Source organism: Nelumbo lutea, chromosome 5 (assembly GCF_056320005.1).
Source record: "Nelumbo lutea isolate HS-2025 chromosome 5, American lotus-T2T, whole genome shotgun sequence".
Lineage (NCBI taxonomy): Eukaryota > Viridiplantae > Streptophyta > Magnoliopsida > Proteales > Nelumbonaceae > Nelumbo > Nelumbo lutea.
The window spans coordinates 1,244,779-1,306,090 of record NC_142688.1 but is presented as its reverse complement, the minus strand read 5'-3'; the positions used below and the strand labels follow the sequence as shown (position 1 = coordinate 1,306,090).

The 61,312-nt window shown below is 36.8% G+C and overlaps 2 protein-coding genes, 1 long non-coding RNA gene and 1 pseudogene across 10 annotated transcripts; all 4 read left to right on the top strand.

Moving 5' to 3' along the window:
* Positions 1-6,788: 6,788 nt before the first annotated feature.
* LOC148849736 (glutamate receptor 3.3-like) lies at positions 6,789-12,639 on the top strand. Of its 5 annotated transcripts, none has more exons than XM_088942879.1 (8): positions 6,789-6,973; positions 7,056-7,224; positions 7,580-7,789; positions 7,937-9,279; positions 9,367-9,644; positions 10,501-10,532; positions 10,658-11,067; positions 11,930-12,639. In XM_088942879.1, exons 2-8 carry the CDS (start codon positions 7,110-7,112, stop codon positions 12,374-12,376), a joined length of 2,835 nt encoding a protein of 944 aa, XP_088799005.1. In that variant the 5' UTR covers positions 6,789-6,973; positions 7,056-7,109; the 3' UTR covers positions 12,377-12,639. The 5 variants fall into 5 exon arrangements, with proteins under 5 accessions (XP_088799005.1, XP_088799003.1, XP_088799006.1 ...); XM_088942877.1 differs by having other exon boundaries at positions 6,795-6,973; positions 7,571-7,789; XM_088942880.1 differs by having other exon boundaries at positions 6,829-6,969.
* Positions 12,640-14,832: 2,193 nt separating this feature from the next.
* LOC148849735 (uncharacterized) lies at positions 14,833-16,371 on the top strand. The gene is made up of 2 exons (XR_016099725.1): positions 14,833-14,956; positions 15,061-16,371. It is a non-coding gene; the product is annotated as an uncharacterized LOC148849735 (long non-coding RNA).
* Positions 16,372-27,510: 11,139 nt separating this feature from the next.
* LOC148849734 (glutamate receptor 3.6-like) lies at positions 27,511-43,128 on the top strand. Of its 3 annotated transcripts, XM_088946422.1 has the most exons (7): positions 27,612-27,751; positions 28,028-28,328; positions 28,476-29,827; positions 29,913-30,190; positions 39,982-40,013; positions 40,096-40,502; positions 41,108-41,804. In XM_088946422.1, exons 2-7 carry the CDS (start codon positions 28,064-28,066, stop codon positions 41,576-41,578), a joined length of 2,805 nt encoding a protein of 934 aa, XP_088802548.1. In that variant the 5' UTR covers positions 27,612-27,751; positions 28,028-28,063; the 3' UTR covers positions 41,579-41,804. The 3 variants fall into 3 exon arrangements, with proteins under 3 accessions (XP_088802549.1, XP_088802550.1, XP_088802548.1); XM_088946423.1 differs by having other exon boundaries at positions 27,511-28,328; XM_088946424.1 differs by lacking the exon at positions 41,108-41,804 and adding an exon at positions 42,611-43,128 and having other exon boundaries at positions 27,551-28,328; positions 40,096-40,503.
* A 4,055-nt stretch (positions 43,129-47,183) lies between these two features.
* On the top strand, positions 47,184-51,815 carry LOC148849733 (glutamate receptor 3.6-like; annotated as a pseudogene). The gene is made up of 6 exons (XR_016099971.1): positions 47,184-47,809; positions 47,964-49,316; positions 49,402-49,679; positions 50,296-50,327; positions 50,410-50,816; positions 51,211-51,815. The product of XR_016099971.1 is annotated as a glutamate receptor 3.6-like (transcript).
* Positions 51,816-61,312: the final 9,497 nt, after the last annotated feature.

Here is a 61,312-nt window from a genome sequence, read left to right as displayed (position 1 = left end):
TAATGTATAAATATATTTATAATGTTATCATATACAGGCAAAAGTGAATCAAAGTACAAATTTACCTTGAACTAGGATTTGCATTCTATTTGCATCATTTCCAAACGCAGCCTCAAGAACAAAAACTGTAAAATTGACTTTTCAATAAAGCTATATCAGATAGTTTCTCAAAATGGGTTTAATCAATGCAAAAGCCCTCTCAAACGAATTCTACGCTTAAACAAGGCTGGACCACACTTTGCGTCATTCCGATTAAGCAAACTTGTTTTTAATCACTGTTCTTAGATAGAAAAGTCTGGGGTCGGTACTAGCAGAAACCAATCATGAATTAGGTATTTAGTGTCTATTTGGGAGAGCTTTTACACAAGGCTTCCAGTTTTGCAAGGTGAGCTTTACACAGAAATCCTAAAAGCTATATTTGGTGAACAATCCGGAAAGCCCAAATACACTCTCATTCTATCAAGAAATTGGCTTTGCAATGGAGTTGATTTCATTAATTTCTTTAAAAGGGTTCAGTGAATGCAGCTCAACAAAAAAGTGTAAAATCTTGTATTTTGTATTTTTTTGTATGCATTTGTACTGGATATATTTCTATTTGTACTTTTTCCAAAATAAGCCTTAGGCTTAATAAGTAGTGTAAGAGTATGTATCATACATGATATGTTGTATTTGGATTTAACGTTTATGACCTGCATGGAACCCAAAGCAAATTTCGGTTTTATATAATACTTTTACCCCAAATTTGGTGGTAGCACCACCGTCTCTATCGGAACAAATCATCTAATATACCAACTAAGCCACCTATCAATTGATCTCTTTATGTAGTATAGATCGATGTAGTGGTTGTGTGCATCACCATACACAAAAACTATAATTAGAAAAGTGTATATTTGGTTGGTGATGATAGATGTCTTAAAAAAGAAAAAAAAAACATATATATGCTTCCCACTCTTCAACAAAAACTGTAATTAGAAAAGTATATATTTGTTTAGTGATGATAGATGTCTTAAAAAAAAATGTTTCCCACTCTTCAACAAAAACTATAATTAGAAAATTATATACTTGGTTGGTGATGATAAATATGTCATAAAAAGGGGAAAAAACTATGTTTCCCACTCTTCAACTCTGCAAGTGTGAACTTGTCTTACAGTACTATTGGTCCTAAGCATAGACAAAGGAGGGTTGTGAGTGAGCTTGTGTTATGCTATTGGTCCCAAGCCTAGATAAAGGAAGAGGGTTGTGTCAATTGATAGCCAGCATTTAAAATTTGATCATTCTTAAGCTTTTATATTACTAATTATTAACTATAACCCTTTTCATTTTTTCATCCCTAAAATCCATTCATCTTCTTTCTTCTTTAAGGCACAGTTTGGAAAGAGTACAAATGCAAATATGTACAGCATAAATACATACAAAATATAAGGTTTTACGCGCTATATATTTGCATTTTTACTCCTTCCAAACTCAGCCTAAGGTGTTTTGTTGTAAAAGTCCAAATGATCTGTTGCTAGCAGTCCATTCACTCTCACCATCTCTACTCTCTCTTTGTTTCACTTTTTGTCTCTTGCATCCTATTCTTTCACTATATTAGGTTTTCTTAAAATTGTTCTTTACTTAACTCATGTCTTATATTTTAGACTATTTGTCTCCACCCCCCAAGTTCGCTAGTTTAGCACATAAATATTGCATTCAACCAATTTAATGAATTGAGCCAAGACAGCCTTAGCACTTTGGCCTAAGTAACACTTACCCAAGTAAGTGCATTTATTTGTATTCTTTTGTGTAAGTTTTGCTTTGTTTTTTTTTTTTTTTGGGTGGGTGGGTGGGTGGGGTGGGGGGTGGGGTTAAATTGCAGGTACCCCCTATACTATGGGAAGTGGCAATTACCCCCTTGAACTTTCACTTTGTGACAAAATACCTCCTCCGTTAGAATTCCATTAGTTAATATCCCAAACTACCCTTGCAGATTTCTGGTTGGATTCAATATTCAAATGAATTGGTATAGATTTCTTTTTGATAGATATAAATTTAAGGTTTGGTTTGGGTTTTCTTGGTTTATTGGAGGAATGAGTGGATATATATTTTTTTTTATGATGAAGAAAGACATTCATGCAAGTGAAATGAAACAATAATTTAAAGAAACTTGTTTTTTTATGTCAGTAAAATGATTCTTGTTATTTTATCTAGTTTTGTTTGGAGAAAATGGAGGTATTTTATTTGGGTTAATTAGGGATTAAGAGAAAAGGGGTGGAAAAATGAAATAAGGAAAGTTCAAGTAGGTATTTTTTGGGTATTTTAATGGATTCCCTCATCTAACTTAATGACCAGGAGGTCTTTATCACAAAGTGAAAGTTTAGGGGGTCTCAATTGCAAATGAAAGTTTAGGGGGGTAATTATTACTTACACCATGGTAGGGGGGTCTTTGTAATTTGCCCTTTTTGTTTTCATTTTATCCTTATACCATTTTTTGTTTTATGGGTATCTTTAATGAGCATTTTTGTCTCATTGAATTTTAGCAACTTTTTTCGTTAGGTGGGAAAGTAACTTGTCAAAAACCTGGGAGAAGTATAAGACTTTACCAAGTAAATTGTCAAAAAACTTACACAAGAGAAATTTGTTTTATTTTACTCGAGTATAATTTGGTGAACTTTTCTATTGGACCTGGAGACTAGATCCAGTAGGCACAGATTTGTGAGTACACTCAATAAGAATTCAATAAATATTCAGACAACTGTCCTAAAAAATTGTTAGAATAATTTCAAAAGTTGGAGTATTTATGGGGCAGGTTTAAAAAAAAATTCAATGTGTGCTTAGTTGCTTATTGAGTGTGCTCACTAAAGGGGTGTTCTTTAGTGTGGTCAAGAAATTAGGCAGTGTGTTCTCATCCATACCACACCACACTATAGCAGAATATGCATTCTGTATTGTGGTCAAAATTTGGTGGCATGAATCATACCACACCTATATAGGCACTTTACAAGGTGTTGTGTGGTTCAGACCACACATTGTATTTTGATTCAATGTATCTCATATACACAATATGAGGTGATTTACGCCGTTGATAAAGAATAATATTTTTTGGTGTTTTTAAGGAAAATGCATCAATAAAATGAATTAATTTATATGCTATAAAAGAACAATAGTAATATAATTAAAAATATTAATAATAAAAATAAAAAATAAAAAAATAATAATACTAATAATAAATTTAAAAACACTAATATTTAATAAAAAAATTAAAAGTAATATAAAAATATAAAACACATACATAAGAGAACTAATAAAATAAAATTGATTAACTATGATTTAAAATATTAAAAATGAACCTACAAATTAAAGCACTATAACCAATGTTGGGGCTATAGTACCCCGTGGCATGGTTGAGACCACAAGAAAAACTTGTGGCTGATATTTTGGGTGTGGCAAAGAACACACCATGATATGGTGGGGTTCAAACCATGTCAAACCACAACCGAACTAGTGAATGAGGGTGGTGTGGTTTGAAACCCAATATATCGTGATTTCACCATGCTCCAAACATCACCTAAGTGTGCCTATCTGATCCCAACTTCCTATACAAAGCTCAAATGGGGTAGTACAATATTTTGGGCCTAATGTTGAGTGAGGCTTGGAAGTCCAAACCCAAAAGTTTGTGGGCTAGGCTAAGAATGATCACCCCTAGTGGCAAACACTTTTGTTTTCAACCTCCAGTCGAGTATATAAGAAGAAAAATAATGTAGTTCTTTGGAAACTTTACACTGATAAAAGTTTCTTTTGGCATATTAGAAATTGATTAAAAAACACCTACCAATCATTGATAGTAGGGGTGTCAATCGACCGGTATTGGATTGGATCCAAACCTTATCAAACTGGATTTGGACGGTCCATTATAATTATTGGATTGAGCCAATCTAAAATAATCCAACCATGAAGCCAAACCCTTATCCAATTTCAAACGGATCAAAACTGAATCCGACGTAAAATTATTTTTACGAAAGCACTTTTATAAAAGTAATTTTATGAAAAGCACTTTTGTGAAAACACTTTTACAAAATCATTTTTATAAAAGTAATTTTATGAAAAATACTTTTACAAAAGCATTTCAATAAAAACACTTTTACACAAAAGCAATTTTATGAAATCACTTTTACAAAAAAAACTTTTATGAAAGTACTATTATAAAAGCACTTTTACGGAAGTACTTTTATAAAAGCACTTTTACAAAAGCACTTTTTGGAAGTACTTTTATAAAAGCACTTTTATTAAGGAACTTTTACGAAGGCACTTCTACGGAATTACTTTACGAAAGCACTTTTATGAAGTGCTTTTTCAATGCCAAAAGGTTTTTTTTTTGTAATTTTCAGATTTTCTTCATTTAATATATTTTTGTAATTTTCATATGTTCTGTTTTTTATATAATTTTTGATATTTCATCCAATTTGGATTGGAACCAATCCAGACCATTTACATTTTAATGGATTGGGTTGGATTTGGACTGGATTGGATCCAATCCAGTTGTAAATAGACTCACATTGGACTGAATCGGATTGAACTAAATCCACTCCAATTGACACCTCTAATTGATAGTTGTAGAAATTCTTAAATATATATTCTTGAATCAAAATAAAAGAGTTGATGAAATAAAAACCCCCTCCACATGCCGCAGCTTTTTTACCATAATACACGCTTCATACCTCTTTGAATATCGAAACTTGTAAGAATAAAGAAATACAACAAAAGATGACTTCAAAAACAACCACAACCCAAACCCATGAACCAAGCAACTCCATTGCAACTTGCGATCTCCTAATGTTCTGCATTTTGGTAATGTGGAATTGTAGATGTAGCTCACCCTATTACAATATTCATTTTGGTAATGTAGATCGATGTAACTCACCCTATTACTATATTCTATATGTGTTTTGATGTATTCCTTGCTGTGGCTGTGATCTTATTTTGATAAATATTTTTCAGATATCATGATATGGTTTTCAATGTAGGGTTATATCATTAAGAAATATGTCTGAAAAATGAGTGTACGTGGTAAAAATACGAATGCCAAGATAGATGGATGAATATATAAGAAAGCTATAAGATGAATATGACAATCATTCATTACTCACTTTTTAAAATTTTTTATCTTTACCATAAGCAGCATGCCAATAGGTATTTCCTGTGGCTGAACCTGCAACTCCAAATTACCATTCAAAAGATTTTAATTTGTACTCTTATTTTCCTATCCCTCACAGTTTATTTCTTTCCATTTATCCCCGTTCCAATATTATAGACATGATTTGATTTCTGCAACCACTCCAGTTAATTTGGAGAGAAGTTTATTAGTGTGGTGGATATCATCAAATATATATAAAAAAAAAAAAACAAACCAACATTAATTGGTGCATTTCCTTGTGATTGGTTGCATAATAGATGATAATACACAGTGGTGTGTGCAGAAAATATCAAAGGGCGTTTTTTTTTTTTTTTTTGGATTCTGAGATGGGGGAAATTGGTTAATGGGATTTGGGTTTTTATTGACCAAGAATCACATGTTTTTTTTTTCAGATTAATGTTGGGATCAGGGAAAGTTTATTTTCCAGGTAAGCGATGATACCCATTTCCTAGGTGGGTAAATAACTTTCCCACCTTGGAGGGAAAGTTTTTAACACTTAAAAGAGACAAAAATCCTACTTTTAATAATAGATTTTTATAGTTGAAATGGCCATTTCCTTTTTTTTTTTACTTGTAAAATAAAAGAACATGAATAAATACACTTACCTCGATAAATATTTTCTAAAAAAAACTTATCCAAATAATTGTATTTATCCAAATAAATAACTTACCGAAAAATAAAGAGACCCAAATGACTTTATTCATCTCCTCCAATCTTAATATCCCAATTTCAGATCTTGTTTCTCTTTCTCTCGGGTACTCTATCATCTTTCTTTCTTTTCTCTATGCTAAGTAATAGTATCAAGAAAGCCAACACTTATCACGTTCGACCCCACGTTACCTTTTATCATGTCTCCAATCACCAACACCAGGCACCAAGCATCCAATTCCTTCCGGCTTCCTAGAGTATTCTGCATTTATCCCCCAATGAAACATCTCTTTAATATTCCAGTAGGCAGTAGTGAGCAGTCCCACTCCCACCGCCTCTATCCATCGGCCTATCCGAATCCTTCCCCTTCCCGCCGGTGCATTATATTCCATCAACGTCTTCCAAGTACAATTCACGTAGAAGAAATCTGTAGAGGTGTAAAACGAATTGTATTGGACCGAGACAGCATGGCCTGCATGCGATTTGTAAAAAGTGTGGGCCGAGCCGTGCTAATTCATAAGCCGTTCTAGGTCGGGCCTCCTCCCCTGAGATATTTTGGGGGTTGGCCCAGCTTGGCCCACGGTCTAAGCTCACACGGGCATATGCTGTGTCATGCTATGCCACGTGCTGAAATGGCCCGTGGATCGGGTCAAAACTATTTATTTAAAAATATTGAAAAAAATCTTAAATTTTTTATTTTATATAAATTTTGATGTATACAATTATTTATATATATAATAATTAAATAAAATAATATGATAAAATTGAAAATAATTATTTATTTTATTAATATATTATATATTACTATATCATTATAATTTATATAATATATTATATATAATATATATAACCGTACCAGTCCAACCCACGAACCTAATACTCCAAGCCCGACACGGCCCGTGGCCATTGGGCCCGACCTGTCACGGCCTGATGATATCTGATGAAAAATGGAAAGGGGCTTCCCAAACCCGCTTCCCATTTTCTTCCCAACTCAGCGACCCATCCATCCTTTTCTCCTATGGGAGGTGTTGAAGCCAAGTTTTTGTTGACTTATGGGGTGGGAACTGTTGCGGTGTTGCCAAATGAGAACAGAAAGCAGCTGTTTGCTCCTAAATTTTAATGAAGTGTTTATACTCTTTCCAAATGGACGGGTCGGTGAGTGTTCTTTTAATCGATTCCCTTTTGATTTTCAATTTCGTTCTTTTGGCGCTGGTTGTAATCTAAGCAGCTTTTGCAGCCGAAAAGAGGATGTTTCGGCTCAAAATACATTGTACAGGAAGAATAAGAATCGATGAAGCAAATAGCTGTCGTACTAAGACAAACCCCACACGAAGGCAAAGAATACTCATCCGATAGCAACAATACAAGTGAAATGCCATTTCTTTTCGGGCGCAAAACGCATTGCTGTAGGCTCTAAATTTTGAGATTTTGGTTCTGCTGCTTATTAGGATTTTGATGGGTTTCTTTCCTAGGATTTGGCTTCCTACTAGATTAGTTAATAGCGGGATTCTCGCTGAAAATCTGCTTTTTTTTTTTTTTTTGTTTCATGTTATTTAAAATTTGATTGCTTGGAGCTCTGATGCCTGCTTCTTGATCACCATTGGTAGTTCTTCATAGGTGTTCTTGTGGGAATGCCCTATCTGCTTCATTTTGGGTGCAGAGGAAGATAATTGGTTTTTTTTTTTTTATTTACCATGGGGCTCGCCATTAAAGCCTTCTTGCTTCTTCTGTTTATGGTTTTCTGTTCTGGAGTTTTCTCAGACGGAGATAAAGGGCAAGCTTCTTCAAGACCTTCTGCTGTAAATATTGGAGCTATATTCACTTTTGACTCTACCATTGGGAGAGTCGCAAAGATTGCCATGGAGTTAGCAGTAGAGGATGTGAACTCCAAATCCAGCATTCTTGGTGGAACAAAACTGGCTATCAAAATGCAGAACTCCAATTGCAGTGGGTTTGTTGGCATTGTTGAAGGTACTTCATTTTTAACACGCTTTCTGCATTTTTCTATTGCTTGTACATTTTCCTTCATTATACCTGGTTGCTGATTCTGATACCTGTCCCAGGTATATATACATGCATCTGACGGTTTTTTAATATATTCGTTTGTATGAATTGCAGCTTTGCAATTCATGGAGACTGATACTGTTGCCATTATCGGCCCACAATCTTCTGTACTTGCTCATGTAATTTCACATGTTTCAAATGAACTCCGAGTTCCTCTGGTGTCATTCGCAGTCACGGACCCCACTCTCTCTTCGCTTCAGTTCCCCTTCTTTGTTAGGATGACACAGAGTGATCTGTACCAGATGACGGCAGTTGCTGAGATTGTTGACTACTATGGTTGGAAGGAGGTTGTTGCAATTTTCATTGATGATGATTATGGGCGGAATGGGGTGGCGGCATTGGATGATAAACTTGCAGAGAGACGTTGTAGAATTTCTTATAAAGCCGGACTTCCCCTTGAGCTTGGAGTTAATCGTGATGCCGTCGTAGATATTCTTGTTAAGGTAGCCCTACTGGAGTCTCGAGTTATTATTCTGCATGCTAATCCTGACTCAGGCCTCTTGGTTTTTTCTGTGGCACACTATCTTGGAATGATGGGTAATGGTTATGTGTGGATAGCTACTGACTGGCTTTCTTCTCTTTTAGATTCTTCTTCTCCTCTCCCTCAAGAGACCATGGATTCAATGCAGGGAGTTCTTGCTTTCCGTCAGCACACAGTGGATTCAATAAGAAAGAGAACTTTCTTTTCTAGGTGGAAGAAGTTGATCGGTGGTTCTCTCGGCCTAAATTCTTATGGCCTGTATGCTTATGATAGTGTGTGGTTGGTTGCTCATGCGATTAATGCGTTTTTGGATCAGGGTGGAACCATTTCATTTTCTAATGATTCAAGGATACATGACGCAGAGGGTGGTCGGCTGCACCTTGAAGCAATGAGCATCTTTGACGGAGGGAGGCTTCTGCTGAACAACATATTACAGACCAATATGATTGGTTTAACTGGTCCTATCCAGTTTAATCCAGACAGATCTCTTGTTCGTCCCGCATATGATGTCATTAACATCATTGGAACTGGATTTCGGCGGATTGGTTATTGGTCTAACTATTCTGGGTTATCAGTTGTACCGCCTGAGACACTCTATGAAAAACCGCCTAATCGTTCTAGTGCAAACCAGAAACTTTACACTACCATTTGGCCTGGGGAAACATTAATAAAGCCACGTGGTTGGGTTTTCCCTAATAACGGAAAGGAGTTGAGAATAGGAGTTCCCAAACGAGTTAGTTTCCGGGATTTTGTCTCACAAGTGAGAGGTACCAATCTGGTTAAGGGTTTCTGCATAGATGTGTTTACTGCTGCTGTTAACTTGTTACCTTATCCTGTTCCTTATAAATTTATCCTCTATGGTGACGGTCATCAAAACCCGAGCTACACTGATCTTGTGAATAAGATCACAGAAGATGTGAGTATGAAATTAGCATGCCGCTGTGTATAAATTTATAAAATTTTGGCTTCTGAAAATTCTGATTCTTTGGTTTTCCTTGTGTAGGTCTTTGATGCTGTGGTGGGTGATATTGCAATTGTTGCAGATCGGATAAAGATTCTGGACTTTACACAGCCATTTGTTGAGTCTGGGCTTGTTGTAGTGGCCCCATTTAGGAAGTTGAACTCAGGTGCTTGGTCTTTCCTGCGACCATTTACAGCACAGATGTGGTGTGTCATTTGTGCTTTCTTCCTTTTCATTGGAGCAGTTATCTGGATTCTGGAGCATAGGTTGAATGATGAATTTAGAGGCCCACCCAGAAATCAAATTATTACCACCCTGTGGTGAGTTTTGATTGTGCTTATAGCTATCAGGAAATTCATTTTGGGATAATTCCCAATTAAATAGGCTTTACCATACAATTTAAGGGCCATCTCCCTTTTATGTTCATTGCATATTTTCCTCCATTTTTTTATCTTGATACATTCATGGAATCATGTGTTGATAAAGTGATAATAGATATAGCCATGTACCCAGATAAGTTCTCTCTCTCTCTCTCTCTCTCTCTCTCTCTCTCTCTCTTTCTCTCTCTCATTCCAGTGCATGAGGCTCCCACCAAGGTGGGGTCTTGGGAGGGATAGATGTACACTGCCATACCCCTGTACATACAGAGAGTCTGTTTCCAGGATTTGAACCCTGGTCACCCAGGTTGCAATGGAGCAACCAAGCAATGAGGTCCATGTGTGTGTGTGTGTGGATATATGTGTGCTAGTCTAAAGTATGGGTATTTGAAAGAAAGAGAGCTTGGGAACTAATAGTAGCCTATTGTGATAATCCACTTGGAGTATGGAATGATTGAATACCGCTTCCATTTGAAAATCAAGCACATTAGGAAGTGAAGTTAGAGGATAGCCATGCCTAGAAAGATAAGACAACAATACATTCAAAGTAGATATATAATGAGATAAAAAAGAAACTATATACTTGTCATTTTGTTTATTTAAAACAGAATAACCTGCTTCCTCATATTTCATGATTTTTTTAACGAGGATAGTATCACTCAAACCCAGCAATGAAGTCCATATGTGGAGGGATTCATTGTTTCATTTCATTAATAATATCACTCAAACTTCTTGTGGTGGTTTATTTCTTGGCATCAATCCTAGTCTCTGATACATCTCCTATTTTCTTACCTTGCAGGTTTAGCTTCTCAACTTTATTTTTTGCCCATAGTAAGTGAAAATGAATTTCTGATTAGTTTTCCCTAATTTTTGGTGGTACCAGGCACCATTTTCAATTATCCATAAAAGCCACTATTTGCAGTTCCATTGAGTATGCTTTTCTCTTCATTTTGCAGGAGAGAACACAATGAGCACCCTTGGCAGATTTGTGCTCATCATATGGCTTTTTGTGGTTCTGACCATCAACTCAAGCTATACTGCAAGTCTGACCTCAATACTCACAGTACAGCAACTATCTTCACCCATAAAAGGAATTGAGAGCTTGAGAAAAACTGATGACCCTATTGGATTTCAAGTTGGATCCTTTGCTGAACATTATCTTACAGAGGAACTTGGCATATCCAAGTCTAGGCTTATTGCTCTTGGTTCACCAGAAGAATATGCTAAAGCACTCCAACGTGGTCCTGGAAAAGAAGGCGGTGTGGCTGCTGTTGTTGATGAACGCCCTTATGTGGACCTATTCCTTTCAACCCAGTGCAATTTCAGAGTTGTAGGCCAAGAGTTTACCAAAAGTGGTTGGGGATTTGTAAGTAACTATTTAATAAGTGCAAGCATTTTCTAAAATGCATGCTGATGGGCTTATTTGAGAAAGCGTGGAGGCTTTCCTTTTCTCACTCTTTAGTATAAATTGGAATCTTATTGACAAAACATTAAAAAAATAAAGAAGTTTGAAATAATTAACCACCATTCCAGTTTTAGTGAGAAACTTAGAGAAAATAAAAGAAGAAATGCTTGTAGAGTAGAAAGAGTTCAATTCAACCCACCAAAAAATGAAAACAAACGTTTGACCACCTATTTTTGGTATATGGGCCTCTTTATTGCAGAAAATAAAAATTTTCTTTGATGGGGGCAACATGTTCTTTCTGCTCTGAGGAGTTCTTTTTTTTGGTAGAGACAAGGGCCATTGGAATCGCTTACCTTTACTTATTTGTTTATATTTTATTGCCTTACTGATTATTTATAGAAGCCATCTTCCTATACAGCTTATCATTATGTTGTGAATGCATGGCAGGTGCACAAGTTGATAAGTGTTCCATTTTTATGAATAGGGCAATTTACCAATGAGAAGACAAAAAGATGCCCCTGTTTATAACAATTTAAGTTAGTTCTGATATTTTTGACTGATGAAGAAAGTACCTTTTGGGTATAAATTAGGTCTGAATCCCATTTATGAAAGTAAATTATGCCCAAATCAATGGCAAAAAACAGAAAAAAAAGAGAAATTATGCCTAGATAAAGAGCAATTATGTTTATATGCCATCTTTCCATGTAAAATCATAGTAATGATTATTCGATCTTGTGGGTTGTTGAAGATGAGGGACATGTTAGTTTTTTCTACTTTGGTATCTTTTTATTTATATTTTAATTTTAAATCTATTTCTCACCAGGCATTCCCACGGGACTCTCCTATAGCAGTTGATATGTCAACTGCAATTCTGGCACTATCAGAAAACGGAGATCTTCAAAGGATCTATGACAAGTGGCTGAAGAGAACTGCTTGCAGTTTGGATGATAACGAGCTTGAATCCAACCAACTTCACCTCAAGAGCTTCTGGGGACTTTTCCTGATATGTGGCCTAGCATGTTTTGTTGCTCTCTTTATATACTTCTTCTTGATGATAAGGAAGTTCACTCGTTACTTTCCCGGAGCTAGGCACATCAAGACATTCTTATCCTTTGTTGATGAGAAGGAAGAACATTCAAAGACCAGGTCTGAGAGAAGACAATCAGATACGACTTCAAATGGCAGTGACAAGGAAGATGCACTGGAGAGAGAGCCCAAGAGAAGAGAAAGAGAAATTTTGCAGAATGACAATGCCAACCTTGGCAGTTAATTTGATTGTCTATACGGTTGTATTTTCACCTGTGAGTTGGTCAGTCCCTACTCTGAGTATAGTTGGAAGTCTTATCAATGTATTTCTCAAGCAGGACATTCCTTCTCACACAAAAATGTTTCTATATATCCGTTGTCTATCTTCTGATTCTGAGTCACCCACCAAAATTCCTGGGTAAGCAATGTTCTGCTCAGCTCAGAAACAGTAAAGTAATCTGATGGCTTGTTAGTTGTTATAATTCAAGATAAGATCCATTAAAGAAAGAAGTTCTGGTACAAATGAGTTGGGGAAATTGACTAGTTGACAAACGAGTGGTTCACCCTGTCAAGAGTCGAACTTGGTATGCAATTAAAAGGACGCCTTTCTTTTGTATCTGTTCTCTTCTTAACTGCTTTTGAGGAGATTCTCAATTAATATGAGATTCTCAGAAAAATGTATCAATTTTTGAAAAGTGGCAATACATGTTTTAATCATGTATTGGTCGATATGTATCGTGCCAATGACTTTTCGATACGCCTCTCCAGGGGTTGTATTGGGTCAAACACTGGTTCAGAAGGTGGTTGGGCCTTAAACCAATTCCTTTAAGCGGTTTTGAAAAATAAATAAAATCTAAAAAAAATACCAATATAGATGTTTTGAACTTTGGATGGGACCTTGATCATGTATGGAATAAAACAATAAAATATAGAGGTTTTTTTTTTTTTTAATTGGACTTTCATGCACATTAAGTTTCAATCCCTACAATTGACCTGATGATAATTTAGTTATTCTTGTCAAAACATCTATCATCTATGGGCTTTCAGGATGCATGCAAAGTTTTGTGGAGAGGGAATCCATGCCCCTTAAAAGAACTTGGGAAATAGATGAGGGTGTCCTTCATGTGTCATTCCTGCTGTGTTAATGTATTTATCATTAGAAATCAGGTTTACTCGTAAGGCTATGTTTGGTTTTGCAACGCACTAATGCAAAATCATGGTAGTGCAAATGATGTTTTGTTTGATTGTAGAACAAATGAAGTAAAATAAGATCTAATGCAGAATTAAGACTCAATTTGGAAAGAGTATAATTATAAATATGTAGAGTATAAAATCTTGTAATTTATATTATCTTTTATGTATTTATACTGTATATATTTATATTTGTACTTTTTTCAAACTGAGCTTGAGAGTTCACATCTCCACCCCACACTGCCCCACTGCACATCTCCCGATGTCATCATCGGAAGATGTTCCCATTACACGGTGGGGATGTGCTGTGGAGCGGAGATATGATCTCACTTGAGAGAGAACAACTTGTACCAACATCACAACACATTGCAGCCCTGCATCAGGAGCATCTTCTCATGAATGACAAAATCAAGTATGAGGGATGTTCTCAATACATGGGTGAAAGTGCTGTGAGGTTAGTGTGAGGGAGAAAATCTAAATTCTTTTTATTCACTATCTAAAACTCACCATGAATTTTTTGCATTTTTCTTAAACTTGCCATTACTTTTTAAAACCTCTAGAGAGCCCTATCATTGAGTTTTATTGTTCAATACTCACCTTCCGTTAAGATTTTCTTTAGATTATCATTAATAGAAGTTGTTGATGCAGACATTTAAGTATTTTATATGACCAAACTACCCTAAAATAGTTCATCGACCTTACTTACCCCTAAAATGACAATCAACTTTATTAAATACATCAAGAAGCCGATTGTGGGCTGGGGCCCAAGTCAAAGTAATTTTGTCATAAAAATATTTAATAATTTTGACCTTTTAAAGGTAGTTTGGTCATGTAAAATACTTAAATGCTTACATTGACAACTTTTATTAATGGTCACCGATAATGATCTAATGAAAATCTTAAGGAAATGTGAGTTTTGGACAATAAAATGTAGTCAATGGGGGTTCTTATGTTTTGAAAAGTTATATTGAGTTTAAAGAAATATAAAAAGTCATGATAAATTTTATGGAAGAGTAGGGACAAACCAATATAGATTTTGATTTCCACACAAACTATAAACATTCAAAATATCAACAACCCACACGCTATACACCAACACCCCACGCGTGAATTGGCATTAATTCCTCTAATAGCAATTTGGGCCTACAAATTCTGACCTGAACAAGTCATTCTCCCTTATTCAAAGGACAAATTTCTTAAACTACCTACTAACTAACTGTTTTGGACATTAACTATTTACACCCTGTTGTTAGAGTTCTGTCACAATCCAATCATATGCCATATCAAGTGGATGCTATATTTTGAAAAGATGGCAATAATACCCATTCTCCAAAATTAGAGAAAACTGGTACCGTCGTTAAACCGGTGGTCCGGTCAAAGCCACCAAGGAACGTCGATTGTTGTGGATCCGCTAATGTTACAACTCATGTCTCTGTTCCGCTGCTTGAGGTCATCCAAATCAATATCCGGCGGCTATATCATTTCGGTGCCTTAGTTGCCAACTCCTCGGGAGTTGCCCAGAGGTCGCCGACTACCGTCTTCATTTCCGGCAGCTTCCGTCTCCAATGCTCGGAGACTTCTCGATCGACAGAGTAGTGTAACAGGAGGCGAACGAGGCAAATTTTAAACAATGGTAAGTGTTAACCCGGTTTACGGCAGCAGTGGTCTCCGCTGTTTTGGCACTTGGTTTTCCCCTGTTTTCATCCTTTGTCTTCCCCTATTTCACGCTAAATGTAGGGAGCCGGTGTAAGTGGCGATGATTTCTGGCATGACTGCTGCAAAACAGATCCCCTACCTATTGCTTGCTCGCCAGGAAGAGGGTCTGCGTTCTTCTTCTAAAGAATGGAAGAAAGGTTGTGGATGGAAGATCTAATGGTCGACCATGACCGGAGCAACTATTGGGTTTTGAACTGTTTCTTCAACTGTGTTTTGCACCTCCGTTGAAGCAATATCTGATGAACAGAAATCTCTTCAACTGTATTACAAGCATCTAGTTGAGCAATTTGTGTTGAGCAGTTTTTGTTTAAGTTTCTTCATATTTCAATCGTGTTCCAAGCCTCTATTTGAAACGAGGAAAGCAAACGCCGGTACGGTTTCAATCGTGTTCCAAGCCTCTGTCCCTCAGCAGTACCAGTACTTGTTCAAGTTTCTTCAGATTTCAATCATGTTCCAATTTCCAAGCCTCTGTTTGAAATGAGGAAAGCAAACGGTGGTACGGTTTCAATCGTGTTCCAAGCCTCTGTTTCTCAGCGGTACCAGTAAGTAGCATTCGTCCTCCTTTAGATTTTCTTTGTGATTTCAAGCAAGAGAACACAATATTCTAGCGCAATCGCCGGTACGGTTTCTGGCGAGGTTGCTGTCGGTGCATAGGTGGTAAAGGATTGAAGAGTTCATTTCGAATGGAAAGCTTTGCAAGCTGAAACTTCCAAAAGAGCAGGGGTTTGGACGGGTTTGGCTATAAACTTTAGGAATTTTGGGATGCAACACCAATGACTGTGTTTAACTGAAACGGTATTGAAGAGCTCGAAAATTGCAGGCGCTTGGGCAGGTTTGTCTCTGAGGAATACCTTTGGCAAGCATCGTTCAGGTTCGCTAGTTCAAGGCCATGCCGTGTGGTTTAAGGCCATCGTTCAGGTTCGGTCGTTCTATACATCTGATGAACATGGTGGGTTGCTGGTTCAAGGATATGCCGTGCTGCCATGGCATCGGAGGACTCGCAGGTACGACGATGTGAGGTATCTTCGCAAACTGTTCCTTCGTACAGGGAGATGGCACCAAATGACTTATAGGCAATCTAGTACAATGGACAAGCTCGGAAAGGAAGATGAAAGGGAAGGAGCCCAGATTTGCTACTCACTTTTGCTGCCCACTACCTACCCGCCCTTAATTGCAGCCACATCTCTTAATTCATAATAGAGATGTGTGAGATGATTGAGTAGGAAATTCTGAGTGAAAGGGAGGGACAACAAATTTTTATCGGTTTAGTTTTATTTTGAAATTTTGAGAAATAGAAGAAGATAAATTCGATATTTTATTTCTTTTCATTAATGCTTGGTGATAATGTTAATTGTCGGAAAACAGATACTTTAAAGGGTACCCTACTTAGCTAAAACCATAAACATAATTTAAGAAATTTAACTATTAGTTAAACAACAAAGATAATTTAAGAAATTTGTCCAATTTTAAATAATATCCCAAACATAAAGGTCTACATTATCTGGTTCTTTGAATTTTAGAATGAATGAATGATTCATGCACACCTTACCTTAAATTTGTTCTACAAATAGTATTTGGGTAGGTGGAACGTGACATGCATGTGTTGGCCTGCTAATTATGGTGCCACATTATCCTAAATGTTCTTTTTTTTATTCTGGAATTTGTATTAGATATTTTCTATCCCTAATCTAAATCGTATGGGCATAAAGAGGGTATATATGTCTTTTATTCTTATTCCAAAAGCTGTCAACTTATAACAGTTAAGAAACTGTCCACTGTTTAAAAATTGTCCATGAATTATAAATAGTTTTGTCTTGGAGATACTATCACGTGCAAATGCACGTACATGTTTATTACATCTTATCATTGAAGGCAATGGGGTAGACCACAAAACATGGTTTTCAAAATTGGATTAGATTGGACGGTCAGACCGGAAAAAATCAAGGTGATCAGTTCTATTTTACCTCAGAATCGTTATTTTCCCAAAAACTATTGATTTGATCAACAAACCGCTAACTTGGGTGGTCAAATCTTTCAAACCGTTAAACAATTTAACCAGTTTTTATTTTTTATCAAAATGAATTTGTCCGTTTTATTCAAATAATCAGACCGTTCAACCCAAGAACCAGACTTTTGACCTGATTCATTGTCCGATTCGATTTTAAAAAACCTTGTAACAAACTACGCAGAATCCCTCTAATCAACAAATACTATGTTTTTGTAAACTATTAATTAGAGAACAAACTAATCGTACTCTTGTGGATAAAAGAAGTATGGTGCCATGTTTGATTTGACGTGTCTTATGATTAATGACAAAAAGGTGCTACGTATATAGCTTAAACCAGTTCATTTGTATTTAACCTAATTAAGATGTTCTATTATCCCTTTTGTTATAGAAAAGAAAAAGGAGCTAATTTGGTTAGTTACGTTTCTTTTAGAATGTGACCTCATCTATTTTGTCACTAACAAGCTAATATGATATTTGCAATATTGGTGTCCATCATATAAAGGAGCTCTAAAATTAGCCGAATGTCCATTCATCTCTATACAACACCTTGAGTCCTTGTATTGAAGGAAGCTTAAACCTTGCAAAGTTTCAATGAAGGTGGTTTTAATTTTATACAGCAAGTCTTTGGCCTTTTGGGATGAAATTTTTCATATGGGACCCTTCTTGGCCCGTCCCTCCAATCATGCATGTTGCCATGTGGAAGAAACATCTTTCTGTTGAACTTGTGTTTGTCTGCAAAGAAAATAATAAAAAAATGGAAAAAAAGAGAAAAAAAGAAATATTGTTTTTGGGATTGATTAGGGCTGGGGCCAATTTTACTTTGTAAAGTCTTTTCATCTGTTTCCACTAATTTTTTAGACTTCATTTGGAAATGATGTAAATGGAGTGTAAATCCCGATTCAAAGTAAATTTGCACTTTGATTCAGTTTTGATTGTTTTTGGAAACAATGCATTTATACATTGACAAATGACAGAAAACATGTTTTCCAGTGCATATTTACATTGATATTGAGATGTAAAAATATATCAATAAAAAAGAAGTAAATTTGCATTCAAGTGGATTTTGGATAAAATAAAAAAGAAGGCATATGTATTTGCATCCATTACAACTTAAAGTATGTTTGGTAAAAAGGTAAATTTGTCAATACAAAATTAACCCAACTTTACAATTTATATAAACTGTTTTATGCTCTACATATTTACATCCACACTTATTCTCATCGTTTCCAAACACAGCCTTAGAAAATATAAATGAAAGAAGTTCAAAAGTGAAAAGACCTTCTTAGTTTGTTATAACTCTAAGTATCTTATTTTTCTCTTTTAATTTCTCTTGTTAATTAATCAAACGAAGAAAAAAGTTGTGAATGTGAAACATCAAAATTCAAACATGAGTTAGACCTTAGAAAAATGATAATATATAAGATTTGTATTTCTAACCCATGTTTTTGCAGTAATATCAGTACCCCGGCCCTTCCCCCTTTTTGGTAAGGCTTCCCCCTTCTGAGCATTAGATGGGTAAACTCTACGAGCATATCGAGAGACTCAGACATTTTTCTTTGAAATGTTACCCACTAAAGGAGTGCTATCCAATGTGAATGTGTTTTTTTTTTTCTTTGATTTTTAAAAATAAATCAAAATCATTTGGTTTGAAAGCAAAGTCTTTCTTAAGACAAAAACACAAAATTTAGTTCTTGGTCATATATGTGCTTTTTTGTTTCTAAAACTGAAACAAATTCTAGTTTAAATTAAGAACATGTTTTCATCTAGTGATTTGATGAAAACATACACTACTGGTTGTACGTTTCCCTTTCTTTCTTCTTTTTTCTGTCCATTTTATATTGAAACAAAAACCGCTGCCACCAGGGGTTGGGGGCTTAAGGCAAAGGGGATGGGCTACCCCTGTTGTATAGTCCCATGAAGCGAAAAAAAAAAAAAAAAAAAAAAAGGACATAGTGCCAATATTTTCGCAAAATCTATAAAAAGGGCAAAGGCAGAAAAGAAACAAAAATATAGACAGAAAGAAATGCATATTCTGGAAGGATATTCTTTATTTATTTTCATTGTCATCCTTTGCAAAATATTGTGTATATAAAAGTTAAGAATTATAAAAATTATTTATCATCATGCATATAAAAAATAAAAATATTGTGTATATAAAATATTATTATATTATATATATGTATGTATGTATGTATTAGGCTTGATAAGGCTCGTGAGCTTCACGAGCCGAGTTTTATTAGGCTTCAGCTTAACTCGATTAGCAAATGAACCTTTATAATAGGCTTGAACTTGGCTCGAAGCTTGATTTAAATTGAGCCAAACCAAGCTTTTTAAGAACCAAACTCAAATAACTCCTAAAAAATTGTTTCATTTCCACTCCTATCAGGAATAAATGTAATATTGGATGACATCTTCCATTGTCATTTTACACTTAATGCTTAGTTTAAAATGAATACAAATACAAATATGTAGAGCACAAATACATACAAAATAATACAGAATACATGGTTTTATACTGTACAAATACATGCAAAATAATACAAAGTACTCCTTCCAAACTGAGCCTAAACGAGAGGCAATGACATTTCAAATGCCAAAACGCCATGAAGTCATTTTGGCATGAAATTTGTTTGGTTGGTACTTAAGCTAACTAGCCATTGAGTAAAGTGTTTTGAGTAGTATTGTATTTGGTATTGACATTACTATCTGAAACGTATAAGTGAAATATTTATATTCAAGCATTACCAAAAAAAATATTTATATTCAATGTGACACTAGCCATCCATGCCGATCAATTTCTTATGCAGTTGTCAAATTTAAAAATAAATGTTTTTTAATGGCCGATGACTCATTATTACACAAATTAACATTTAGATGCATGGTTTTTAAAAACAAACCGGTGACTGAACCAGTAAGGGGTTTGGTTACCGGTTTGAACGGTCTGATCGTTCGACCTAAATGACCGGCCCATTCTAACAAAAAAAAATTAAAAAATTAAATTGGAAAATGATCAAAACCATTCAAACGGTTAATCAGCCAGTTCAACGGTTTGCTAACCAAAATCAACGGTTTTAGGGGAAAAAGCGGTTTTGGAGGAAAACAAAACTGGTCAGGTCCCTGTTTTTCCGGTCCGATCGTCCAGTCCGGTTTTGAAAATAGTGTTTAGATGTATATCCATGTTTGATGGTATGTGACACTGCCATATATAGGTTGCCAACTAAGAGTTAGGTCATTAATGCTTCAAATGGTCAGCCAATGGAGGAATCAATTTGACATTCCCCCCAAGTAGACCTGTTCATAGGCCAGGTTAGGCTTTCATCGTTAACAAATATTTTTAAGGCCAAGCCCGAGCCTGGCCCGACCATCAGGCTTATAACTTGGGCCCAAGCCCAACCCTCATAAAAAGCCTGAAGCTTGGGCCTGGGCCTGAGCCCGACTCTCATAAAAAGCCTGAAGCTCGGGCCTGGGCCCGAGCCCAAAGTCTAAAGCTTATGCCATTGTTATCACTGAAACAGCTGAACAGAGAAAGAGAGAGAGAGTCAGAGAGAGAAATTATAAAGAAAAAAATAAAAAATGTATATATTAAATTATTAATATATATATATATATATATATATTACAATAAATATTATATATTTTATATTATATAAATTAGTTAGGTTGGGATTTTTTGTCAAATCCCAAAAACCGGCCCAAAACACAATCGGGCTTAGTGTTTTGGGCCCGAGGTCAGGCCCATGGGCCTAACTACATGTCCAAGCCCAACCGAGGTGCAGGCTGGCCGTCGGGCTACCTGGCCTATGAATAGGTCTACCCCCGAGGCCCCAACACCCCCTCTTGTATGCTTTTGGTAAAAACATTTTGACTATTTTAACTCACAACAGTCTCAACTATAAAGAGAACTAACATTCAAACTCCAAATGCCTAGATAGTGTAAAGGAGACCAGATTTATTAAAAGCAAAAGCCATGCAAACACCTCCTTATATGAGCACAAGCATCCAGTCTCCCCTTAAGAATATCTCGCATTCTTATAATGACCTCATGGTGATCGTGTGATTTTGTGCTTTTAGAATATCATTTTCAAGCTGATGTGACAGCTAGACCTGTTCATGGGCTGGACCGGGTTGGGATTTGCCCTCTTTATCAATAGAAAATGTGTAAGCCTAAACCGGAACTTGAGCCTGAGCCTGACCTAACCATTGGGCCTAGATTTTGAGCTTGAACCAGGCCCTTATATAAAGTCCGAAATCCAATCTATACACAAAATGTCTTATTTTCGGTGTACTTTTATAAATTAATATTTGTTAATAATTTAAAAAATAAATATATATATTATATAATATAAATACTTTTTTATTATATATAATAGTATCGGGCTGGACTTATATTTAAAACCCAAGCCTGAGCCCACAGGCTTGAAGTTTTGTTCAAGCCCGAAAAATAACAGACCAGGCCTTCGGGCTGGCCCATGAACAGGTCTAGTGATAGCATTTCAAGTAGACTACAGGGTCATGGGAAGTAGACTATACAATTCATGTGCTTTTGATCATTATATATTGAAGTGGCAGAATTATGGGCCAGGAATAGGGACACAAGTCCGATTGCACTATTTGAAGAGTTTCAACTGGGCTTAAGTTAGGATTAGAGCCCATTAAAAATGTAACAAATTCTCAACCCAATCATACCCTAGTTGCACCCCTAAGAAGGACTTATGCTGGCATGGGATGAAGGATACGATCTAATTCTCCAACTAAGAGGTGGCTCATTTGGTATGTTATCTGGTTACTTCCGGTAGAGATGAAGACTCAAATCTCGCTGCCACCAACTTTGGGGAGAGGGTTATTAGCATGGTTTTTAAAACCAAACTGGTGATCGAACCGGTCAGGGGTCCAGTTATCAGTTCGAACGGTCCGATCGTTCGACTTGTATGATCGGCCCGTTCTAATAAAAAAATTAAAAAATTTGAAAAATGGTCAAAAGCGTTCGAACGGTTAACCGGATGGTTCAGCGGTTTGCTGACCAAAATCAACGGTCTTGGGGAAAAAAACGGATTTGGGGAAAAAGGTGACCGGTTCCTGGTTTTTTTGATCCGACTGTCTGGTCCGGTTCTGGTTTCGAAAACCATAGTTATTAGTGTGGTGTTGTGCTATTTAGCGGCTCTAGGGGATTTGGGTTAGGATTTTTATTTGATTTAAGAGGCTTACCATGTTTTATCTAAAGAATGACCTCATACTAAGGTGGTGTTTGATAAATCTAAAGTTTGGAGTCTAAAAAAGCAAAAAAAAAAAAAATCTGAAAAAGCTCTAAAAGCAATCTAAAGAAAATTTGCTTTTCTACTTTTGCATATATCTGAATGTAAAGTTCTCCATCAATCATTTTTTCAATCAACAAACTTGTATATGAGCCTCACAACTCTTATGTCTTCCTCTCTAATATCATGTAACATCCACCAATCTGAGTAAATGGGCTATAAACATGTCTTCCTCACAGCGTTGGTTTCTGGCAACGCTGCAGAAGTAAATGGGCTATAAACAGACCTGTTATGGAGCAAACTAAACTGTGTATCTTGAGTTTGAACGCCCTATACACTAGACCCTTTTTGGCTTTGTCGGGGTGAAGGAGATAAATATGGTCAGGATTTCATTTACATATTTAGTTTTCTTTGTAGGTTAAGTTTCTATTATTTCAATAAAGATTTATAAAGTTTTCTTCTTCTAGATGTAGAACAAAATTCCCCATTTATGTCAGTTTCTATATATATCGAAGGAACTGTTACGAAATGGCTTCCATCTCATTCTCCTCTATTCATGAAGAGAGAAAGCAAGCGACCTGCCGATCTCCACCTCTACTTCTTTTTTTTTTTTTTTTTTGACTCAGCAACCTAAGAAATAATGGTTGATTTGGTACTCTGTTCGACCTCTCCTATACATTTGCTTTTTTTTCTCTTTTTTGGTAAATAATTTCTTTGAATTTCATTTTTATTTTTTTTTGATTTTTTGTTCTATATCTGTACTAGGAAAGATAATTATTAGATTGTTAATTAATAAATCTAATAATTGTTATTTCATTAAATAATAGAGAATTATTAAAAAACGATAGAATGATAAAAAATTAGTTAAATGAATGGGTTTACAAATTTCAAAATTATTAATTAAATACTTAGATGATTAATTAAATAGTAAAATGTTTAAATTATAAAAAACATAGAATATTTAAAAGTAAAAGTTAATGAATAAAAATGGTTAAAATGATAAATGCTAAAATACGATTAAATAGTTAATTCAATAATATAAATATTGATTAAGTAGTTACTGAAATACTATTAAATAATAGTAAATAATTTAGATCAATAAGATAACTTAGCTTATAATTAGTTAGATTCCACACTTGATTGAACTTAGCTAATTAAGTTTACTTGATGAACATTAATTAAATCCAATTAACTTTGTAACGTTTTCAATTTAATTAACATAGCTCTGTTTTTTTGGTAGAAAAGCTTAATTCACTAGCAAATTTAATGTAGTATGTTATAAGTCAATTACAAAACAAACGCGATTTAATTTCTTTAAAATTAACTAAGGAACTCAAATAAGATATACTAGATAAACAGCCGGTCTCAAACAAAATGATGTGGATCCATTTCTTAATTCAAATACAAAATTATTAATTATAAGTACTTCTAATGGTGTGAGACTATGGGTTTCATTCTTTTAGATGAAATATTTTATTAATTGTAAACTTGATTTAACTTTTTTGGGAAACATAATCTAATTTAATTTTTAAAAATAAATTTATCAAATAAATAGTAAATACCAATTAAAGTGGGTTACCATTTACAAATAAGACCTCATTTAATCTCTTATATCATATTAAAAACAATATAATTAAATCAATAGTGCTTTTCAAACAAAGCAAGTCAGAATAGGTTGTCAATTACAAAATGGACGACCCATATTAATTTTTCTAATTTAATTTTTTTATAGATAAATAATAAATTTCAAATTAAATAATACTATACTTTTCCTTTACTTAGTATGTGGTCATTCTCTAGATAAAACATGATAAGTCTTTTAAATCAAATAAAAAACCTAACCTAAATGTCTAATATAAATAATTTAAAAAATTGAAATAGTTCAAATTAATGATCCTATGCTTAGTACCGGGGTTGTTAATAATAGAGGAGGAAAAGAAAAGAAAAGAGATATTGGTGGACAAAGTTGGATGCTATATACAACATCCAACTTTTTTTTTTTTTCAAGTTGGGTTGGTCTCCCTAACCCGTTTTGCTTTTGCATATATCTCGATGTCAGTCATTATGAGGATCCAAATCCAATGGCTGAGTCCTTTGGAAATGGATTTTTCGTTAACTCATTATTACATCTCCCTCCACGCTATGCAATTTTAAACTTACCGCTAAACCATTAGTCTAACTTGATTATTGTGTTCATTATTGAAATAAAATTAATTTTATTAAATATTATATGTATATACTACATGTAATCCAATTAAATAATATATATTTATGTTTAACAATTCATACTAAAAATTAAAAGAATAATATTCAAATTTTTTATCTATTAAGCTAATGCAATAACTAAATAAATAACCTATTAAATTCACATTAAAATAAAAAAATGATAAAATTTATGCAAATAAAAATATTGATAATAGAATAACTATTTTAATACTTAAAATTAATATATAATATTATTAATATTTAAATTTATCTCATGTTAAATAACAACATATTAAATATTTACAAAAAAATCTCTACAAAATATTTGGGAATATAATATTAAATATAATTTATCAATTCTACCAATTAAAATTTATACCAAAAATAGTTTTTAATTTTAGAAAGACTATAGAAACAAAAATACTAATAATGTAATAATTATATTAGCGATTAAGAATTTGCAAGTTATACATAATATAATTTCTAATAAATATTAACAAATTTGATATATTTTAAATTGAAATTATATATTTTTATAAATTATTAATTGATATTTTAATTTAAATTTGAGAATTTAATATTTGGTTGACTTAGTAAAATATTTTAATTACATTTCCTAGGTATTTATACATCATTTGTGGTTATTTGGTTTTAAATTTGGTGTTATTAATATATTTTATAGAAATTGTATATATTTCCCTAGCGTATCAAAATCTTTCGTCCGTATCCATGCATTTCCAAAGTGTATCCATATTCAAGTTGTCCAATATGATACTCAATACCGATACTTATAAAGCATATATAAACATATACATTTTGATATATAGTATGTATTTGATTATGTGGGCATATTTATAGATAAGTCGTTGGTTAAACAAAAAGATAACCAATCAAGGGGTATTTATCAAATTCATAGGATGGTCAAAACTCTTCCTGTATCATATCTTTACAATATGATAGATTTTCCTTTTTATTTAATTTTTGATAAGTAAATAAATTATTTCATTACAAAAAACAAAATTTGTTTAATTTTAGTGAAAGTAACCCATATTTAATTTTACTGAGACATGGATCACAGTCCACCATGAGGAGAATGAATTGAGATTTGCTCCTCACAGAGTCTCTCAAGCGGACCTTATAACCACATCTCACCATGTATCAGGAACATCTCTCCATCAATAATATATACAAGTATGGGAGATATTCCCAATGTGCCGCCAGGAAACGCCCTGAGGTTGTTGTGAGGCGCGCTGAGTGAAGAGCAGATCCAGACTCGAGGAGAAGACACGATGATGCAACAAAAGGAAAAAGGACCTCTATTTTACTAATTGTTTCATTGATTTGTTCCTGTTTAATCGTTAATCATTTTCCAGGGAAAAGAACAAGGAAGAATCCAAAATTACCGAGTTCACATCGTCTGCATTCAGGTTACAGATGAATAAGAAAAGGCCACGTCACTCCATCTTATTAATCATAACTTAACGGAGTCCAAACGGTTAACGGGAGCCTGGATTCAAAAAAAAGTTGAAGTCTATTAAATCCCGCCTTCATTCTCCCCTCAATCGTTTTCTCTTCCCAGTTCCCACCTCTCTCTCTCTCTCTCCATTCTCCTTTAACCCAACACTGTTGTCCGATCCATCGCAACTGTTGGAAAATGGGGTCACTGTAACTTTGGAGGAGAAGCTCTAAGGCGTGTCTGAAGACACTGCCTTTAGAACGTTATTTGCCCCCACTTAGTTTCATTGAGTTTGTTGTTGTGTTATAGGCAAATCCGTTCCCATGGGCGAGAATCTACAACCAACAAAGTTGAAGAATCTCCGGAGAAACCTTCTGTGAGACTGTAGCAGACCGAACAGAGAGAGAGAAGTGGATTTCAAAAATGTGTGTTTTTGGAGTCTGATTCATGCTCCTTAAATAGTTTATGAAGATGTATGAAGAAAAGGTAGGTGCTGGTTCAGACAATGCACCTTGAATAGTCACAGTTTAAAAAGTAATTAACAGTTAATGACTACACCTGATCGAATCGTGACCGTTGATCTCATCAACAATGATCAACGGTCAGCATCGCACCAAAACCAAAGCCGTCCTTTGTGAGCCATGCGGGCACGCGCAAAGTGCGCCTCTAAAGTACCTCATTGCACCGCACAAAAATCGCTTTAGATAACGCTTTTGTTTCACAAAATTGCTAGAAAGTTGATCTTGTTTTGAATTCAGATATGAGAGAAATTTCTTAGTGGCACAATCCTTTTGGCCCCCATGCTTGCCTAGGTAGAAATTCAAGTTGAAAACCTCGAGAAGAGCAATCTATATAACAAACAGTTGATGAGATCTCTTCCACGATCCATCAAAAGCTTATTTGGCAAGCAAAAACTCCTCAGGATTTTTTTTTCAGGTAGCAATACAACTGAGATAGTAAGATTGCAACAAGATGGATTTTAGCAAAAACAAGCTCTCAACCCCAATCACCTTAGAGATCAACCAATGCAAGCTGCTAACATTCATTGATCAGAATAGGAGTAAGTTAGCTTGTCGGATTCCACCTAAGATTAGAGGTATACGAATCTTCGATCAACTGAATCTAGTGAGGAATATGAAAAATCATTTTGTAGGGAGCATTCCTATGTTTATTTTTGCAGTGGCGACACTAGATGGAGGGTTGGGTTGCCGATTGCAAGGAAGAGAGAGAGTTCCGACGGCGCACCAGTAACGGTGGACGCTGGACGGTGATAAGTTGTGAGAGCCTGAGAGGAGAGAGAAGGTAGGGAGAGAGCGAAGGAAAGTGAGGGGAAAAGGACTTTCGAGTCCAGACAAGAAAAGGGATTGGGATTTGGGCGGATTTTACCAACGTCCGTTAAACCTGGACTCCGTTACTCTTGAAACTTATAAGTGACGTGGTGCTTTCTCATTCGTGGATGTAGAAAATTTCCGAATCTCGGATGCAGACGATGTGAACTCAAAATTACCCTACTCATTTTCATAATCTTATGGTTTGTGGAGAGTGGATACGTCATATAAACCACCAGTTCTCTCCATTTCAATCACCATCTATTTTCAACACGATGGCACCATCACCACCACTCAAACCCATGTCATCGTTGTATCATGATCATCAATTGCACCATAAATTAGAATTGGTGCTTGGCACAGTTTTCAGATTTTCTCTTCTTCACTCCTCTTATCGTTGCCTTCTTCAATCACATAAACGCGTGATTGAGAGCGGGAATGCGACCACTGCTGCAACTCTTGGGTGAGTGACTCTGTGGGCTCCAGCTCCTTCTGTTACGCTTTGTTTATTGCTTTATCTTCTTCTTCTTCTTCTTCTTCTTCTTCATATACCCTTTTGCTTATTCCCCTTCTTGTTGGGATTTTGGGTGGTCATCCATTGCCCTTTTTCCTTCATATGCTCTTGAAAGACTTTCTTGTTTTACTTTAGTTAGAGATTTTACGCTAATGGGCGCTTGATTGGTTATCACTTAAGTCTCATACTGGAGAGTTGTGCTTCGTTTCATGCATTTGGAGCCAGGGTGAGATTGCTTGGGGTTTATTGTTGGACTTCACCATGAATATGGTGTGGTTTCTACTCCATCTAGTCTGTTATTTCGTGGCACTCTCCTATGGGGTCTATACGAATGCTTCTTCAAGACCAGCCTATGTGAACATTGGAGCTATTTTGAGTTTCAACTCTACCATCGGTAAGGTAGCGAAAATTGCAATAGAGGCCGCAGTCGAAGATGTCAATTCCAATTCCGCTGTTCTTGGCGGAACCAAACTGGTCCTTACCATGCAGGATACCCGCTATAGTGGATTTCTTGGTATTCTTGAGGGTAATGATTTCTTCTTTTCCTATTCATGTCTTGTTGGTTCTTATGCTAGTTGCCCCTTTCTATATCTCATTTCTGATACTCAACTGAATTAATCTATTAATCTCACTTGGATAATGATCCGTGTATTTCAAACTTGTCTGGTTACAGCTCTAAAATTCATGGAGACTGATACTGTGGCCATAGTTGGTCCCCAATCTTCTGTTATAACTCATATGATCTCACATGTTGCAAATGAACTCCAAGTCCCCCTTGTATCATTTGCAGCAACAGACCCCACCCTGTCTTCACTTCAATACCCCTTCTTTGTCAGGGCTGTACCGAATGATCTGTTCCAGATGGTTGCAGTCGCAGAGGTAGTTGACTATTACGGTTGGAAAGAGGTAACTGCAGTCTTCGTTGATGACGACCATGGGAGAAATGGGGTAGCTGCATTAGGGGATAAACTTGCTGAGAGGCGTTGTAAGATATCGTATAAAGCTGCTTTGAACCCGCAAGTGAGCTGGAATGATATAACAGATGTACTGCTTAAGGTGACATTAATGGAACCGCGCGTCATTATTCTGCATGCTTATGCTGATTGGGGTCTTCAGGTATTCGACGTGGCCCACCAGCTTGGAATGATGGGCTCAGGATATGTTTGGATAGCTACAAACTGGTTATCTACTGTCTTAGATACGTACTTACCCCTGCCTTCCGTCTCCTTGAACTTGGTCCAAGGAGTTCTTGCACTGCGTATGCATATACCAGATTCTGGACCAAAAAGAAACTTTGTCTCTAGGTGGAACAACCTTTCTAGCGAAAAGAGGCTAGGTGGGCATCTTGGATTGAATACTTGTGGCCTCTATGCTTATGATACTGTATGGCTACTTGCTCATGCAATTAATGCATTGTTAGATCAGGGGGGAAGTATTTCATTTTCTAAGGATTCAAGGTTAAATGATACCAAAGGAGGGAGAATGCATCTTAACGCAATGAGGATCTTTAATGAAGGGAATTTGTTGCTGAAAAAAATCTTGCAGAGCAACCTAACAGGTCTAACTGGTCCAATCCAGTTTGATTCAGATAGATCGCTTATTCATCCTGCATTTGATGTCATTAACGTTATAGGCACAGGGGTCCAGAGGATTGGTTACTGGTCTAACTATTCTGGCTTATCAGTTGTGCCTCCGGAAATTCTTTACACAAAGCCAGCTAATCGATTGACTTCAAATCAGCATCTTTATGATGTCACCTGGCCTGGAGGAACAAAGACAAAACCTCGTGGATGGGTTTTCCCAAACAATGGAAGGCAATTAAGAATTGGAGTTCCTAACCGAGCCAGCTACCCTGAATTTGTGTCACAAGTAAGAGGCTCGGATAAGATGATTGGGTATTGCATCGATGTCTTTAATGCTGCTCTAAACTTGTTACCGTATGCCGTTCCATATAAATTAATCCCTTATGGAGATGGTCAGAAGAACCCCAACTACAATGAGCTTGTGAATTTGATCACAACTGGTGTGAGTATGCAATGCATTATATTTTATGTAGACTAGTGTTTTTAATGCTATTATTTTTGCTGGTTTTCTGACTTGCTCTTTATAGTTTTTTGATGCTGCCATAGGTGACATTGCAATCGTCACAAACCGGACAAGGGTTGTAGATTTCACACAGCCGTATATTGAGTCTGGGCTAGTGGTTGTGGTCCCTGCCAAGAAACTAAGCTCAAGTGTTTGGGCATTTCTGCGGCCATTTACTCCAATGATGTGGTGCATCATAGGTATTCTTTTCCTTCTTGTGGGAGTAGTTGTGTGGATTTTGGAGCATAGGATCAATGATGACTTCAGGGGCCCTCCTAAGAAACAAGTTGCCACCATTTTATGGTAAGCACCCAAGAATCTTTACAAACTTCATTTTCAAGCGTGGAAACTTAAAAATAAGCTATAACGATCATGCAATTTTCTCTCTTTTTTCTCCCATATCAAATTACATTCATGCATTTTTTCTTCCTCATTCACAACATTTCTTATGTAAGTAAACATCTAAAGGTTAATCATTAAAAATGGGTTTTGTTCAACATTTTGTACTTTGAAGGAACTTGTCAGTTTATTTGAATTTGCAAGGGTACATGATTCTGGAGATGAGAAACTGAGTAGCTTGCATTGGGATATGATATCTAATTATATGATAACATCAACTTATGTTGGACCAGTTGGTAATTTCTCTCGTAGGTTGTAGTAGAGACTTGGGATCAAATCCCGTTGTCACCAGGTTTGGGGTTATTGGTATGGCAGATGGGCTACTCTTGTTGTATGGCCCCATGAAGGGAAGAAAACCTTATATGACAACAAGTTAAGACTCCTTTTAGTAGAGAAGTTTCTTCAAGAAAAATAAAAGAAATGTTGGATACTAGTCCAATTGCCAATGCCTGATGTAGGAATTTCATCTTTGAAGGATCCCTGTTGGGGAGATCAAGAGGTGGATGATTCAGATATTGCTTGGTGTTGATTCCTGTCACAAGAATTTGATCATTCATCGAGATCTCAAGCCCGCAAATTTGTTGATTTCTATTGATGGCGTTTTCAAATTGGCAGACTTTGGACAAAATATATCAAGGTGGAGTCAAAGGAACTATTGATGGAAGAGGTTTTCCATAAAAAAATAGATCAAAGTGAAGATCAAGGAAGGTGGAAAAGGAAGAATTTACCTTGTAGGGTCAGCGATTTCCTAGCTTCAATGCTTTCTCGATGAAGCAACGAATGTAAGTTGGTTAGTAGAGTGGAGAGACACCTTGAGACTATCAAGTAAAACCTACATAGCCAATAGGAAAAGAAACTCAAAAGGATGGTTCGTAACATTGGAAGAAAGATTTGAAAAGGAAAGAGAGCAAATGGTCATCATACTGGAAGGTAAAAACCTAGCATGGTGGACTGGGATACCTAATGAAATGTATCAAATGGTAACCAAGATATGGATGATAAAGAAGTAGAAAGCAGGAGAAACAGAAACACTCGGAGGAAAGGAAGAAGGAAGATAGGGTGGTTTCGAATGAGGAAATGAAGGAGAGAAGGAAGAGACTAGAAAAGTTGGGATTAGATGAAGGGCTAGATGAAGCTGAGATTGTTTTGGTTGCTATCTCAACTACGGTACCCAAGATACTGTTAGAAGGGGGAAGCGAAGATTGGGGGAAAAAGTAGTGCTCAATGCGAAGTGCAGGGTAAAGGATTGGAAATTAGTACTGGAAGAAGTCTCAAACAAACTGGGGCTGAAGTAGAAGACTATTCTCATGCCGTTTGAGGAGAACAAGGCCGTCTTGGATGTGGGCTTTGAGGAGGTAGGTTTCACCACCATCGAAACTCAAAAAGGGCACCATATTGGTTGAAAATTCATGTTGTTTCTGTAACTCGAAGAGCTTTAATGATGGAAGTTTCTGTCTCAAACTGATAGGGTTACCTTTTATCTTATGGCGCAAACCTCTGTTGGAGAAGATCGTAGTAGCCTTTGGTGGTGCTCTCATCTCTTACAAAAAGATGAATCTGAAGGCGGTTGAATTGAGAATCGTAGGGACCAAGCTTGAAGCCATCTCTCGATCCTTTGACTTGCTGGTTGAAGGTACGTGGAGAAGGATTTGGGTTGCATTGGAACTGGAAGCAACATTGTGGAGGGGAAGCTCAAAGGTTGAAGACGAAGATGATGTGGCTAGATGGGTGACATGTGGAGGAGAAAGAAAGGAGGTAGATGTCCATGCAAGCAGACAACTTGAGAGGAGTGTTGTGGTGGAAGACAATGTGTTAGGCTCCTGGGTGGATCGGTGTCTAGAAAAAGAAATTCACTCAAATTGTGGGGCAAATGAAGTGGGGTTTGACTATATTAAGGGAAGACAAGCCTTTTTGAAATTACTTGACCCATTGGAGCGAACCGAAAGAAGAACTGACCAGGTGGCTAGTTGGGAGGAGGGTGGACCAACACATGCTAACTTTAGTAAGCATGTGAGCCTGTCAACTGAAGAGACAATAGACAAAAGAATTGGTCTATAATCGTCTCCAGTCCGTTCAAGCACTTCCATAGAGCAGATCAACCTGATTTGGAGGGTGCAACAGAGGCGAGAGGATGAACGTCCAAATTCGAGATTCTCCAGAAATCGCTAGGAGCATCTCGACGAAAGTGATTATGATGAAAGTAATTCAGATTTCAGAAGAGGAGTTTAAGTCTACTAGCTCGTAAGGAAACTTCTATGGTGAAAGTGAACAAGAACAAGGGGGAACCATCGAATAGATTTTTGAGGATCTTAATCTAGAAGCCTTCTTCAACCTCTGACTAGACCTTACTCCTTAGGCCCAGTCGAACTCCAAACCTTCTTTGTTTCAAGTTCACTTAGATAAAGTTGATGATCCGCATCCAAGGGAGAGGAACTTAGACTAGACTTAGTTACAAGCATAGAGGAATATTGAAATAGTGAAAGGTTTGAACCAGGAGACAAATACAAAAACACCAAGCAAGAGTAAAGATCCCACACTAGGTCAATCCCATGTGATTTGGCCAGAATACTCCCTAATAAAAGCACTTGCTGAGTCGAGTATTAGGACTTTAGTTAGAGATCCCCACCTCGAGTCCTTCCTCCTCCACCCCAGGGGTACAAGGTATTTCAAGTAACTCTGTGAATTTGCTTATGGTTACTAATGGTGATGGCTTTGTCTCTACAGATCCTACATATGCAAACCATGGCTTTAGAGAGCCCTAGTATATTGAATGTGCCAAGGGTGGAGAAATAGGGAATGGAGACCTAAGTGGGAGAGGAGAGGAAGGTGTACTAAAGGAAAATGTAGAGAAGTTAGCCTTGTGTAGATAAGGAAGTGAAGGTGGAGGGGAGGAAACAGAGGTGAAAAGCCTAGGAGAAGGTCAATCAGACGAGGAAATCCCATTAATGAAATGGGCAGAGAGGATGGGATTGAAAATCTCTAAGATGCTTTTGGCCAAAACCCAAATGAAGATGAAGGCCAACTAGGGTAAAATAGGAAAGAGAAAATCTAGGGAAGTGGAAAAACTAAGAAGCTATTGGGGTAAGAGGGTTAAGGAATGTGAGAGTAGTGGGAGGAGAAAAGGACGATGAAGAGACTGGGAAGGGTAAAGGGGAGTTGACACCAAGGTAAAATGAAGATAGTGAGTTGGAACGTCAGAGGGTTGGTGAGAGCAACAAAAAGAAGGCTTGTAAAGGAAGTATTGAGGAGAGAGAAGCCAGACATTGTAATGATACAAGAGTCAAAGGCTCAGGATATTGATAGAAGGTGGGTAAGAAATTTTTGGGGAGGCAATAGGATAGGTTGGGCTATGGCTCATTGGCTCCTTGCGGTGCTTCAGGAGGGATAGTCACCATGTGGAATGAAGAGACAATGGAGTGTGTGGAGGATTTAATAGGAAGATTCTTAGTGTCCGTAAAATTAAGGAAGGTAGATGACAGTTGCACTTGGGTGCTCACAAATGTTTATGGACCTAATTCGTACAGGGAAAGAAATGAATTGTGGGAAGAACTAGTAGACATGAGAGGACTATGGCAGGGCCCGTGGTGCTTGGGGGGTGATTTTAATGTGATAATATATCCTAATGAATCAAACAAGCTGAGACAAAGAGTATCCACCAGCATGAGGAGGTTCAATAATTTTATTGAAACCTTTGAGCTTAAGGAGATCGAAAGTGGTCAACTAAGATTCACATGGACTAATTGTCAAGAAAATCCTTTATGCTCAAAATTGGACAGATTCCTCTTATCTTTGGATCGGGAGGAACATTGGAATAATGTGGTAAGCAGAATGTTACCCAGAATCACCTCGGATCATTGGTCGATTTGCATCCAACAAGGAGTAAGGGGAGAGGGGCTGAAACCATTTAGATGCGAAAATATGTGGCTCACAGTCCCGGAGTTTGTACAAAAGGTCAAGAAGTGGTGGAAGGAAGATAACCCACAAGATGAATGGGAAGGCAATGCTGATAAGTAGAATTGGGGAGATCAATAGAAAGGAGGTAAGGGCTCTAGAGTCAAGAGAGAAGGAGGAGAGACTAAAGTTGAAAGGAGAATTGGAAACTACACTTTTGAGAGAAGAAATAACCTGGAAGTAGAAATTAAGAGTGCGTTGGATTAAAGAAGGGGATGGGAACACTGAATTTTTCCACATGGTTGCAAATGGGAGAAGAAGAAAAAATCAGATTTCTCAGTTAGAACTGAAAAGTGGAACCAAGGTTCAAAGTATTGATACGTATCAGCCCGTATTGGTCGATACATATCGTGCCGGGAGCTTCCCGATACGCCCTACAGGGGTTGTATCAGGTCAGAGGGTAGCATAGACTTAAACCGACCCCTCTGAATCGGTTTTAAAAAAAAAATTAAACATAGAATAAAACACCGGTACAGGCCCACTTTAACTAATCAAGATGTGATTGCTAAGGCTTTGGTGGATCACTTTAAATCAATTCTTAAAAGGCCTACTTTAGAAAGATGGAAGTTGGAAGGTTTAGAGTGGCCAGTTCTAGAAGAGCTGGTGAGCAGAAATTTGGAGAGAATGTTTGAGGAAAATGAAGTTGTAGAGAACACTGATGTGGGCCCCACAGCTACGGTCCCATTGTGTTTGTAGGGTAGAAGGTGTTCTAGTCTTCCTAGGGTTAGCTGTTGGTCATTTAGTTGTTTCAGTTGTTATTTATTTTAGTCTTATTTTGCTCTATTTGTTATGTAAAGACTAAGGGCAGATCTGTCATTTCCATTTAATGAGCATAACCTATAAGTATTAATTAAAGTGGCAGCAGCAGAACATGAAGCTTCTGCTCCTCCTTTCAACTCTTGTGTTCTACTGCTTCTCCTCCCTCTTCCTCCTTTCTTCTCTTTACCTTTCTTCTTATTTTCGAACCTGAAATCCATTAGGGTTCAAGACTGATAACAGTCCTGAACTTCTACTGAAGTGGAAGAAGCAATGTTCTCAATGATTGAGCTAAGGCACTTGGGCCCAATGGATTCACGATGGCTTTCTATCAAGACTGTTGGGATTGGATTTACGAGCTAAGGCATTATGTGGAAGTGCATAGGAGCAGCTTTGTTGTGGACAATTTGGGAAGAAAGGAACACTAGAATCTTTTGTGAAAAAGAATGGAGCTTCTCAGAAGTTAAAGAATGTATTTTGACAAAGGCAATTCAGTGGCTGAAAACTCTAAAGCTTTTTGATGCATACTCTTTTGATGACCTATGGAGAAGCTGGTTAGCAGTGGCTAATACTTTTACCAGGAAGGACAAACATGGGGTTCAATGGATGCCACCAGGGGAGGAGTTTATCAAGCTGAACTTTGATGGAAGTAGCCGAGGAAATCCAAGACCTTTAGGCATAGGAGGAGTGCTGAGAAACAAAGATAGTGGCATTATATCTTTGTATTTATGTCCTACGGGTGTGGGAGACTCTTTAAGGGCCGAATTACTTGCTGCTGTACAAGGAATTCGGCTTGCAAACCAGCTAGGCATGGAGCATCTGATTATTGAACGGGATTCCCAGGTGATAGTGGGTTGGCTGAAGGATCCAGACATTGTGATTTGGGGTTTTAGAGATCTTCTCAAAAAGGTTAAATGGTTAACAAGGAATATGACAATCAGAATTCAGTGGGTAGGCAGATCAACAAACTCAATGGCTGATTCACTTGCAAAACAAGGGGTTCTCCAGGATACTTTATTTTGGGCTTCTGTGTAATTTCTTTTGTACTTACAATTCTGTAACTAGCTTTAAAGGAAAGGTTGCATCTCGTGCCTTTCCATGGGTTGCATGCAACTCTTATTTGCTGGTTTAATAAAATCTTACTCATTTATAAAAAAAAAAAGAAAGTTCTTGAGGATTTTTATCATAGAGGAATTGTCTGTAGAGGTGTTATTGCTACCTTCATTGCACTGATTCTAAAGAAACTTGGAGCCTGCCATCCCAAGGATTTCAGGCCATCAGCTTGATAACAATCCAATATAAAATTCTAGCCAAGGTCCTCTCCCTGAGACTAAAAAAGGTCCTGCCTACAATTATTAAGGGGCTTTCATCCAAGAAAGGCAAATCTTGGACCAAATACTAACAACAAATCTGGAAAGAAAGGAATTGTGTGGGATTTAGACTTAGAGAAAGAATATGATTTTGTGGATTGGGAGTTTTTGTTGGAGGCACTGAGGAAGTGTGGATTTGGAGCAAGGTGGTGCAGGTTGATCAAAGGATGTCTACAGTCTTGCCATTTCTCAGTATTGGTCAACGAAGTTAAGGGACTTCTTTGATGCTAGAAGCATAGTTTTCAAGGCATCTTGGCAATTCTGGGTGACACTGGGGCGCCTAGTCACCTAGGCGGGTGCCTAGGCGATAAAAAAATTATAATATAAAAAACTAACTTTTGGCTAGTTTCCTAGTTTTATATACCATTCAGCATGTATGTTAATTGAAAAAATAGCAATTCTCTTTATTAAGAACATTAAATTTCCTCTAAAAATGTGGCAAATCATCACACCTAAAAGATAAAGATTTTTTACATATATTAATTTCATTATTTTCAAAAATAATACTACTATAATAAGTATTTAATAGAGCAAATTCATATTAATTAGCAGCTAAAGAAGGTTATTAACTTTATATGATAAATATTCAAGATGGAAAGTAAAATAGAAAAAAAACAAGGATGGAGTTTCTGTTTTATTTAATTAAAGAGAGAGAATAGAAAAAAGAACTTTATTATTCTATTCTTTCTTTCCTCTTTCTTTTTTCTTTCTTTCTTTCTTTTTCTCTTCTCAAAACCCTTAGATCTTTTAAATTTCAATAGTAAAACATTAAAACAAAGTCTAATTGATATATATATATATATATATATATAGCATATAATGAAATGTATGAACACATACATTAATAAGATACAACAATATAAATGATATTATAAAAGGTGCCTACCTTGTCATTTTTGGCGCCTAGGCGGGCACCTAGTTGCTAAAAGCCAAGGTGTTTGGGCGAGGCGCCCAGCCAAGGGCGCCTAGTCGCCTAGGTGAGACGCCTTGACAACTATGGCTAGAATAGGAGTGAGACAAGGTTCCCCCTTTCTCTTCACTACCTTAGCAGAGGTGCTTAGTAGGCTGATCTCAAAGGCGGATGAGATGGGTATTCTGAAGGGATGAAGAGTAGGAGGGGAGAGTGTGGTGGTAACTCATCTCGAATTTGCGGATGACATCATTTTTTGTGAAACTGGAAATGAGTTGGGTGCAAGGAACCTAAGGATGTAGGTTAGCTTGTTCAAAAAGGTGACGAACACTATGGCTGATGGTCTTGCAAAGCAAGGGGTAACCAGGGAAAGCTTATATTGGGCTCAATTGTAGATTGAATCTGTTTCCTGTTTTCTGTTTTCTGTTTTCTGTTTTCTGTTATCTGTTTTCTTTTTGTCTTTCTTCCTGCTGTTAGGAGAGGACGCAGCTCATGCCTCTCCATGGGAAGCTTGTAATTGCATTAATTCTCTATTAATGAAATTTATCTTATTACTTATCAAAAATAAAAAAAAGGTGACAAATCTGAAGGTGAATCTCAACAAGAGTGTGGTAGTTGGGATCAATTTAACCCAAGAAGAAGTCAATTTGTGGGCAGGGGAATTAGGCTGCATGCAGAGTGAGTGGCCATTAAAATATCTAGGACCCCCCTAGGTGCAAATCCAAAAAACTTAGGATTTTGGGAGCCGATGGTGGAGAGATTTGAGAAGATGATAGCTGCTTGGAAGAGAAATTATGTTTCTTCGGGGGGCAGGATCACTCTTATTAGGGCTACCTTAGCAAATCTTCCAGTTTATTACCTCTCGATGTTTAGCATGCCTCAAACTATTGGGAAGAAATTAGAGAAGATAATGAGGGATTTTTTGTGGGAACCGGATGAGAGGAAGAGAGATCATCTAGTTAGATGGGAAGTAGTGACTAGAAGGAAGGAATTGGGAAGTTCGGGACTAGGAAGATTGAAGGAAAGGAATGAGGCTTTGTTGGGCAAGTGGTTGTGGAGATTCCCATGCGAGATAGACAGGCTTTGTCACAAAGTTGTAACCAATATACATGGGCTCTCTGAGAATAGTTGGGATGCTAGAGTATCTAATAGGGCCTCAGCTATTCACCTTGGAAGGCAATTCACAAACTCATCCCTTTGTTCCTCAATCATATCAGGTTTGACCTCAATTTAGATAACAAAATCAAATTCTGGGAAGATTTATGGGTGGGTGACTCTTCTTTAAAAACCTCGTTCCCTTCAATCTTTGCTCTCTCTTCCCTCAAAGGCAGGTCGGTTGCTGATTTCCTTGTCCCTTTCCCATCCTTGTCTGGTCTAGCCTGGAACCTGGGACTTAGCAGAAATGTTAGGGAGTCAGAGTTGGCTTCTTTGTCTTCTCTACTCCAGCTGCTCAATGGGGTGTCTCTAGACACTTCTAAACAAGATACAAGGATTTGGGCTCCTCAACCTTCCGGAGCTTTCAGCTGTGCCTCCTTTCTCAAGTCCTTGTCTTCTCCTGCCCAACGTGGTGTACCGTTCCCTATACAAGAAGTTTGGTGTCGACCTATTCCCCACAAAGTGGGTGCTTTTTGTTGGGAGGTCTATCATTGTGCAATTAATACCTGTGATCTGATGCAGAGGAAGAAACCTGGGTGGTGCCTTTCACCAAATTGGTGCTGTTTGTGTGAGTCCAATGGTGAGAATGCCTTTCACATTCTTGTTTCCTGTTCTCTTGCTAGCAGTATTTGGGGTTGGTTCTTCTGTCTATTTGGATGCAGGTGGGACACCCCGGTGAGCTTGGAAAGGCTGTTTGAGCCATCCACTTTCAGATGGCCAAAGTGAAGAGAGAGAACACTATGGAGGTGCACAAGGGCAGCAGTTCTATAGGTGCTGTGGGAGGAAAGAAATCTGAGAATATTTGAAGAAAAGAAAAGAAGCAAGGAAGAACTGTTAGAAAGTATCGTAATGAAGGTGACTTCTTGGGTGAAAACTCTGAATTTTTTTTTTTCAGATTCTATGGTGGACGATATAACAGGAATTGGAGGACAGTTGCTTCCTCTTCATCAGCAAAAAAGAAGATTTTGTAGGAGTGGGAACCCCCGGAACCAGGTTTTCTCAAATTAAACTTTGATGGCAGTAGTTTTGGTAACCCAGGAAGAGCTGTAATTGGAGGGGTGATGCGAAATGACAGAGTTGTGATTGGATTGTTTTCAGGCCCCATCAGAATGGAAAGTCCACTACAGTTGAACTGAAAGCAGTGGTTTATGGGATACAAAAAGCTAAGGAGATGGGGGTGAGAAAGCTGGTTGGTGATTATCAGTTGGCTAAAGCAAAATGAAAGAATACCCTGGCTATTCAGAAATGACATAAGAAAGATTAAAAGCCAATCCAAGAACATGCAATTATCAATTCAGTGGATTCCAAGAGCAGCAAATGGATTTGCAGACCAGCTAGGTAAACAAGGGGTAAATAGGATCAATGTTTTTGGGCTCAGTTGTAAGAATGATGTTAATTATAATGGGGTAGCTGAGGCTACTTTTAATTGGTAATTTCTGTAATTCTGTTTATATTAATGGAATTTCCTTTCACTGAGCAAAAATAAAAAAAAAATCATCTTTGAAGTCTCAAGATCTCAGTGTTTAATTTATCATTCTGCTCTCACCATGCAGGTTTAGCCTCTCGACTTTGTTCTCATCACATAGTAAGTCCGATGATGATGTTTTGTTAACCATGTTTTCTTCACTATTCTCAATACCCCTGTACTAAATTCATGTTTTCTGCAGGAGAGAATACCGTCAGTGCCCTTGGACGTTTTGTGCTACTCATTTGGTTATTTGTGGTTCTGATTATCAATTCAAGCTATAAAGCGTATCTGACATCAATTCTCACAGTGCAACAACTATCATCACCTATAAAAGGAATTGAAAGCTTGATAGCAACCAACCAACCCATTGGAGTCCAACAGGGTGCTTATACTGGGAACTATCTGAATGAGGAGCTTAGCATCCCTAAGTCTCGACTTGTTCCTCTTGATTCACCAGAAGAATATGCTAGAGCACTCCAAGCAGGTCCCAAGAATGGGGGTGTTGCTGCTGTGGTTGATGAGCGTGCATATGTTGAACTCTTCCTTTCTAGCCGATGCAAGTTCACTATTGTAGGCCAAGAGTTTACCAGAAATGGTTGGGGATTTGTAAGTAATTCTTTAATAAACATCATTGCATCAGACCCCTATATATGCTTTCAGAACAATGTTATGATTTATCTTCTTACATACATACGTACACACACAAACATAATATATATAGTAGACAGGATAATTTAATGATAAAAAGTTAAAAAGATGAAATTGATATAAAATCCATAAAATTTTGAAGATTAAATGCATGTAATGGCTATGCCAAAATATAAATATGTTAATATCCTTAATGATCCTATTATTCCATGTATGTTAGTGAAATTTAGGCTCAGTTTGGAAGGAGTACAAATGCAAATATGTATGGTACAAATACATGCAAAATACAAGGTTTTGCACTCTACAAATTTGTATTTGTATTCCTTCCAAACTGAGCTTTAAAGTTTGAAAAGGGCAAAAAATCAAGGGGTAAGTCAGGGCCACAGGGTTCCTAAAAGTTAAAAACTCTCGTCTAATGTCCTATATTTATCTCCAATGTCAGCTCAAACTTTTAAATAAGCAAAATTGCTTTGTATGCATAAATGATAAATCATGGTGGTATACTATGCTTTCCCTATTAGTTCTTCTGTCTTAAAGCTTTGTTATTCTTCATTCCATACTAGGCTTTCCGAAGGGACTCCCCCTTAGCCGTTGACATGTCAACTGCCATTCTGTCACTGTCAGAGAATGGCGAACTTCAAAGGATCCATGAAAAGTGGTTGAGGAGAAGCGCTTGCAATTCACAAGGAGCTGACATTGGATCAGACCAACTTCAACTCGAGAGCTTCCAGGGCCTCTTTCTCATATGCGGACTAGCTTGCATTATTTCCCTCCTTGTATATTTTATATCGGCTGTACGCCTGTTCCGCCAACATTCCTCTGAAGAGCCTGAGGGTTCTTCTAGAGGAGGTGGATCGCGATATGGACGCATCCAATCGTTTCTGTCATTTATTGATGAAAAAGAAGAGGAAATAAAGAGGAGGTCCAAGAGAAGGCAATCGATAAGGTCCATAAATTGTAGTGAAAGCAATGATGGATCAACAAATGCGTCCCGGAAAAGACACCTTGAAATGACTTCGGACAACAGTATTTGAGTTGGGAATTAGCTTAGTCTGTTTGTTTTACCAGGTCTCCCAGTGTATATTACTTCAGACATTGCAGCTGATTTAGCACAATTTTGCAGCTGATAATTACTCGGGTCTGTACTAGTTTTGGTTGTTTTTGAAACCTATTTTTCTGATGATATAATTGTAATGTTATTTAATCGGGTCTTATCAGGTGGACCCAATAATATCAATTAATGATTGGGTTGATTTTGGATGTGGCTGTCTGGCTTGGAACTGGTTTTGGGATCGGGTCTACTCTAATTCAGACTGAACCCCACCAATTGACGCCATTACTAATGATCAAGGTTTGATTCCCTTAGCGGTGTTTTTCAACGCCAGTCGGTCCATTGAACTGTTGGCCCATTGATCAGATGGTTGAACCACTGACCTGTTGACCCAAAGAGGAAAAACAATTGAACATCCGGACCAAGTTTTAAACACTGTTATCAATCACAGTTTGGAGAAGAAATCGACTAGCCAATCCGAGTCCCAGATAGGGGTGCAAGTGAGGCCAGGTTAGGTTAGGTTGAGGTCTTGAGCCCCCCTATCCATAACCCAATTCAATCAAACCCAAAGTTGACTTAGGGTTGAGTTGGGCTGCGGTAAGGCCCAACCTGATGACCTTTCTCCTATCCTTTTAAAGTCTCATAAGTTGTCTCAAATTCTCTTGATCTTTATTAAGAGACTTAAAGAGAGCTCCCTTTGGCAGATTTGTGCTCATCATATGGCTTTTTGTGGCTCTGATCATCAACTCAAGCTATACTGCAAGTCTGACCTCGATACTCACAGCACAAAAACTATCTTCACCCATAAAAGGAATTGAGAGCTTGAGAACAACTGATGACCCTATTGGATTTCAAGTTGGATCCTTTGATGAACAACTGATGCCATCTTTCCATGTAAAATCATAGTAATGATTATTTGATCTTGTGGGTTGTTGAAGATGAGGGACATGTTAGTTTTTTCTACTTTGGTATCTTTTTATTTATATTTTACTTTTAAATCTATTTCTTACCAGGCCATTCCCACGGAACTCTCCTATAGCAGTTGATATGTCAACTGCAGTTCTGGCACTATCAGAAAACGGAGATCTTCAAAGGATCCATGACAAGTGGCTGAAGAGAAGTGCTTGCAGTTTGGATGATAACGAACTTGAATCCAACCAACTTCACCTCAAGAGCTTCTGGGGACTTTTCCTGATATGTGGCCTTGCATTTTTTGTTGCTCTCTTTATATACTTATTCTTGATGATAAGGAAGTTTACTCGTTACTTTCCCGGAGCTAGGCACATCAAGACATTCTTATCCTTTGCTGATGAGAAGGAAGAACATTCAAAGACCAGGTCTGAGAGAAGACAATCAGATGCGACTTCAAATGGCAGTGACAAGGAAGATGCACTGGAGAGAGAGCCCAAGAGAAGAGAAAGAGAAATTTTGCAGAATGACAGTACCAACATTGGCAGTTAATTTGATTGTCTATACGGTTGTATTTTCACCTGTGAGTTGGTCAGTCCCTACTCTGAGTATAGTTGGAAGTCTTATAAATGTATTTCTCAAGCAGGACATTCCTTCTCACACAAAAATGTTTCTATATATCCGTTGTCTATCTTCTGATTCTGAGTCACCCACCAAAATTCCTGGGTAAGCGATGTTCTGCTCAGCTCAGAAACAGTAAAGTAATCTGATGGCTTGTTAGTTGTTATAATTCAAGATAAGATCCATTAAAGAAAGAAGTTCTGGTACGAATGAGTTGGGGAAATTGACTAGTTGACAAACGAGTGGTTCACCCTGTTAAGAGTCGAACTTGGTATGCAATTAAAGGACGCCTTTCTTTTGTATCTGTTCTCTTCTTAACTGCTTTTGAGGAGAGCTGGGAGCATTATATGTTGGGCTCGCAGACCACCACCCACAGAAAATAAGACTCAAACCCAACATTATAATCCATTCAATGGTCTCTCTATCTCATGGCTGTGTAGAGAAAACATCTCTACATGTTGGGAAATAGAGGAGGAAAAGAATAGAAAAGAAAAAGGAGATATTGGCCGACAAAGTTGGATGCTGTATATAAATGGGACGAGATGGGGGCCACTGGGGTTCTTTTCAATACCCACCACCCCCCACCCATGCGTTGGTCTCTCTAACCCGTTTTGCTTTTGCATATATTGGATGCCAGTCATTATGAGGATCCAAATCCATTGGCTGAGTCCTTGGGAAATGGCTTTCTTGCTAAAACTCTTTAACCTAAAGATTCTCAAGCAGGACATTCCTTCTCACACAAAACTATATACCCATTGTCTATCTTCAGAGTCACCCACCAAAATTCCTTCTCACACAAAACTATATACCCATTGTCTATCTTCAGAGTCACCCACCAAAATTCCTGGGTAAGCAATGTTCTACTTGTTGAAAGAAGTGGGGTCACTGTAATTTTGGAGGAGAAGCTCTGAGGTGCGTATAGTTTATGAAGATGTATGAAGAAAAGATAGGTGCTGGTTTAGAGAAGGCACATTGAACAGTCACAATTTCAAACACTGTGACTGTTTAAAAAGTAATTAACAATTAATGACTATTAACTTTGAATTGTGCCTCTTGATCACACCCAATCGAATCGTGACTGTTGATCTCATCAACGGTGATCAACGGTCAGCATTGCTCCAAAACCAAAGTCGCCTCTAAAGCGCCTCATTGCGCCGCACACACGCATGCATAGGCGTGCATGCGCGTTGCGCGGTATCAAACCCCCATACTCCCCTCTACTATCTCTAAGGAGTGTAAATCAGCTCCTATTAAAATACTGAAAACAAAGCTTATAATTTTCCAATGTGGGACAAGTTCAAAATTGAGTTTTGTAAGAAAAAAGCTAATTTTTCAATCAAGTGTGTATGTGCAATTTCTCATGTAATTGACCAATCAAACCCATTGGATTTAACCTCTTATGAGATTAAAATCCCACACTGCTCAACTCAGAAACATTAATCTGATGGTTTGTTAGTTGTTATAATTCAAGATAAGATCCATTAAAGAAAGAAGTTCTAGTACGAATGAATTGGGGAAATTGACTAATTTACAAACGAGTGGTTCACCCTGTCAAGAGTCGAATTTGGTATGTAATTAAGCATCTATTTGGCATCGATGTCGTTGCTCCAGAAAACGGTGGCACATTAGTGTCACGTCGGAAAAACGATGTTCCAGGAAATGCCTATTTATTTGGAATCATTTTCCATAAAAAACAGTGCTGCAAGCCATGCCTTGGTAATCGAGAAGGCATGGCTTGGAGCAACGTCAAATTTGACGTTTCCTAGAGCTGCAGTTTGTTGCTGCCAATAGGGACGTGATGTGACACTGGATAATAGGTATCAGTGCTTCCAACCCGCACATCAACAGCACTGTTTTCTCATCTACAACATCAATGCCAAACATATACTAAAAGAGTGCCTTTATTTTGTATATGTTCTCTTTTGAACTGCTTATTATGAGGAGAGCATTATATGCTGGGCTCGCAGACAACCACCCACAGCAAACAAGACTCAAACCCAACATTAGAATCCATTCAATGATCTCTCTATCTCATGGCTCAAGGCCATTTGGAGCCAACATGTTGGGCAATAGAGGAGGGAAAGAAAAGAAAAGGAGATATTGGCCAACAAAGTTGGATGCAGTATATAAATGGCACTTGAGATTGGGGCCGCTGGGGTTCTTTTCAATACCCATTACCCACTACCCCCACCCATGGGTTGGTCTCCCTAACCCGCTTTGCTTTTGAATATATCTAGATGTCGGTCATTATGAGGATTCAAATCGAATGACTGAGTACTTGGGAAATGGCTTTCTTGCTCAAAATCTTCATATTTCTTAGACTCAAGATTATAGTATATTAAGCTTAGTTGTGGATTTGAGCTGAGCCAAGTCGAATATTTGACTATTTGAGCTCAGCTTGTAAGAATAGTATTAGGTTTGAGCTCGAGCTCGAACTCGATTCGGTTCATAGCTCGCAAGTTCGAGCTCGGCTCGGCTCGAGTTCGATTATAAGCCAAGTTTAAAAAAAAAAAAAGAATTATTTATTTTATATATTTATATGTATGTATGTATGCATGTATGTATATAATAATAATAATAATAATAATAATAATAATAATAATAATAATAATAATAATAATAATAATAATAATTATTATTATTATTATTATTATTATTATTATTATTTATTTAATATTAGGCTCGCAAGTTTCACGAGCCGAGTTTTATTGGGCTTGAGCTCAACTCGATTAGCAAATGAGCCTATATATTGGGCTTAAATTCGGCTTGAAGCTTGGTTTAAATTGAGTATTTATAAATATATTTACTTATAAAAAGACATGTATATACTAATATATATGTAGAAGATAATTGAAAAATACTTATATTTTTTATTTTTTTTTATATAAAGTTTATTTTTTTAATAATTTATTAAAATTTTTAGAATTTGAATCGAATTGAAGCATATTCAGATTTGAATCGCCATTTATAAGATTCGACCGAATATATCTATGATTTAAATCCAATCTGATTCATTTGCATCGAACCCCGTGGCATTGAGTGTAGACAGAGATACATTTAGAGAGAGGGATGAGCGATGGATCTGAAATGTAAGCCAACCGAAGCCTAAACAAGGAAATTAAATGATAGGAACGGGATTCACTGCAAATCAAACCTCTGCACACTCTTAAAAGCATAGATACTCAAATTTATCATACATGTATAAGAGATATTCCTTATGAATTTTTATCCCAATTTTTGGTGGATGGGCGGGGCTGAGAAGAGGGGATTGCAATTTGTAAACAAACTAGTGTTGTCTTAAACCAGTTTTTGAGAGCACAGCATCCCGTCACATATAGGGGAAATCCGCATGTTATTGTTCTCATTTGTTGTTATTTTTTTATTTAGTTTTTTATAAGTAAATAAACTATATTATTACAGAAAACAAAATGTTTAACTATTTCTGAAAGGGACGCGTGTGAGTGTGACTGTAACTCTTTTTTTGACATTTTACTGAGACATGCACTCCATGGTCCACCATGAGGAGAAGACTCAGCAATGCAACAAAACGAAAATGGACCTCCATGAAATCTTCCTTCCCAGGTTTTTTTTTCTAGGCATTCTAGCAGCGAATCGTTTAATCGTTTTCCAGGCAAAAAGAACAAGGGAGAAATCCAAATAACAATCATTTTCATGCTTTTATCAGTTTATCGTTTGTGGATAGTGGATGTGTCATATCAACCACCAATACGTCATTTTTTTCTCGCAATTTCAATCACCATCTTCTTCCACGTTTTTCTCTTATGGGTTTCTATGGACTCAAGATTCAAGAACACGATGGCACCATCACCACCACTCAAACCCATGTCATCGTTGTATCATGATCATCAATTGCACCGTAAATTAGAATTGGTGCTTGGCACAGTTTTCAGATTTTCTCTTCTTCAATCCTCCTCTCGTTGCCTTCTTCAATCACATAAACGCGTGATTGAGATGACGTCTTCGCTGTTTCCACTAGGGTTGTGGAGACCAGCTGATCAACTCCACCTATTTCCTCCTCCATGATACTGGAGTGGTGATTCCGGTCCTCTTTCAAATGGAGAGCGGGAATGCGACCACTGCTGCAACTCTTGGGTGAGTGACTCTGTGGGCTCCAGCTCCTCCTGTTACGCTTTGTTTATTGCTTTATCTTCTTCTTCTTCTTCTTCTTCATATACCCTTTTGCTTATTCCCCTTCTTGTTGGGATTTTGGGTGGTCATCCATTGCCCTTTTTCCTTCATATGCTCTTGAAAGACTTTCTTGTTTTACTTTAGTTGGAGATTTTATGCTAATGGGCGCTTGATTGGTTATCACTAAAGTCTCATACTGGAGAGTTGTGCTTCGTTTCATGCATTTGGAGCCAGGGTGAGATAGCTTGGGGTTTATTGTTGGACTTCACCATGAATATGGTGTGGTTTCTATTCCATCTAGTCTGTTATTTTGTGGCACTCTCCTATGGGGTCAATACCAATGCTTCTTCAAGACCAGCCTATGTGAACATTGGAGCTATTTTGAGTTTCAACTCTACCATCGGTAAGGTAGCGAAAATTGCAATAGAAGCCGCAGTCGAAGATGTCAATTCCAATTCCGCTGTTCTTGGTGGAACCAAGCTGGTCCTTACCATGCAGGATACCCGCTATAGTGGATTTCTTGACATTCTTGAGGGTAATGAATTCTTCTTTTCCTATTCATGTCTTGTTGGTTCTTATGCTAGTTGCCCCTTTCTATATCTCATTTCTGATTTCTGATACTCAACTGAATTAATCTATTAATCTCACTTGGATAATGATCCGTGTGTTTCAAATTTGTCTGGTTACAGCTCTAAAATTCATGGAGACTGATACTGTGGCCATAGTTGGTCCCCAATCTTCTGTTATAACTCATATAATCTCACATGTTGCAAATAAACTCCAAGTCCCCCTTGTATCATTTGCAGCAACAGACCCCACCCTGTCTTCACTTCAATACCCCTTCTTTGTCAGGGCTGTACAGAATGATCTGTTCCAGATGGCTGCAGTCGCAGAGATAGTTGACTATTACGGTTGGAAAGAGGTAACTGCAGTCTTCGTTGATGACGACCATGGGAGAAATGGGGTAGCTGCATTAGGGGATAAACTTGCTGAGAGGCGTTGTAAGATATCGTATAAAGCTGCTTTGAACCCGCAAGTGAGCCGGAATGATGTAACAGATGTACTGCTTGAGGTGATATTAGTGGAACCGCGCGTCATTATTCTGCATGCTTATGCTGATTGGGGTCTTCAGGTATTCGACGTGGCCCACCAGCTTGGAATGATGGGCTCAGGATATGTTTGGATAGCTACAAACTGGTTATCTACTGTCTTAGATACGTACTTACCCCTGCCTTCCGTCTCCTTGAACTTGGTCCAAGGAGTTATTGCACTGCGTATGCATATACCAGAATCTGGACCAAAAAGAAACTTTGTCTCTAGGTGGAACAACCATTCTGGCAAAAAGAGGCTAGGTGGGCATCTTGGATTGAATACTTATGGCCTCTAAGCTTATGATACTGTATGGCTACTTGCTCATGCAATTAATGCATTGTTAGATCAGGGGGGAAGTATTTCATTTTCTAAGGATTCAAGGTTAAATGATACCAAAGGAGGGAGAATGCATCTTAACGCAATGGGGATCTTTAATGAAGGGAATTTGTTGCTGAAAAAAATTTTGCAGAGCAACCTAACAGGTCTAACTGGTCCAATCCAGTTTGATTCAGATAGATCGCTTATTCATCCTGCATTTTGATGTCATTAACGTTATAGGCACAGGCGTCCAGAGGATTGGTTACTGGTCTAACTATTCTGGCTTATCAGTTGTGCCTCCTGAAATTCTTTACACAAAGCCAGCTAATCGATCGACTTCAAATCAGCATCTTTATGATGTTACCTGGCCTGGACGAACAAAGACAATACCTCGTGGATGGGTTTTCCCAAACAATGGAAGGCAATTAAGAATTGGAGTTCCTAACCGAGCCAGCTACCCTGAATTTGTGTCACAAGTAAGAGGCTCGGATAAGATGATTGGATATTGCATCGACGTATTTAATGCTGCTCTAAACTTGTTACCGTATGCCGTTCCATATAAATTAATCCCTTATGGAGATGGTCAGAAGAACCCCAACTACAATGAGCTTGTGAATTTGATCACAACTGGTGTGAGTATGCAATGCATTATATTTTATGTAGACTAATGTTTTTATTGCTATTATTTTTGCTGGTTTTCTGACTTGCTCTTTATAGTTTTTTGATGCTGCCATAGGTGACATTGCAATCGTCACAAACCGGACAAGGGTTGTAGATTTCACACAGCCATATGTTGAGTCTGGGCTAGTGGTTGTGGCCCCTGCCAAGAAACTAAGCTCAAGTGCTTGGGCATTTCTGCGGCCATTTACTCCAATGATGTGGTGCACCACAGGTATTCTTTTCCTTCTTGTGGGAGCAGTTGTGTGGATTTTGGAGCATAGGATCAATGATGACTTCCGGGGCCCTCCTAAGAAACAAGTTGCCACCATTTTATGGTAAGCACCCAAGAATCTTTACAAACTTCATCTTCAAGCGTGGAAACTTAAAAATAAGCTATAAGGATCATGCAATTTTCTCTCTTGTTTTCCCATATCAAATTACACCCATGTACTTTTTCATCCTCTATCACAGCATTTCTTATGTAAGTAACATCTAAAGGTTAATCATTAAAATGGGTTTTGTTCAACATTTTGTACTTTGAAGGAACTTGTTAGCTTATCTGAATTTGCAAGGGTAGAAAATTCCGGAGATGAGGAACTGAGAAGCTTCCATTGGTATATGATATCTACTTATATGACAACATCGCCTTATGTTGGATCAGTTGGTAATTTCTCTGGCGGGCTGTAGCAGAGGCTTGGGATCAAATCCCATTGTCACCAGGGTTGGGGGTTATGGGTATGACGGATGGGCTACTCTTGTTGTATTGCCCCATGAAGGGGAAAAATGCCTTATATGGCAACAAGTTAAGCCTCCTTTTAGTAGAGAAGTTTTCTTTAAGAAAAATAAGAGATGCTGGATACTAGTCCAATTTCCAATGCCTAATGTAGGAATTTCGTCTTTGAAGTCTCAAGATCTCAGTGTTTAATTTATCTGTCTACTCTCACCATGCAGGTTTAGTTTCTCAACTTTGTTCTTCTCACATAGTAAGTCCGACGATGATGTTTTGTTAACCTTGTTTTCTGCACTATCCTCAATACTCCAGTACCTGATTCATGTTTTCTGCAGGAGAGAATACCGTCAGTGCCCTTGGACGTTTTGTGCTACTCATTTGGTTATTTGTTGTTCTGATTATCAATTCAAGCTACACTGCCAATCTGACATCTATTCTCACTGTGCAACAACTATCATCACCTATAAAAGGAATTGAAAGTTTGATAGAAACCAACCAACCCATTGGAGTCCAACAGGGTGCTTATACTGGCAACTATCTGAACGAGGAGCTTAACGTCCCCAAATCTCGACTTGTTCCTCTTGATTCACCAGAAGAATATGCTAGAGCACTCCAAGCAGGTCCCAAGAATGGGGGTGTTGCTGCTGTGGTTGATGAGCGTGCATATGTTGAACTCTTTCTTTCTAGCCGATGCAAATTCACTATTGTAGGCCAAGAGTTTACCAGAAATGGTTGGGGATTTGTAAGTAATTCTTTAGCAATCATCATTGCATCAGACCCCTATATATGCTTTCAGGACAATGTTATGATTTATCTTCTTAAAGGCAGGCAGGCATACATATATAAGTTAGAACAATATGAGGGAGTTAAGAGTTAATTAACAATAGTACAAAATTGAGGAGTGAGATGGATTTTGAATAAAAAGTAGTCAGCTCAAGGGGTAAGTCCAGGGCCACAGAGGTCTTAAATGTTAAAAACTCTGTTGTCTAATGCCCTATTTTTATCTCCAATGTCAGCTCAAACTTTTAAATAAGCAAAATAGATTTGTTTGCATAAATGATAAATGAATGGTGGTATACTAGGCTTCCCTATTAGTTCTTCTGTCTTAAAGCTCTGTTATTCTTCTTCCATAATAGGCTTTCCAAAGGGACTCCCCCTTAGCCGTTGACATGTCAACTGCCATTCTGGCACTGTCAGAGAATGGCGAACTCCGAAGGATCCATGAAAAGTGGTTGAGGAGAAGCGCTTGCAATTCACAAGGAGATGACATTGGATCAGACCAACTTCAGCTCGAGAGCTTCCGGGGCCTCTTTCTCATATGCGGACTAGCTTGCATTGTTTTACCTCCTTGTATATTTTATATCGACGGTACGCCAGTTCAGCCAATATTCCTCTGAAGAGCCTGAGTGTTCTTCCAGAGGAGCTAGCTCGCGGTCCAAGAGAAGGCAATCGATAAGGTCCTTAAGTTGTAGTGAAAACAATGATGGATCAACAAATGCGTCCAGGAAAAGACACCTTGAGATGACTTCGGACGACAATATCTGAGTTGGGGATTCGCTTAGTCTGTTAGCTTTACCAGCCTCCCTCCCGGTCCCGGTGTATATTACTTCAGACATATTGCAGCTGATTTAGCACTATTTTGCAGCTGATAATTGCTCGAGTCTGTATTAGTTTTGGTTGTTTTTGAAACCTATTTTTCACATGATATAATTATAATGTTGTCATGCTGTAATTATATTCAGGGTTTATCCGGTCGACCCAATATTATCAAATAATAATTGGGTTGATTTTGGACGTGTCTGTTTGGTTTGGAACTGGATCTACTCTCTAATTCAGACTAAACCTCCCCAATTGACGCCATTACTAATGGTCAAGATTGGATTCGCTTAGCAGTGTTTTTCAACGCCAGTCGGACCATTGAACTGTTGACCCATTGACCAGATGGTTAAACCACTGACCTGTTGACCCAGATAGGAAAAACGATTCAACATCCGGACCAAATTTTAAACACTTTGTTATCAACCACAGTTTTCAGAAGAAATCGACTAGCCAATCCGAGTCCCAGATAGGGTTGCAAGTTGGGCCAGGTTAGTTTAGGTTGAGGTCAACCCTAGCTTGATTCCCCCCGAGCCCTAACCCAACTCAATTCAACCCAAAGTTGAGTTGGGCTGGGGTAAGGCCCAACCTGACCTTTCTCCTATCCTCTTAAAGAAGCATAAATTCTCTCAAATTCTCTTGATCTTTATCAAGAGAACTAAAGTGATTATTTATGACTATATCCTGACCTTTTTTTTTTATTATTTATATTTGCATCTTTAATAATTTTATTGGTTTTTTTAGTTCAATAGTGAAAAAAAAAAGAATTGATTTAGTTGAGTGTATCATGTATTGTGATAGATCTACTGAAAATTCATGTAATCAGCAGTGGAAAGATAATTCTGCCTGTTTCAATAGGGAAACCCACCTTACATGGACCCGAAACACCAGCAACAAAAGAGCCCCTGCAATCACGCAGAATCTCCCCAAACGAGCCCAGTGTTAATTTTAAGAACACCCTTTGGTGGGGGCTTTACGACTTGTAAGATAACAAAATTTTGTAAAATTTGGCCCAAATCAGGGCGTTTTTAATATTTTAGAAAGCATATGTGTTAATATACAATCAAATCAATGTTTGTGTGAATACTCATCTAGGATTATAATCGGATGAAATGCTAATGGACTGGATCAAATAATATCCAAATTCAATCCGACCAATAAACAGACCATATTTTCAAATCTGATTATGGATAGCTAGGCAAGTACATCTTAGATTAAAAAGAATATTCTATAAAACAATTATAAATTGTACCAAGTGTTGGACAAATAAGAAATAGTACATTCAAAAAAATGACTGATAAAGTATGTGCATATGACGAGATTAGATGAGTGAAAAATTAGAAAGGATATAATTAGAAATGAAATTAAACAGAACAAGATGATGTAATCAACCCCATATAATTGGAGGATAAGGCTCGATGGGATGAAAATGATGACTCACTTTGAAAGTTGTTCAATGCACCACGGCTATAGGTTTGAATGTGGGCATGCACACTACTATGGGTTTAAATGTGAGCCCACATTTCGATTTCAGGTCCCTATTATATATGTTAGAATATATTTTAGAAATTTTACATGGTACAATTAGGGTGGATATGAATCGAGTTATTCATGAACCATTCCAGTTGGGCCATATAGTCCAAATTGATTTGAGCTCAAATTGTATGAAGCTTGCAAACCTAATTATACATATTATATAAACATGTTTTATTTATTTTTAATTAGATATACATTTTTTATATGTATAATAAAAAATTAAGCTTGCGATTGAATAGGCTTGGCTCATGTTTGAGCTCAAGCTGGATTGAGCCGAATTTGAATCAAGCTTAAACCTTAATTCAAACCTTATATTTTTTCGGAGAAATACGAATACAGAATTCTGAATTCCGCTAAACTAAGCTAGAATGTTCTAACATTTGGCTCGGCTCCTATCCACCGCCTACTCCTAGGTGCAACATATATAGGCATTTTATTATTTTTTAGGAGGTGGTGGTGTTGTAAAAATCAGTGGACGCTTGATGTAACAGTTGGAATCTCATGATCATGATTGACGAGTAATATCTTGGGAGACAATGGACGTGTAGTCGAGATCTGAAATCCTAGAAGAATGGGTTTGGGGTTCATCATTTTTCTTTTTCTTCTTTATCTTTTGGAGTGCAAACGCACGCCCATTCATTTATTTAGGTTCAGACTTCAGAAACATCAGCAGATGCAATAACAGCTATTGACTCAGGGCAACAAGACCAGGTTCCGGATTCCCCTAGCCATAATGCGGTGGGCCACCTCGTCAGCGGTTCGCCTACCTAAAGCGACCGAGATAAAAAATAAAAAATAAAAAAGTAAGGTGGGAGAAAAAGCTTCTGCATTTAGCTACAACAGGGCTAACGAATCCACCGACAGAAGCTGAACTACAGTTGATGCCTCACCTTCAATGATTATTGACTGAAGCTCCAATTAATTCCAGTGCAAAGGCAAATAAGTCCAGGGAAGAAGGCCAAGACGGGGGTGGTTTCGACAAGCAGTTGTTCTAGCAGCTGGGGAGGTTCAGGCTCGGGAGTCGACTCATCATCCTCTCAGCTATGCTGCAAAAAAGAGGCCACATAAGCCTGAGTCCGGATAATTACTGATATATAGGCTCGAAAAGGTTTTCTTTTCAAATACTAAGGTTGTGTTTGGTTTAAAGGAAAAGGTACGTGGGGAAATTTTTACAAACCTTGAATTGATTTTCCTACTTTTTCTTCAAACCAAACATAGCCTAATTTGTTTAGACACCACCAGATGAAGTGAACCATATCAGAACTGTTCCGTGCAGTAAGCAGCTACCCAGATTGCTACTTTTGAATCCTGATTAACCTACCACCTCATCAATCCCCAGTGCCCCACACTTCTAGCTTGTGCTGAATTCATTCTCAAACTGAGTGCAATCCAGATGGGTTTAACTGCAGGGCAATAACGGAGTAGGGGTGTACACATGTCAACCAAATCAATCTGATTGGATATTGAGAAAATTGGCCACCGGAAACTGATCATAGTCCAAACATCAAAAATCAATTTGGATAAGTTTCTTGGTTTGGTCAGGTCGGACAAAAGGCAATGAATGATATAATATTTTTATTTTTTAAGCAAAGCAAATATATATATGTATATACGAAATGTGTAGGTAGGAAGGCTTGAGGGTGAGGGAAATAGAATCTAATAGTATTTTTTTGTCTTTCTTTTAAAGAAATTATAAGAAAGCCACTCTCTCTCCAGTCGAGGGAGACCTCATCTCGGCTGCTAGGGGATCTATAATCAAAGGTAGTCGAGTTCGAGTTGAGCCGAACTCCAACTTCTGAGCTCAAACTCAAGTCTCTAATTTGAACCAAGTTCGAACTTGACGACACCTCGACCACCTTGTCAACTAAGAGAGACCTTAGCTCGACACCTTAACTGTTAGGGAAACCTCAGTTCGACACTTGAATAGCTAAGGAAGACCTCGATTTGGCACATCAACAATTTAAGGAGACTTTGGCTTGACACCTCAACTATTTGAGAGATTTGCAATTAAAGGTAACCGAGCTCAAGTCTAATTTGAATCGACCTCGAACCTAATAATTTATGAACCCCCTCCGCTAACAGCCGAGATATATATATATAATAGATAGACAGATAGATAAATAATCTAAAAATTTTAGATTTAAATATATATACAAAACCGAAATTAAAGATATGCAAATTAAACAATCCATATTAATATTTAAAATATTACCATACAGACATACGGCTATAATTGGATTGGGTCGTTTATGGTCAATTTACATACAACCAAATCTAAATCGATTGGGATTGAATGAAAACCAGACTCAGGTCTAGTTGAGTCGGATTGGTCGAATTCTATACAGAAGAATGTATTCTTCAGCCCTAACCCTATACAGGAGGATTTGGGTCATTTGGCCCACCGAACTTTGTCACAATCAATGCATCATGATATTTAAGTATTTAACCACCTTTTAGCGATATTATATGGTTTCAACATCATAAGAGTTTGAGTAAGGCCCATCCGATGGTGGGTATGGATGCTCCAAATAGGACAAAGATAATTAAATTATAGGTGCCCACAACCCATCCGATGGGGGCTTTATTCATTATTCATTATAAGAAAATTCACTTATTATTTAGCAACTTACAAAATCCTTCGTACATAGTTATCACTAACATTAAGTCTCAAGTTCAAGTACATAAAAATTATATATTAAATGAAATAAATTATGTACGTGTACTTTGATCAATCAAAATCTAATTATAATTTTTGATAAATACCACCCAATTAATTATTATGTTTATAGTACTAATTGATTGGTTACATTTTTTTTTCTTTTTCCAAATATCATGTTTTTTCCGTATTATAGTCGGACCCTATTTAAAAATATTTATGGCATGGGGAAATCCAAAGGTCAATTGTGAGGAACTTGAGAAGTTGAGAAGCTAAGGCGTGGGCCACCCTATTCCCACACCACACTCGACCTTCCAACTTCGGCTCAGAAATTGCAGATAGAATTAAAATGGGCATCCCACAGAGCACGTCCCATACATTCCCCACAGGCACATCCTCATTGCTTCTTCTTCCATTCAGATCATTGAATTGCGCTTCTATTAAGATGCCTTGATGGTGATTCAAGCTTTAATTGGAGGACAACTATTATTTTCCTTGGCACACAGTACTCAGTTGATCGCTGTCTGATTGTATGCAACACAACAATCAAGCTATTCACATCTTCTTAGATTTTCGTTAAGTCACCATTAACGATCATTAACAAAATTATCTCTAACAGAGCCTAGGCCCACATTAGGCCTAACCTACATATATTTAAAATATATACTTTAATAAGTTTGACTTACCATTTAGGAGTGATTTGTGATGTAGAATATTTAAATGTTTATATGGATAAATTTAACTAATAATTATTAATAATAATGATAATAATAACATAACCGCTATTTTTTTATTGATGTTATAAATAAATAACATGAAAATATCATCCATCAAATAAATAAATAAAATGGAAATGAAATGCATGTGATGTTTTAAATTTATTTCAGATGGCGTGTTGGAGTCATTGGAGGTCTCAGCAGATGTAAAAGGCGGCAACAAAGGCTGACGTCAATTATAGATTTATAGTGAAACTAAGTAACTAACTCCAACTCGTAGGCTCATACAATAAGCTTCAATTCCCACCTAACCTCAAAGTCGATAAAGGATTTATAATCTCATGAACATTTTTAAGAATTTGGACTGGAAATAATACAAATACAAATATAATAGCAAGGTTTTTAAAATTGAATTGGACAATGAATTGGTTAAGAATCCGATTCAAGGGTTGAACAATCCAATCGTTTGAATTAAGTAAATGGTCTGTTCCGACAAAAAATTAAAAAAAAAAAAACTAAAACGATTGATATCTAATATAAATACATACAAAAATAATATAAAAAATAAGGTTTGACAAAGGATTGTGATCATGAGCATTTTCACCAATTTAGACCTGGAATAGTATAAATACAAATATAGTGTAAATATACACAAAAATAATATAAAATATGAGATTCCACGAAGGATTAGGCTCATGGACATTTTCACGAAGGATTAGGTTTCCCTCTGCATATTTGTATTTGTATTCCCTTCAAACTGAGCCGCCAATCCACCTTGCAACCGTATATGAGATACATTTTCTCATAAATGACATCATACAAATACAGCTGCAATGTGCTGTATGTGTGAGGGAGCCAACCCTGACTCCATTTTCACCATTAAATTCCATTAATTTCATTTAATTAAAATAAACATTATTTTATTTTATATGTTAACAGATAAATGCGCATACATAGGGTTGGCCTACTTCAAGGCCTCAACGAATCCAGTTATGATTGACGCATCACCTCAACTTGGCCAATTTTTCAGGTTGGTTTGGACTACTAATAAGCCCATTTTATACACCACAATTACAGAATATTATGTTATTATCATCAGGAATGATCAGAGAGAGAGATGAATGAACAAGCTCCCTTCTATAAATATTACAATAAGACACTTTTTTTTTCGATAAATACAATACAGTGCACGGTTTTTAAAACCGGATTGGACCGGACGGTTAGATCAGAAAATTGGGAACCAGTCAAGTGATTGGTTTCTTTTTATCCCAAAATTGTTATTTTGCCAAAATATGTTGATTTGGTCAGAAAACTGTTGGCCTAGGTGGTCTAACTGTTCAAACCATTCAATAGTTTTGGCCATTTTTTATTTTATTTTTTATTTTTTTGTCAGAACCAGCCATTTGTTCGGTTCGAACAGTCATATCGCTCGACTCGGGAACCAGACCCCTGACCGGTTCATTGTCCGTTTTGGTTTTAAAAACCTTGATACAATGTTTAATCCTTTTCTTTAAAATATCTCGTCCCAAATAAATTAATAAATAAAAATTGTTCTAAAATGTTTGAACATGATGTATCTGTACATCTGGTCCCATATCCAAGTCTTATGGTTAGAGGTGTAAAACACATGACATGGCTCATCTGTGGTCCGCACAAAGTGCAGGTCGTGCCGTATCAGCCCGTAGGCCGTTCTGGGTCGTTTCGCCCTCCCTAGGGATAATTTGGGGGGTCGACCCAACATGGCTCACGGCCCAAGCCCATGCCATGCCGTGGGCCTGGGCCGGGTGGGCTATAGGCCGTGTCGTGGGCCTGGGCCACAGGTTGGGCCTTGGGTGTGGGCTGAACTAGGCCAGACAGTTTATTTTAACATTTTTTTATTTTTTATTTTATTTCTTTGCTAAGTAAAACTAAAATATTTAACTTTCCTTTGGGAACTATTTGAAAAATAAAAAATCTAACAAAGAAATGAAAAAAAATACTTAACCAATTAAAAAGTCAAAGAGACGGATTCAAAGTGAATAACAAATTAGAAGAAAATAGGAATTTTATTTGACTTAAATTTGAATAGTACAAAGCATACAATGGTTGGATGAATGGAATAAATTAATAAAATATAAAAAATATGATATAGTTACAAATTGAAAATAAAAATTATGTTATTAAAAATTATCAAATAAATTAAATAAAACTAAAACAAAAATTACAATAATTTGAAAAAATGCTATGCAACTATTGAGTATACAAAAAATATCAACTTCATAATTTTCTCCTATTGTTTTTTACTTTGATCATCTGCTTCAGGTGAAACATCATGTGTTGTGCCATGCCCTCGTTTGTCTTGTAATTTATTTTCAGCATCCAATCGATCTTTAAAACATATGCAAATTTCTAGACTTTCATTATTGATACAATTTCTCTTGTCATCTAACACCCTAGTACCTACATTAAAACGAGACTCTAATGGAATTGTAGACATTAGAGGGGTTAATAGATCATGTGCCATTGCGGCAAGAACTGGATAATTTTTTGCATGTTCACTCCACCAGGATAAAATATCAAAATTATTTGTTTCTTACAAGGTGAAAAAATAATCAGCTAAAGTAGAAAACTTTGATTGTAAATAAAAATTAAGTTTAACAAATGAACTTGTTGTCGATGTAGTGGATTTTTACCTCTTACTTACTAAATAAAAAAGTTTTTCTCTTCCACTATTGGACTCAAGTTCAAAAGTGGAAGATGCAACTGTACAAGTTATAGAGTTTTTATTATTCCTTGCTACTTCAGATTCATATAAACTATACATTTCGAATAATAAACTATTAATTTCTTCTTTTTTATTTCCAATTTCAATATTCATGTTTCCACAATATGTGGAATTTCTTCTAATATAGCATAGGTAGAATTCCATCTATATTTAACATATAAAATGTTTATATTTTAAACCAAAATTTTGACATAAATATTTAAATTCTTGTTTTTTTGCTCCAAAACTTTTAATATATATAATACAATTTCTAACTTTAAAAATATGAGTTGAAATAATATTTAAAGCATTTTGAATACATAAGTTTAAGATGTGGCATGCACATTTGATATGAAATAATTTACTGTTTAAACATGATTTTAATTGAGATTTTAAAATATTTATTGCAGAATCATTATTACTAGCATCATCAAAATTAATTGAAAATAATTTATTATCAATTCCACAAGCATATAAAGTATTTAAAATACTTGTAGTAATAGTTGGGCCAGTATGTGGTCATTCAAGCCTAGTAAAACTTAAAATTCTTTTATTTAAACTCCAATTTTTATTAATAAAATGATCGGTAATACAAATATTAACTTATGTTAAATTTAGAAGTCCAAATATTAGAAGTAATTGCAACTTTGAAATTAATATTTGATAACATATAAATTAAATTTGGTTTATATGAAAAAAAATTAAAGCATCTTATCTAATATATTCATAAAAACTATTTTTAATTGTGGATTTACAAAATTACGTAACCATTTTTCAAGTTTAGTATCTTCAGTTAACAAAAATGATTATTCAACATGTATAATGTATTTTGCTAATTCTTACCCAATTTTTTCTTAAGAATATTTAGAAGTATCAAACCCTCACCCAATTTGTGTTTGTGCTATTTCTCTCCCTTCTTCTTCTTCTTCTTCTTCTTCTTCTTGTTCTTTCTCATGAGTGAGCAAATGTCTACCTAAATGGCCATTACCACCCTTGCTACAATAGCTAAAGTATTTTATACATCTTTGGCAAACATCTCTTTTTCCCTTCCTTGTACCTCCTCTATTTTAAATATTTTTCAAATCAGGCTAATCAACTTAGTGGCCTTCTTTTTTCTCCCCTATTACGTAACCATTTTTCAAGTTTAGTGGCCTCCTCTATTTTAAATGGTTGTGTAGCATGCACAATGTATTTTGTTAATTCTTGCCTCTTTTTTCTTGAGAATATTTGAAAGTATCAAAATACTCCACCCAATTTGTGTTTGTGTTGTTTCATTCCCTTCTTCTTCTTCTTCTTCTTCTTCTTCTTCATGGGTGAGCAAATGTCTACCCAAATGGCCAGTACTACCCTTGTTACAATAGTTAAAGTATTTCATATATTTATGGCAAACAATTCTTTTCCCCTTCCCCTTAACCTCCTCTATTTTAAATATTTTCCAAACCTTGCTAATCAACTTAGCAGCCTTATTTTTCTTTCCCTTAGTATCGGCACTAGGGGTGGAAGTTCTATCAATATCAATAGCATCCATATTAGTGTTAATACTACCATGCTGCGACTGAATATCGTCGGCATTGAATATGTTAGGGAACCAGTTTTGGAAGGAGTCAACCATTTTTTTAATTCTAAAAAAAAAAAATCAATTTAATTGCACTTACCCAGATTGTCAATTTGGAATCTCAACTTGCAGTTGAAGCTTTTCAACTCCAAGAGTCAAAGCCTCCCAAATTGCTAACCTGAGAGTTGAGATACTTGAGCTGTTGAGCAAGTCTTTTCTTGTTGAAACTTCAATAAAACTAAGAATTGGAGAGTCAGAGAATGTATGAAAGATTGAGAGAATGAGAGATTTGGACTTGAGAGAGTACGAGAACTAGAGAAGAGATTAAGAAAATTGTTGAATTGGTGTGATGAAAATAGTGGAGGATAGGGCTATTTATAGGAATTGAAAATAATTTAATTGCCCAAAATACCCTAAAAATAGTCATTTTTTAATT

Excerpts from the sequence above, each read along its gene's own strand:
- LOC148849736 (XM_088942877.1), top strand. The coding sequence starts at position 7,110 with ATGAAGCAAATAGCTGTCGTACTAAGACAAACCCCACACGAAGGCAAA. Across the intron at positions 7,225-7,570 it reads CGGGCGCAAAACGCATTGCT|TTTTCTCAGACGGAGATAAA; the intron begins GTAGGCTCTAAA and ends TCTGTTCTGGAG. Across the intron at positions 10,533-10,657 it reads AACTTTATTTTTTGCCCATA|GAGAGAACACAATGAGCACC; the intron begins GTAAGTGAAAAT and ends TTCATTTTGCAG.
- LOC148849734 (XM_088946423.1), top strand. The coding sequence starts at position 28,064 with ATGAATATGGTGTGGTTTCTACTCCATCTAGTCTGTTATTTCGTGGCA. Across the intron at positions 30,191-39,981 it reads CAAGTTGCCACCATTTTATG|GTTTAGCCTCTCGACTTTGT; the intron begins GTAAGCACCCAA and ends CTCACCATGCAG. Across the intron at positions 40,503-41,107 it reads CCAGAAATGGTTGGGGATTT|GCTTTCCGAAGGGACTCCCC; the intron begins GTAAGTAATTCT and ends ATTCCATACTAG.